This window comes from Emys orbicularis, chromosome 1, assembly GCF_028017835.1.
Source record: "Emys orbicularis isolate rEmyOrb1 chromosome 1, rEmyOrb1.hap1, whole genome shotgun sequence".
NCBI lineage: Eukaryota > Metazoa > Chordata > Testudines > Emydidae > Emys > Emys orbicularis.
Window position 1 is genome coordinate 149,419,197 of NC_088683.1, and position 71,598 is coordinate 149,490,794.

A 71,598-nucleotide genomic window follows, 5' to 3' on the forward strand; every position below is an offset into this window, starting at 1 on the left:
GGAGGATCAGCGGGAAGGAAAAGCCCAGTAAAAAAAGGTTAAGAAAATGGCAGCCTTTTGCTTGGGCTGTCCACTGGGGTGGAATGGGAGGGTGTACGGAGCCTCCCCCCCCCGTGTTCTTACACGTCTGGGTGTGGAGGCTATGGAACATGGTGAGGAGGTAGGGGGGTTATACAGGGGCTGTAGCGGCACAGAACCTGAGTGGGGTTTGGGAGGAGGATCTGCGGGAAGGAAAAGCCCAGTAAAAAAAGGTTAAAAAAATGGCAGCCTTTTGCTTGGGCTGTCCACTGGGGTGGAATGGGAGGGTGTACGGAGCCTCCCCCCCCGTGTTCTTACACGTCTGGGTGTGGAGGCTATGGAACATGGTGAGGAGGTAGGGGGGTTATACAGGGGCTGTAGCGGCACTCTGTTCTCCAGCAGCCGTTCCTGAAGCTCCACCAGACGCCGGAGCATGTCTGTTTGCTCACGCAGCAGCCCCAGCGTTGCTTCCCGACTCCTCTGATCTTCCTGCCGCCACCTCTCATCTCGAGCGTCTCTCCTCTCCTCACGTTGGTCCCTTCTGTCCTCACGGTCACTGGCTTCTTTCCTATACTTGCAAACCGTCTCCTTCCACTCATTCAGATGAGCTCTTTCATTCCTGGTGGATTGCATGATTTCGGAAAACATCTCTTCTCTCGTCTTTTTTTTACGACGCCTTATCTGGGATAGCCTTCGGGAAGGAGGAGGGAGGCTTGAAACATTTGCACCTGCTGGAGGGAGTGAAAAAAGGAGAGAATTTTTTTAAAAGATACATTTTTCAGAACAATGCTTATACTCTTTCACGGTGTATACTATTCACATTACATAGCACATGTGATTTCTGTGCAAGGTCGCATTTTGCCTCTTAATATTGAGTGCCTGTGGCTTTGCTGCTAGAGATCACAGACGCAGGTCGGGGCAACAGAATTCACCTTGCATGCTGCCATGGTAAGCCACTGTCTTTAGGCTTCTGCGCCCTGCTTTCCCACATACCAAGCAAAGCCCGTTGTGCTGCAGTTTTCCTGTTAGCTTGTTTTCTGCTGCTGAAGGTTAACACCCCCCCCCCCCCCATCCAATTCTCTGGGATGATTGCTTTCTCCCTCCCCCCACCGCGTGGCTGGTATCAGGGAAGATCCCTGCAGGAACCAAACTAACACCACCACCCCCCCCACCCGCCATGAATTCTCTGGGATGATTGCTTTCTCCCTCCCCCCACCGCGTGGCTGGTATCAGGGAAGATCCCTGCAGGAACCAAACTAACACCCCCCCCCCCCCACCCGCCATGAATTCTCTGGGATGATTGCTTTCTCCCTCCCCCCACCGCGTGGCTGGTATCAGGGAAGATCCCTGCAGGAACCAAACTAACACCCCCCCACCCCCACCCGCCATGAATTCTCTGGGATGATTGCTTTCTCCCTCCCCCCACCGCGTGGCTGGTATCAGGGAAGATCCCTGCTAGCAAAACGCGAAAAGCTCTGGGCCAATCCTCCCCCCCCCCCCTTGCACTTGGCTAAATGCAGGGAAGGATTTCTTTTCAGCCACAGGCAAACAGCCCAGTAGGAACGGCCACCTCAGTCCCCTTAATTAAATTCCCTTATTTCAACCAGGTTACCCTAAGCGATATCACTCTCCTGAGGATTACACAGCAAGATAAAGAACGGATGTTGCTTGAATGCCAGCAAACACCGGGACCATACGCTGCCAGGCTGTGTCAGGCAATGATACCAGATTACTTGCTACTAGCATGGCGTGGTCAAGTGTCCTACCATGGAGGACGGAATAAGGCTGCACTGCCCAGAAACCTTGTGGCAAGGCTTTTGGAGTACCTCCAGGAGAGCTTCATGGAGATGTCCCTGGAGGATTTCCGCTCCATCCCCAGACATGTTAACAGACTTTTCCAGTAGCTGTACTGGCTGCGAATGCATCCCAAGTGCTCAGGGCAAATTAATCATTAAAAATGCTTGCTTTTAAACCATGTTTTCTATTTTAAAAGGTAAACTCACCTGAGGTCCCTTCCATGGGGTCATGGTCTTGGGTGCTGGCTTGGGAGGCTTGGGAGGGTACTTCAGTCAGGGTGAGAAACAGTTCCTGGCTGTTGGGGAGAACGGAGAGCTGGGTGCTCTCTGCCAGCTCGTCCTCCTCCTCCTCCTCCTCTTCCCCTTCCACGGAATCATCAGGTGTACCTGATGAGATTATCCCCAGCTCGGAATCCACAGTCAGAGGTGGGGTAGTGGTGGCGGCCCCCCCTAGAAATGCATTTAGCTCAGCGTAGAAGCGGCATGTCCGCGGCTCTGACCCGGAGCGACCGTTTGCCTCCTTTGCTTTTCGATAGGCTTGTCTGAGCTCCTTGACTTTCACGCGGCACTGATCTGTGTCCCTATTGTGGCCTCTCTCCATCATGCCCTTGGAAATTTTTTCATAAGTTTTGGCATTTCGTCTTTTCGAACGCAGTTCAGCTAGCACTGAATCCTCTCCCCATATAGAGATCAAATCCAGTACCTCCTGTACGGTCCATGCTGGTGCTCTTTTTCGATTATCAGCCTGCATGGTTACCTGTGCTGATGAGCTCTCTGTGGTCACCTGTGCTCTCCACGCTGTGCAAACAGGAAATGAAATTCAAATGTTCCCGGGGCTTTTCCTGTCCACCTGGCCAGTGCATGCGAGTTCAGATTGCTGGCCAGAGCGGTCACAATGGTGCACTGTGGGATAGCTCCTGGAGGCCAATAACATCGAATTGCGGCCACACTAACGCTAATTCGAATTGACAAATTCGATTTTGGCGCTACTCCGCTCGTCGGGGTGGAGTACAGAAATCGAATTAAAGGGCTCTTTAATTCGAATTAAATGGCTTCGTTGTGTGGACGGGTCAAGCGTTAATTCGAATTAAGGCAGCTAAATCCGAATTAAAGTCGTAGTGTAGACCAGGCCTCAGATGAACACACACACACTAACAGAGCAAGTCTGAGTGGACCGGGTCAATCAGCACTCTCAAGCTGACCCCCCCTTATATGTCCCTGTACTCAATGGGCTGGGTCAAGCAGCACTTTCAAGCTGCCACCCTTATATGCCACAGGTTCAGCACATCCCTATCCCCACTTTCACGTTACAATTATACTGGTAGTAACCCACTTGATGAGCAAACCCCACAGTATTTTTGGGTGCTACAGGGATCTTTAGCTTAGCTAAAAGAAGTGTTGCTGCAGAGTAAATGGGGAAGCTAGAAACACAAAAGAGTAAAGTTCAGAGAGAAAGAGAGAAGCAACCAGCTTAACCATATATAGTTATAACCATGTAAGTTATGTATAGTGATAACTTCACAAGGAGGGCTAAACAAACATAACAGTTACATTATTAAAGGTTAATACCTGAGGTAGAAAAGAAAACAGAGAAAGAGAGAGAGGGAGGGATTTCACCCACTCCATGAGGCTTGAACTGGTTAGGGTTCCCAGGTGATGGTGGTAACTCAGGGTCCTGAGTGTTAGAGACATGCAGAGCCCCCAGCACGATCAGTCAGGAGATGGAGTCCCAGCGGAACAGATGCAGAGTTTGGGTCCATGCATCAGAACACTTACTTGGGCATAGGTAGGGGGTTTTGTAGAGAAAATACAATGGTTCAAGGGAGAACACTAGATTTGTTTATGGGTAAACTGATGACTCAAGGGTTTTCTTTAGGCTAGACAATAGGAACTGATCACTCTTGGCTATGGGTGGTGTTTTCTTCCAGGGAGCTCACAATGCAATTAGGCTGCTTCAGTATTTTGGATATCTATCAAGGATTCATTACTAGAATTGGTCTGATAATTGCTGAGCTGGGTGTGTGCAGGCGTAGGTTCATTAACATCTGGAGCAGAGATCCCCCATGATGCAGTGCTTCCCTGCTTTTCTGGTCCCAGAGTTCAGTGCGGTTCTCTGTTCTCCATTCTGTATGCTAATGGAGATGTCTTAATCTTGTCACCCTTGTCAGGAGGGGTCTAGGTGTGTCTCCCAACACCCTTCACTGCTCTCTGCAAGCCTTTTCTCTGATCGGTTTTGGTTCAAGCAGAGACTGGTGTGGGGGTATTTTTCATGAGTCAGACAGGCTGGAGACTGCGCCCTGGTTCCCCAAGAACACAGAGCTGACTGGTATCAGGGGTGGGGCAAGGGTGTTTAGGTTTGTGCAATTAGACAGTTGGCAACCCTAGCCAGACACCAGGTATACAGAGACTAACAGGGAGCTGTTATTAGCAGCTCTCGTTAGCTCAAATGGTATGAACTCTATGCTGTGGATCTGAAATTAGTGGGCACAAACCTTAATTTTGCCCTGTGCTGGAGGGTAGATGGAGATGTTGTAATTACATAGTATTTTACTTTTTTGTTTGTTTGTTTGTTTGTTTTAAAAACTAGACAATAAAAATACATTTAGGGGATTTTAAATTTGCAAAGTTAACCACTCAAAAATTAGAAAATGTCATGTAAGGTTGCCAATGCAAACTTAATTTGGCTTCCTTGTCTGTATGTGTTATGATGCAGATTTTAATTACATGATCTCACAGGAGTTCTGCAAGACTCCTACCTCATTCAGAGCACAGGATGGACAGTGTCTGAGTGAAGGGGCTGCAGAAACACAAGAAATGGTCTTGTGATTAAAACACTGGATTAGCACCCAGGAAATTTGGATACTATTTCCTGCTCTGCTATGGGTTCCTATGTGATGTTGGGCAAGACTATATTTCATACTACTGATGCACACGGAGCTGAATGAGGTTATGAAGGTGGAGCATGAGTGTACGTGCTAGGACCTGAAGGATGATGAACTATGCCTGGGCAGGGCGAAGCCAGAGGAAACTTTGGTGGAGGTCCGTAGCGGTTGTGACGTGCAAATCGGTTGTCCGACCGGGGTATAGGGGCGAAAGACTAATCGAACCATCTAGTAGCTGGTTCCCTCCGAAGTTTCCCTCAGGATAGCTGGCACTTGTCCGTCTCCACACACTGTCTGGGGGACGACTGCTAAGCCTCCCCCCCAACCCACACACACACTCTCTGGGGGACGACTATTAAGCCTCCCCCTGGACCGCCTGGGGGAAGACTGCTAAGCCTCCCGCCAGCCCCCCGCCCAGCCAGGGGGAAGACTGCTAAGCCTCCCCCCCCCCCCCCACACACACACACTGCCTGGGGGACAACTATTAAGCCTCCCCTGGACTGCCCTGGGGACGACTATTAAGCCTCCCCCGGACCTACTCCATCTCGACTATTAAGCCCCCCTCTGTGGTCCTCAGGATCACTGCCGCACTGCCCTCGGAGTGGGGTGACACCCGGGCCCGACAGCAAACCGGCCACCAGGTCAACCCATTAGATTCAATGGGTCGACTTTGCAATTTTTATGTTTTTTCAGTGTAGCTTTTTGGATGCAATTTGAAATAAATTGGAAAAAAGACAACTCACCATTATTGAATGCATTGGCCTAGATGAAGGCCCTGGAGTTCTAATGAAGGCAAGAGTATTAGCAATCAAATGTACACTTAAGAATCCCTCAGCATTTACAGAAGCTATTGTACAGGTTTTCAAATGAAAGTAAATATTCTGAGAGTGCTTAATCTTTTTTGGTCTGCAACTCACCAAAAAAAAAATCACACAAATTATCTTAGAAAAGTTTCCTAGAAAAGATTGTGGAATTGGGGTGCATGGGGGAGGGGGGAAGATGGGAGCTGAGTGAGTGTATCTAAGTGAGATTCTACCCTGTGACGTTATGAGTGTAATAGAATATCTCATTGAAAGGTGACAGGGCCAAAAAGAGTTAATTACCTCGCAGACTAACCTGACCCATGGCCGAACTTTAGAGACAGGTTAGGAAGATATGTAAATGAATAGAGCTTTGAAATGCAAGTCTGAGGTAGAAGGGTAGGTGTTTGCTCAGGTCTTGTGATGTAAGCAAACAAGTCTTGTCTATTGCTATAGCTTTGATTCAAAGATAAATAAAGGAGTATTAACATTTAGGAAGACACTTGAGTGAAATAGTATTATTGTCTATATGTCTCTTTGAAGGTTGTGGTAACCTGTATCTGAACTGTTTAATGGATAAATTACCCTGTGCTAATTGCCAGGATGTTTAGGAAAAGGAGAGTTAAGCCTATTGTTTTCTCAGGCCAAAAGGCTGCTGGAAATGTATAAAAACCCTGGAACATGATCCTGCTTCATCTCAGATCTGCTTTGGGTTTCAAGAGGGGGAAACCTTAAGCCACAAGGATTGAGATCCCCAGTCATTGACTGGAGCCACCCTGAATATGGACATTGGACTATAACCTATGGACTATATCTAAAAGGACTTTTGGCAACTAAAAGCTCATCTCTGCTACGTATCTGAACCTCTAGAATTGAATTCAAGTCTGTATGTATATTGATCTTTTAACCAACACTCACTCTCTTTTCTTTTTTTAATAAATTTTAGTTTAGTTAATAAGAATTGACTATAGCGTGTATTTTGGGTAAGATCTAAGTTATAATTGAACCTGGGTGTGTGGCTGATCCTTTGGGATTGGAAGAACCATTTCTTTTATAGGATGAGATAAGATTTTCAGTAATCATCATCATATCTGACGTGTGTGTCTGGGTGGAGGCCTGAGGCTGGGTACTTTAAGGGAACTGCATTGTTTGGACTTCTGAGTAACCTGTATGGTAATATAGAAGTTGTTCTGTGCTGGTTTGGTAAATCTAAGTATTGGAATATTCACCAGCGTTTGGGGTTTGTTTGCCCCGTTTTGTTTGCAGTTCACCCTAATTGAGTGACCTCAGCTGGCTCCCATGGCCAGCACCGTCACATACCCTAAAAAGTAACTTGGTAAAAGTGGCATAATGAGGTTCCATATTAATTGTGTCTCACTGATTTTCACATCAAAACTGAAGTTTGCAAATAAATAAAAAGATGTTTTCCCTTACTGCCCACAAATACAGCCTTGGCTCTAACAGTGAAACTAGGTTATTTCATTCTCATGCATCAACAGCAGTAAGAGAGGTTCTGCAGGCCAAAGTTGGCCCTAAATATGCAACCTTATTAAGGATAATCAGATGACAGAGAGGTATCAGGGAGAGCACAATCTGAAGCGAAGAGAGTTACACAGCTATTCCCGAGAGCCCTATTTGACCTACAAGAGCCTGGATCATGCCCTGTCAGGCTTGTTCAGGTCAGGATATGGGGTGGATGTTTGTTGCCCTGGTAAATGACTTCCTACCTGCCACAAAAAAGGGAACCATGTCCATACTTATCCCATGGGATCTTTCAGGGACAGCTGATACTGCTGACCAGCAATCTCTCCTGACCTACCTCCAGGACTTAAATTCAGCCAGAGCTTCCTGAGAGGAGCTCTGGTAAATATTTTCAAGCCCGTGGGGCAGAAGCTCCGAATCCTGGTGCCCTCCGCAGGGCTGAAGCCCCAAGCCGCGGGGCTCCAGGAAATACTCTATGAGAATTTAAGCCCTGCCTACCTCCAAGAGGCTGCCAGGTGAATGGAAATGCCCTAAAAAGTCTCAGGGCTTTCATCTCTGACAAAGGTTATTTTTTCGACTTCCAGATCCCCCATACAGTGTTCTGAAAAAATCAGTTATCTTCCCTATTCTATTCTATATCCATATAAAGCCATTGGAAGAGGTAGTGAGACAACACAGGCTGGTCCAGCAGTACATAAATGACAGCTGCCTCTCCATTTCTTCGCATCAAATGTAAACTTGCACATTCTCCCAGCGGTCTGTGACTAGTGGACATGGCTGCCTCCCTCTCCCTTTCAGACAGAAGGTGAGCAATGAGGCAGGAAGGAATGAGTGTAACTAGCAGTGGGATGTAGGTGAGAGCAATATGAGACATGGCAGCCAAGCAACACCATTGTCGTACTGATACCCAGATCACAGCTTCAAGGGGCAAGCTTCAAAACTTGATCCACATCCACAGGCTAAAAACACAATTTGGTTCAAAACCAAAGCTGAGTTTCTGAAGCACCCATTTGACATTAAATAAGACACTGGGTATATTCCCTCTATCGGCAGAGCGCGTCCATACTTGGTGCTCTAGTATCGACAATGAGAGCAGTGCACGGTGGGTAGTTATCCCACTGTGCTACTTACCACTTTCTGCAGCTAGGACTTTTGGGAAGGCGAAGTGGATCACAGCACATCTTGGGTGTGGGCTCAACATCCCATGATGCATTATTTTCTGTCCCAGCATTTCATAGTCTTCCAACTGCGTTTCACAGCATTTTTCAATGGCCCCATTTACTGTGCGCCCACCATCTCTGTGTGAAAGGATGGATCCCGCACTGCTCTCAATTGTTGTAGTAACTGTTATTAACACATCGTGGATGATCATGCAGTGTATCACGAGCTCCCAATCTGAACAGGAATCAGAGTTGCCAAACTGCTGTGTGCCACCGAAAGAAATACCAGATTACTTTTGGCGTTCACGGAGCAGCTGCACATGGTGGTCTATCGCTTTTGGGCTCAGGAATCAAGCACTGACTGGTGGGATCGTTATGCAGGTCTGGGATGACGAGCAGTGGCTACAGAACTTTTGGATGCAAAAATCCACCTCCCTGGAACTGTGTGTGGAGCTCATCCCAGCCCTGTGGTGCAAGGACACCAAAATAAGAGCTGTTCTCTCAGTGGAGAAGTGCATGGCGATCGCAGTGTGGAAGCTGGAGACTCCTGACTACTACCAGTCAGTCGCGAATCAGTCTGGAGTCGGGAAGTTGACTGTGGGTGCCGCATTAACACAAGTGTGCAGGGCCATTAATTGCATCATATTATGAAGGACTGTTACTCTTGGCAATGCGCATGAAATAGTGGATGGCTCTTCAGAAATGGGATTCCCTAACTGTGGTGGAGTGATAGATGGCACACATATCCCAATTTTGGCCCTGGACCATCTTGTGACAGAATACATCAATAGAAAGGGGTACTTCTCCATGGTATTGCAGGCTCTTATTGATCACTGCACATGTTTCACTGACATCAACGCAGGGTGGTCTAGGAAGGTGTATGATGCTCGCATCTTCAGGAACACTGGCCTGTACAGAAAGCTGCAAGCAGGGACTTTCTTTCCAGACCAGAAGGTTCCAGTGGGGGATGTTGAAATGCCCATAGTGATCCTGGGAGATCCAGCATACCCCTTACTCCCCTGGCTCATGAAGCCTAAGGCCGTGGCTACACTCGAAACTTCAAAGCGCTGCCACGAGAGCACGTCTCCCAGCGCTGGGGCACTGTTTACACTGGCGCTTTACAGCGCTGTAACTTGCTGCGCTCAGGGGTGTGTTTTTTCACACCCCTGAGCGAGAAAGTTGCAGCGCTGTAAAGCGCCAGTGTAGCCAAGCCCTTACACAGGAAACCTGGACAGCAGCAAGGAGTGCTTCAACAATAGGCTGAGTAGGTGCAGAATGACCCTGGAATGTGTGTTTGACAGATTAAAAGCGCACTGGCAATGCCTTTATGGCAGATTAGATCTAAGTGAGGAAAACATTCCCATGGTCATAGCTGCCTGCTGCATGCTCCATAATCTTTGTGAGGCTAAGGGTGAAAAGTTTGCCCAGGGGTGGATTGCTGAGGCAGATTACTTGTCTGCTGATTTTAAGCAGCCTGATACCAGGGCTATTAGAGGGACACAAAGGGGAGGGAGCGGGATTCCAATCAGGGAGGCTTTGAAGCAACATTTTGATAATGAGAACCAGTAATATGTATTTCTAGACAGTCATCTGCCATCCTCCATTAATCTGAGTTTTGTTATTTTGCCTAACACTTGTGATGATTCTTGAGCGGGATTTGCAGTAAGCTAATGATTAAACTGCATGTATATGTTTTACTACCAGCAGCAATCACTATATGTAGGACACAAATAAAGTTTGGTTAACTTTTACAGAGTTTGTTTTTATTAAACACCAATTAGCACACACAAAAAGATAGGTGGGAAGGGAGGTAGCATTGCAGGGCAGTGGAGATTTTCATAGCTGTGCATAAGTCCAGCTATAATTTTGGAAGCTGTCTAAAAGGGCGGAGTGAATGGGATACTGAGATGTTCCAGTAAATTGGAAGGAATGTGTAGGAGAAGTTTGGGAAGGGCATGGAAAACAGTTCTGTATTGGCTGTGTGGGGGGGGGGGCACACATCTGTTCTGACTGTAGCGTGATAAGGGACTTCAGCATCTGTTTGCTCCTCCATGACTTTTATCATCTGCTCATGGGCCTTTTGAACATGCTCCGCACTCTCCTTTCTGTCCTGCCTTTCTATTTCTCTCCACTCCCTGCTTTCCCTTTTTTCTGCCTGAGCGGATTGGAGCACCTCACGGAACATGTCCTCCTTTTGCGGTCTTGGTCACTTCCTTATATGGCCTAGATGCTCTACCGGGGTGTAGGGGGTTCTCTATAAGGCCACATCTGCAGAAGCACATGAAACAATACACAGAAGCATGATTGTTAGTTCATGCATAGCATTGAATCATCACAGTAAAATACACTTCTTGTAACATACCAATCACTTTCTCACTGACCCTTGGCAAGCACAGATCTTGGCGAACACCCTAAACGTGGTAAGTTCGGCCTGGGTGGGTGGTGGGCATTCAAGCTGGGACAAAGAGTGTAGGTGATGTTTCAGGGGGGATCAGTGCAGGTGAGCAGGGACAATATTGAAAATTCTGCCAACATTTTCCATAAGTGGGGGTCATTGAAGCAGATATTTCACTCCTGAGGGTAAGTAACGATGCAAGGGTGCATCACTGCACACATACAGCTTCAGACTTGGTCCCTATGTTGCTCGCCTGTGTGCTGATTTGGTCCCTGCACATGTGATTGCCAAGTCGCGCAGGAAAATTTCCTACAATGGGAGAAGGAACAAAGCAGCTCTGCCAAAGAACCTTTGGCAGAGGATTGGCGAGTACCTCCAGGCTAGTTTCCTAGAATCTCTGGAGGATTCCCGTGAAATCTCGGTGTGCATCAACACACTATTCTGCTGCACTACTTAGTTGCACGGGGGAATGTGGAGCACACTCAAACACAGTTAGTCTTTCACATTTCTATACCTTCACCCCCTTCTACAGTATACAGAGCAAAGGATACCTGTACATCGTATAACCAAGCAGCATCAACTCAAAAAGATCACTTACCAGGGGTCTCCTCTCCTGCATCTTGCTCGCTGGAGACTGACTGCTGGGACTGGCTAGACAACTCCGGAGTGGAGAGTACCTGACTTGCCGCACCACCAGACGACCCTGCTGTGGGCTCCACACTGTCCTCCAAGTCCACTTCCTCAGCCACGACTTCGTCCTCACGGTTAGGTCCATTGTCCACTGCCTCCAGTCCCACCAAAATATCCATGGGGTCTGGGTGGTGGAGGTGGGGAGGCCACCAAGGATGGCGTCCAGCTCCTCATAGAAGCGGACGGTCTTCAGCGCAGCACTGGAGCAATGGTTTGCCTCCCTTACCTTCTGGTATGCCTGCCTCAGCTCCTTTATCTTTGCTCACCACTACACCATGTTCTGATCATAGCCCTTATCACACAAGCCATGAGAAATCTGCTCTTCATGTCAAAGTACCTATGGCTGGAGTGCAGCTGGAACTGCACAACCTCCTCTCCCCATATACTGAGCAGATCCAACAGTTCTGCTGTGGTCCAAGAGGGGGAGCATTTGCCTCATGGAGCCACCATGGTCAGCTGGGAAGATGAGATGTGAGTTCTCCACACCAAACAGGAAGTGGAATTTCAAAAATTCCTGGGCCTTTAAAAGGGAAGCAGTGGATGCTTGTGCAGGGCAGTGGAGTTCAAACTGCTGACCAGAGCAGTCAGGATGGGCATTATAGATCACCTCCTGGAAGCCATTTACAGCAGCAAAACCAAGCATGATGTCTACACTGATTCTTTGTCACTAAAACTTTGCTGCGAAAAGCCCTATGCCTCTCATACAGGTGGTTTTATTTTGTTGCCAAAACAGAAGAATTTTGTCTGCAAAAGTGACATGCCTTTCACTGCCAAAACAGTGTAGTGTAAACCAATGGTTTTCACACTTTTTTTTCTGGTGACCCAGTTAAAGAAAATTGTTGATGCACGTGACCCAATGGAGCTGGGGATGAGGGGTTTGGAGTGTGGGAAGGGGCTCTGGGCTGGGGCAGGGGGTTGGGGTGCAGGAGGGGGTCAGGGTTCTGGGCTAGGGGTGCAGGCTCTGGGGTGGGGCCAGGGATGAGGGGTTTGGGGTGCAGGAGGGGGCTCTGGGTTTTGGGGGGGCTCAGGGCTCAGGCAGGGGATTGGAGCACAGGCTTACCTTGGGCAGCTCCCTGTCAGTGGCGCAATGGGGGTGCTAAGGCAGGCTTCCTGCCTCTCCTGGCACTGGGGATCGTGCTGCGCCCAGGAAGCAGCCAGCAGCAGGTCCGGCTCTTAGGCAGAGGCGCACTAGCCGCTCCCCGTGGCTCTTACTGGCAGGCACCACCACTCCCAGCTCCCATTGGCTGGTTCCCCGCCAATGGGAGTGCGGAGCCGGTGCTCGAGGTGGGGGCAGTGCGCAGAGCCCCGTGGCATCCCCCACCTAGGAGCCGGATCTGCTGCTGGCCGCTTCTGGGGCGCAGCGTGGTGTCAGAACAGGTAGGAACTAGCCAGCCTTAGCCGGGCAGCACCACTGACGACTTTTAACGGCTCGGTTGGCGGTGCTGACCAGAGGCGCTGTGACCCAGTGCCTTCCATTCCACGACCCAGTACTGGGTCATGACGCACAGTTTGAAAACCACTGGTGTAGACAAGGCCTTAGTTGATCTAGGATTTTAACTAATTACAACTGTAAACCTCCCCCCCCCCAATTTAACTGTAACTAATTACAGTTAGTTAATCTAATTACATACTGTTAGTTGATCTAGGGTTAACTAATTACAGGGACATATATAAGGTAATGCTACAGGTTATAGCTAAGTGAAGACAATACCATTACTATTGCCTTTGAACTAAACTAACACACAAGTGAATTGGCCTGATTAAAATACAAGACCTTTTGACACTTCTTTGCTTTCTATTAGCAAATGAGTGAATTAGCCTGCAGCCCTGTCCTGAACTGGCACCTAGGTAGACAGAGTCACCCTGTTAACAAGATGAAAGGAAGGAAGCACAGGGCGTGGAAAGCTAGTTACACTGGTTTCTAAATGATCTCAGGGTCCGTGCTGCATTTTGGGGACGGATAGGCTGCGAGTCTTTTATGGAGGTCAGGGATTCCCTGACTTCCACAGCTGCAACCGCTGGTGCAGCTGACCCCAGGGCTGCCTGAGCAGCCGGGGCAGCCTCAGGATCAGTCGCACCGGAAGCTGCTCTGGCGGCCCCAGGCTGGTCCCTGCGCTGCAGAGCCATGATCCGGGGCGCCAACCAAGAGCGGCCAATTATTTTGAGGTGAGCCTGGCGGGAGATTTGAATGAGGGCGCGGGCGGGAAACTGGCGGCCGCTGGCGCTGCAGCAGGAGGCGATGGGGAGCCTGGGTTCGCTTCCACGCCGCTTGCTGGCGCGGGAGAGCGGCGATTCGGGGGCTGACTCGGACCCGGCAGGGGAACCGGCTCTGCCTGGCCCGGGGCTCCCACCGGGGGCTGCCACGCATGTGGCGGTGCCGCCAGCGAGTTACCCGGACCTCACCGGGAGTACGGGGGCGGCGGCCGCGCTGGTCCCGGCCGGGCAGCAGCCCCAGGCAGTCCCAGTGCCGAGTCCCCCCAGGGAGCGGGGAGACCCGAGTAAGAGCTGCCGGTACCTGCGCGGTGAGAGCAACAGGGCTGGGGGGATTCGCCCGGGAGTTGCTGGGATCTCCCTGCCGGGAGCGGGACAAGGGCCGGGCCGGGGTCCCTGCAGGAGGAAGCCCCGGGGGAAGGTCCCGGCCCCCGGCGAGATTCGCTGCCGCTTCCAGCGCTGCCCCGGGGAAACCGTAGCCGCTGTCTGGGCCCCAGCCCTGCCCGCGACGCTGGGGCTCTGGGGGTCGGCAGCGCCCGGCACCGGGCATTGACAGCGCCTAAGGCAGCTTCCCCCGGGCCACGGGCTCCCCGCAGCGCTGCGGTTCCCTGACCCCGGTCCCAGCACGCCAGCTCCCGGTCCGTGCTGTGCCCCCGCACCGCAGCAAACTAAAACAGGAGCCAGTTCTCGAGGGGGTGTTTGGTGATCGTTTTCCCCAGTCAGGCACTGGGCAAAGGACGCCTGGCCTCGGGAATAAGACGGCTGTTAGCAGTTAGAGTAATCACCACCGAAACCAAACCGTATCATACATTAATTTGGTATAATTTGGTCTGGATAAATTATATTGCAGGAATCATTCACTGCCTGGCTTATTGGCTGCTAAAGAGGAGAACATCTTAAAAATCTGACTCCACTGTATGCTGTCTGTTTGCTTCATTGAAATAGACTATTAATTTCCCCTCCAGGTTCTCATGTGTCCCAATACAATAATGCATTGCAAATACCAGAGGAATTTTTTTCAGTTAATGGTGTCACTTCTGTGCTAGTTCAAACGGATTTCAGTCTAACTCTAAACCTAAATGTTAAGCCAAATTAAACCCAATGCTTCCTTTAAGTATTGGTTTTTATTTTCCCATTATGTTCTATGTTTTGCCTGCTTTAGACTAGAAGCAGAACTACCAATGTACCTTTCTTTTCCATGTAATGTTTATGTGCACTTATGTAACTTTTCTTAGTTTCAGAGCTGTGTTCAAACATCTGGATCTGGAAATGTCTAGCCTGTATAGCTATGGTTACAGTCATCTTGGTTACAATCGTATTGGTTAAAATCTCCCTGGATCTCAGAGGTAAATGCTTTAAGATTGAAGAGGAAAGGGTCTCTGGGAAATGCATTGCCACAAAACTCTTACAAACTACTTTTAAAGCTTATTAATGTGTTAATTTTTAATTAATTAACATTGTTAGTTGTAATCATTTCTAACTTTGTCAGGATCCAATGACAAATATTTGTAGCAAATATATACATCGCCCCAGGGATGCTTCAGAATGTAAGCTTTCATTTTAAAAAAATAATTGATCTGTCCATCATTGTTCAGGAGAGAGCTTCAGTTATACCTGATTCACTTTTTCAAGGCTTCAGAACCAGAAAGACTAGAAACATGGGAGCCACTACGCTGTTGCCCTGTACCTGGTATAAGTCACTTGCTTTAATGCAAGGTACATATAGAACACCATCAAATCAACATGGTAACGTTTTACACTGCTCTAAATCAGTGGTTTTCAAACTACGGGTTGCAATTCAGTACTGGGTCGTGGAATGTAAGGCCCTGGGTCACCACACCTCTGGTCAGCACCGCCGACCCGGCTGTTAAAAGTCCCTTCAGCGGTGCTGCTCGGCTAAGGCAGGCTAGTCCCTACCTGTCCTGGCTCCACGTTGTGCCCTGGAAGCAGCCAGCAGCAGGTCCAGCTCCTAGGTGGGGGGGCCACACGGCTCCGTGTGCTGCCCGAGCACTGGTTCCGCACTCGCTGGGGGGGGGGGGCAGACAGTGTCTGTGGGCGAGGGCCACGCAGAGCTGCTTGCGCGTCTCTGCCTAGGAGCTGGACCTGCTGCTGGCCACTTCTGGGGTGCAGCATGGTCCGCAGTGCCAGGAGAGGCAGGAAGCCTGCCGTAGCACTGCCACTGCGCCACTGACTGGGAGCCACCCGAGGTAATCCCATGCCCCAATCCCATGCCCCAGCCCTGACCCCCCCCCCCCCCCCAAAAAAAAAACCCAGAGCCCCCTCCTGCACCCCAAACCCCTCATCCCCGGCCCCACCCCAGAGCCTGCACCCCCAGGCCAGAGCCTGCACCCCCTCCCGCACCCCAACCCCCTGCCCCAGCCCAGAGCCCCCCCATACCCTGAACCCCTCATTCCCAGCCCCACCCCGCAGCTCTTGCCCCCATACCCCAACCCTCTGCCTGAGCCCCTCCCACACCCCAAACCCATCATCCTCTGCTCCGTTGGGTCATGGGCATCACCAATTTTCTTCAACTGGGTCGCCAGAAAAAAAGTTTGAAAACCACTGCTCTAAATGACTACAGAAGGTGCAGGGCAATGAATTGAGTGCATGTGGTTTTCAAGTGAGTTTAGATATCAGAGGTTCCCAAACTGTGGGGCGCGCCCCCCTAAGGGGCATGGAGGAACAACCGGGGGGCCTGGACCAGCTCCCACAGGGGGTGGGAAGGGAGCTCCACCTAGTTCCTCCCCACCCCCAGCTCTGCTCCGGTCCCACCTCCAGTTGCGGCCCCAGCTCCTGGCCCCATCCCCACCTCGGTGCAGCTCCGTTCCCAGCCCCAGGCCAGCCCCCAGCCTTGGCCGCTGACTGCAACTCCGTTCCCTGCCTGGGGCCAACGGTGGGGGCGAGGCCAGGAACGGAGCCGCACCCTGGCTGCAGGCCCGACTGCCAGCCCTCACCGCACCCTGGCTGCAGGCCCGGCTTGCCACAGCCACGCTCCACCTGGCTGCGGCCCCTGGCCACGGCCCCACCCCAGCTGCAGCCCCAGCCTTGGTCCCCTTACTCCTGTCTGTGTCCTGTCCCCCCACTGTCGGAGTCACAGTCCCACTCCCAGGCCTGGTTCGAGGAGCGGGTGTGCAACCCTCAAAAGTTTGAGGGCTGCTGATTTAGATCCTTGAGACTCCGTCATTGTGGTTTCATAATTTTTAATGTCCATCACCACCTGCCGAATTGCCGCCGCAGATCACGATCGTGGCTTTTTTTTTTCCTTGGGGGGGGGGCTGCTTGGGGCGGCTAAAACCCTGGAGCCGGCCCTGCCAGCCTGTTCTTTTAAATCTGCAATGATGGGGATTCTACAACCTCCCTTGCAAGCCTATTGCAGACCATAACTATCCTTTAGTTGGAAAGTTTTTCCTAACAGCTAACCTAAATCTCCCTTGCTACAGATTAAGACCATTACTTTTTGTCCTATTGTAATGTCGACAGACCCCGGTTGTTGGCGGGCGGGATCGAACGTGGAGCCTTTGGAGTCTAGTGCATGAGCCTCTACTGCATGACCTAAAAGCCATATGGCTCCTAGATAAGGCTGTAGAGCAGGGATCTCAAACTCAAATCACCACTAGGGCCACATGAGGACTAGTACATTGGCCCGAGGGCTGCATCACTGACACCTTTTCATACAAAGATACAAAAGCCCCCACCTCTGCCCCGGTCCCACCCCCACTCCATCCCTTCCCCAAAGTCCCTGCCCCAACTCTGCCCCCTCCCTGCCCCTGTTCCACCCCCTTCCCCAAATCCCCGCCTTTTCTCCGCCTCCTCTCCTGAGCGCACCGTGTCCCCGTTCCTCCTGGAAAGTCCTAAGCGCTGCCGCGTCCTCGCTCCTCGGCCTACCTCCCAGCTGTTTGGCAGCAGGAAGCGCTGGGAGGTAGGCGGAGGAGCGAGGACGCGGCACGCTTGGGGGAGGAGGGGAGCTCTGACGGGCCGCAGGAAATAACTCCGCGGGGCTGCGTGTTTGAGACCCCTGCTGTAGAGCAAACTCATTAATATCTCTCTCTAAGTGGTCTCGGTGGCAACAGATGAGACAGAACACCACACCCAGGCGGTGCATGGGTTACAACTACCGTCAGTGGACATGTAGAACAATTGGTCACAGTCCTCTTTAACGTATTTGTTGAAGACTGTTATCGGGTCTCCACTCAGTCTTCTTTTCTCAAGACCAGATATGCTAAGTTTTTCAACCTTTCCTCATAGGTCAAGTTTTCTAAACCTTTTATCCTTTTTTGTTGCTTTCCTCTGGACTCCCTCCAATTTGTCTGTCTTTCGTGAAATGTGGCACCCAGAACTGGACACCAATATTCCAGTTGAGCCCTTGTTGGTGCTGAATAGAGTGGGACTCTTACCCCCTTTGTCTTGCATGACACTGCCGTTAATAGGCCCCAGAATGATATTAGCCTTTTTCACAAGCATAATGTTTTCATCTTCAGCCTCATCTCTGGGAGGGAAGTGTGTGCTGCGGGGGGGGGGGGGGGGAATTGAAAATGGTGATCAGCATTTCAGACTACACAAAGGGTTGGAACTATTCCAGCCTTTTCATCAGGAATTTCTTTCTTTTAACTATAGATCGCAAGATATTCCTCCTTGAAGTGTAATTAGCACTTCATGTACAAACATAATTAATTCTCACCTTACCCCTGGGAGACAGGGAAAGGTAATTATCCCAATTTCTCAGACACAAAGACTGAAAAATAGAAAGGTAAAGCCAGGAATAGAACTCAAATGTTCAAGCCACCAGCCCTGAGGGTTTTTTTTTTGTTTTTTTGTTTTTTGTTTTAAATATGCCGCTAAACTGTTTTTATGAGAGAGCTGTATCTTTCACTACAGCAGTTCCTGGAAGCTTCTCTGTACATTGAGTCTGGGGATTGTATTTTACATCTAATGTTTTTAATGTATAGTAGCACCTAATTTCCCAACTAATTAGGGCCCTATTTTGCTAGGTTCTGTTCACACACATAGTGAGAGACAGTCCCTGCCCCATAGACCTTACAATCTACATTGAGAAGACAAAGGGTTGGTGGGGACTCCCAGACACAAAGAGGTAAAGTGACTTCCCAAAGGCCATGCAGCAGGTCAGTGGCTGAGCTTGCAATAGAGCTCCAAGTATCCTGATTGCTAGTCTAGTGCCCTGTCCACGAGACCATACTGCCTCGCTGTACTTGTACAGCTCTAAACTTGGCATTTTATCTACTGGTTAATGTACTTGACCAAACAGCAACAAAAATTAGAACTGGTTGGAAAGTGTCACCCTTGGAATTTTTTATCTTTTAATTTCTTTGAAACATAATATTTATTGTGGACAGTTGACACTTTCTGTGAAAATTTTTGTCGTTAAAAACTTCAGACCAATATATGACCTCTTTGAAAAGTTATGAGTAGCTTCAAATAGAAATACAAAGGCAGCCTTAACTATAGTTGTTGCTGGAGTTAGAATATTGCATTTTATTTAGTGACTTATATGTAGGGCCCTACCAAATTCATGGCCATGAAAAACATGTCATGGACAGTGAAATCAGATCTCCCCCATGAAATCTAGCTGTGGGAGGGGAGAGACAAGGATGGGGATGCCCCAGCTGGGGGCTGCTACTGGGCCCCTGGCTCCAGCTGCTAGTCCCCTCTGGGCTGTGGAGAGACGGGATTTACTCTTACCCTGCACAGCCTCTCTCGGGGGGGGGGGGGGGGGGGGAGAGAGATGATCAGACCCACCTCCGGGTACCTACCCCAGCTGCAGGAAGCTGCGGGACTGGGCAGCAGCCCCAGAGCTTCCTGCAGCCACAGGAGGTCGCCAGAAGTGGAGGTGGGTCTGATCTCCCGCCCCGCCCCCCCCCTACATCCCCACCCAAGCGTGGCCATGCCAGGGAAGAGCAAGTCCTGTGCCTCCCCAGCCCAGCTGGGACTAGCAGCTAGGAGCTCCTGGGTGGGGTGCTCCCAGCAACACGGGGGAGATCAGACCCACCTCTGGGAACTTCCTCCGGCTGCAGGAAGCTCCAGGAGTGCTGCCTTCAGAGCCCAACCCAGAAGTGAGGGTGGCAATACCATGACCCCCCTACAACACCATTGACCCCCCCCACACACACACACACACACAATCCCATTTTGGGTCAGAACCCCCGCATATACAACACCATAAATTCCAGATGTAAACATCTGAAAATGTGAAAATTTCAAATCCTGTGGCTGTGAAATTGACCAGAATGGACTGTAAATTTGGTAGGGCCCTACTTACATGAAAGCTGTTTATAAAGTACAGACGCATGAACAAGTTTCCCTTACCCCACCTTGGTGGTGTGACATGGATGTTTGGACCACAAAGTAACACTGCCCAACAGTTTAGGACAAGAAATGAAGAATACAGTAACCCACTGAAACTAAGGAGAATCTAGGTAGGTAGGTAGGATGTAGTAAATATATTTAAAAAAACAAAATACTCTTGCTGGGAGGTTGCAGTGTAACACTACTTTTATTTTAGATTCCAGAACAATAACACACAGTAACTAAAACCAGAAAGATAAAGCAGGGTGCTGCCAAAGGTCGAGAGGCACAACTCGTCCCACTTTAGGCAGGCAGGCTGGCTGGCTTTAGACTGACTGCTGCTAGGCCCAGATTGCACACTTCCCTAAGAGTCCCCTGCCTGCGATCAGGACCCGGAAAACCACCCTGGGAGATTTAAAGTAACCACTTACAATTTTAACACAGTGTTCAATATACAATCTCCTTCCTCACCCCCACCCCCCGAAAAAAAGAGAAGAAAATGTCTGCTGATTGTCTTCTGTCTGCTAGCCATAGAGCGTGTCCCTGCTGTGACTGGAAAGTGCATACCCTGCCCAGGAGGCTGGATGTGGTTCAGAGGGCAATGTTACTATTTTTCCAAAGAAACCCAGGACTGGGATGCCAGTAAGGAGTTTTGCAGTTCTCATAATGCCACACTTGCTGTGATAAAAGAACCATCACAACTGGTGAGAATAAGAAATTTCGTTTGATTCTCTCCTAGCAAAGATCTTCATGGAATTACATAATATGGCTGGATCACTTGTGTAGACCTAGATGGGGCTGCAGACGTGGGCATTGGTGGGGGAAGGACAAGATTCTTGAAAATAAGGGACTGGTCAGATTATTTGAAAATTGAAAACTCAAAAATATAACTTTCAAAACCCTACCTGTTGTGGAACCTTGCTGTGGAATTTCATAGTAAAGTTCAGTCTAATGCTAGCAGGAACATACCAAGATGTGCTCTCTGTGCAAGCACTCCTTGGCTTCTCTGCTAAGTCTACCATGGTGCCAATTCTGGTGGTAGTGCTTTTGGTAATGCGGGCAGCCTGTCTTTCTGAAGTGGACAGAAGTCCATAAAAAGTATTCCAGTAGGCCACCAAGGAGATAAGTGGTAACTTCTGCTCGCTTTGGGTGATCTGTCCTGGATTTACATGTGCGAGCTAGAGGTTAGATGGTATCCTGATGCCTGAACCATATTGTCTTAAAGTTTGAAAAATAATGTTATGGGGTTTACCATGACGGTCCCTTTTCAAAGTGCAGTTCTGTCTTGAAGAGTGACACTAAAAATACCAAACCTGGTCTCCATGGTTATTGTCTCTCAGTATCTACAAGATGTTTGTTCTGCCTGCCAGCCCAAAAAATTCCCCTGGGCTCTTTACATCTTTCTGCAGGCCAAACCATGCCCTTGCTAACACCTTGGCAATACCATTGGCCCTAACAGGTTTGCACAAATGTAACTAGCTGCCTCTGCTTTTCAGTCTCTTCCTGAGCATCTGTCCCGTCTGCCACATCTCCCTACTTCCTCTGGACACCATTGCCCTTCTCCCACAGCACTTCCAAACAATGTCACTTTCATTCTTTCCCATGTTGGTCTATGGAACAGCACTATCTACAGGAGCAGCAGAGGTGGAAGGGGGGACCAGCGGTCCCTGCTGCCCATTCTCACCATTAGCAGAGTTAGCTCCAGGAATGCACCCTACTATATCCACTATCCTATTCATAATCTAAAGCTATAGAGCATAATAGGTACTGATAAGAATATGCTTTCTCTCTCTCCCCCCTGCCCCCATTACAGGAGACTATTAACTCTTTTAAAGGAAATGAGGATTACTGGCTTGGACTAAGCAAAGGAGGAGAGGGATGGCAGTGGGTGGATGGATCTCCATTTACTAATACCATGTAAGTTATTTCAGCTGTGACTGGCAGGTGTGGGAGATATTGGTATACCTGACTGATCAAACCCAGAAAAAAATTTAAGTTGCTCCCAAAGCAGAGTTGAGGAAGTGTCTGCATGGAATCTTGTTGAAAGTTGGTCAATAGATTTGCAAAACAATCAAAAGTTTGTTGTGGTTGCTGGTTAGTCTTGATTTGTGGTGAGGTCTGTGTGTGTACATGTGAAGGAGGATAGAGCCTATTGGTGGTCCTGTTCCTTATTTGAAATGCCAGATTCACAATGGAATCAACTTTATTCCCATGTTTTCATCCTCTCCAGAATTCAGTTGGAAAATGATGCCCAAAACTTGAACTGTGCTTTCCTTAGCATGAAGCAAATTGCTACTGTAGACTGCACATCTCTAAGATACTGGATCTGTATCGGAGTCCAAATGAGTTTTCTCAATCAGCAATGAAAGGTTTGTTTGTTTGCAAGTTGCAAATGAAATTTGTTTTCTGTGCTGTGTTGGAAGCATGTCCTCTGGAATGGTGGTTGAAGCATAAAGGGGCATACAAATGTTTAGCATATCTGGCACGTAAATACCTTGCAATGCGAGCTACAGAAGTACCATGCAAACACCTGTTCTCTCTTTCAGGTGACATTGTAAACAAGAAGTGGGCAGCATTATCTCCTGCAAATGTAAACAAACTTAATTGTGTAACCCCTTTGGGGTTTAGAGAGCATGGCCCCTTTAAATGTTTTTCCTAGGGGGGAGGGGGAGAGTAAGAAAAAAGGAGGGATACTCCAGGGGGCAGCGCTGGAACTCCAAGGAGAGGGAGAGGCAGCCTGAGGCCCTGGAAAAGTGAAGCAGAGAGAACCTGCTTGAAGCCTGAGAAGGACAGGGCCGATCGGGGACACCCCAGGACAGGAGCCAGGAGGAGCACTGTGCCAGGGAGGAATCGCCAGAGGAGGACAGGCCGGAGCTGGACCCAGTATCACTGCTGCCCAGAGCTGCATGGGGCTGTGAGTACTGGGGGATTCTGAGGGGGGCGGGGAGGGGGCGGGGCTAGGGCAGCACCCCGTGTCCTCTTTTTTGACTGTTGAAATATGGTAACCCTAACTTTGCTCCGGACTCCTGAACTCTGTGTGCAGACACATTGCTCAGTGTCTGCCCTTCCAGACTGTGCTACCACTGGGCCTGTGGGGCCTTGGTTTGGATGCAACCCTGTTCTACTGCTCCCCCTATATTTCCCCTTGTTGTATTTCTCCTCTCATCCCTCTGTAAATAAATATTTCCCTTTGTTATATCCATTGTACGATTCCTGTGGGTGTGTGTGTTCACTCTAGGGGGTTTGGAACAGGCGCCCCTGGGGTGGAAGGGATTTCTCCTGCTGCATTCCTGCGCACGCCTTCTCTTGGCCAGAGCTGCCTGCAGAGCAGACTCCATCTTGGCCACGAGGGCGCTAAAGTTACATTTGTCTGAGCGATTGGCTGAACAAGAAGTAGGACTGAGTGGACCTGTAGGCTCTAAAGTTTTACATTGTTTTATTTTTGAATACAATTATTTTTTGTATATAATTCTACATTTGTAAGTTGAGCTTTCATGATAAAGAGATTGCACTACAGTACTTGTGTTAGGTGAATTGAAAAATAGTATTTCTTTTGTTTTTTTACAGTGCAAATATTTGTAATACAAATAAATATAAAGTGAGCACTGTACACTTTGGATTCTGTATAGTAAGGAAAATCAATATATTTGAAAATGTAAAAACATCCTAAAATATTTAAATAAATTGTATTCTTTTATTAAGTGTGATTAATTCCACATTTTTTTAATTGCTTGACAGCCCTAGTAAAAATGTTTAAATGTAAAAAAATGATTTTTTTAAAATAAATTAAAATGTTTATTTTAACTCAGATTTTCTCTTTACCTGTTAAGCACTCAAGACTATATAAAATAAAGTGATGTTTTGTACTTGACTCTTTTAGTTTCCTAATTCTTAATAGACAAAAAATGTATGTATGCAAAATTTGAAATTCTATTTAGTAGTTTCACACTTTAAATGCTCATCATTGCTGACAAGTCCAGGACCACATTAACATCCTTGCTGTGGGGAAAAAGCAAGTAGCAATCAACACCACCCTCCAGTATATTGACCTTCTGCAAGTCAAGAAAACTGAAAAACGTTGGCTAAGCAATTCTCTTTCATCAGGATTTGCTATTTGAAGTCAATGGGACTTCAGATGGCTATTTTTGAAGATGTGGGCCTGTATACAGAAAAAAGTTCACAATAGCTTTGATAATGTATTGGAAGTTAATCAAGACTGGATGCCTTTATGGAAGACATGCTTTAGTCAAATATAAGTTATGGAGCTCAATACAGGGATAACAGGATGAAAGTTAAGGGCTTCTGACATACAGGTGGTCAAACTAGTTTAGATTCTAGTGGTCCCTTCTGGCCTTAAACTCTATGAATCTATGAACTTTAATTGCCATGGTAGTCTTAATTATGGCAGACTATTCATGTGAGTAAAATTACCTGCTTGTGTTTTCATGATTATGGCCTTAATTGTCAATATTTTGTTTTGCCTCTTAGCAATTTTGTAAAATTCTATTGACTCCCTACCAATACCGCCAATTAAAAAAACAAACCCACAACATTTATTATTTGCTTTATTATAAATTTTCATCTCAACTTGGCATAGTACAAATGTTTCCATTAGTGTTACAAAGCATCAGTTGAATTAGATCACTTCTTAAAAATCAAATTATTGAAATCACTCCAGACTGGGCTGGGGAGGCTTGGCAGAATTCAATTTTTATGTTTTTTACATTTTGACAATATCAATTTTTATTTTTTTAAGGATTTGTATCTATTTTTAAAGTTTCTTGGTTGCCCAAAATTATGGAATTTAAGCATTTTTTTCATTTTTTATTTGAATTTTCATAGTTGTGGGAAATTAAGGGTGTGTAGCACACAATAAGTTAATGACACTAGATGTTGAGATTCGAAATGGTAAAGCTTCATTTATTTGTAACAAGCCTAATTCAAGAGTAGAAATCAGAGAATTTTGCCCAAAAAGTCTTCAGATCCCACAGCTTGGAGGTTTGAGCTTAAAAAGAAAATTGTGGGCCTTTTGTTACAGGTACTGGAATGCATAATTATTTGCCAGAGCCAGCAGAGGAGTCCCTGGCCATCCCGCTGCTGAACAGCTCTGGCTTAGGGGCAGCAAATGATGCCCCATACTCCCAGCTGGTGAATGAGTCAGCAGGGTTGCAGGGTGCTCCTTGAATGGCTGCAGTCCCAAGAATACTGAATCCGTATGGGTACAAAATGCAGAGGAGTTTGCAATCCTGGCCTGTTGGAGCAGAGACCATCACAACCCTGGCTGGGGGGGAGGATGAGTCCCCAGCTGTGGTGAGGCCTCCCTGCTGCTGAACAACTCTAGCCTGGGGGAGGCAGACAGTCCACCATGCTCCTGGCCTTTGAGTGAGGGTGTAAGTGGGACCAAGGATACATGGCTGTGGGCTCAGGATACTGGGTCCCTGCGGGCACTAGGGGCATGGGAGCTAATGCACACCGATTACAATCAATGGATATTTTTTTAATTGATTTGTGTCTCAGGTGAAATTGATGTTTACTGACAATTTAAATCAAATCCTTCCAAGCCTAGTGGTGGTCTGACTGTCAATGGGAAGAACTCATCTCCACTGGGAAGGAAGTAACTGGATTTTTCCCCCCGCCATGCTTGTGACTGGTCAGGCATTTGTACAAAGGGTTCCATAGCAGGGACAGAAGGATCTGAATTATTAGATAAGGGTAGGGTGTGTAATGAGGAGTAAGGGCCTGCTCAGAGAGGGATATATGAGGCCAACTGCCAGTGTGGAAGGACCTCCGGTCCTTAGGTGTTATACTTAAGCCTAACAGAAGGGGAAGAAGGCATCTGGAGACCCACCTCTCTTTGAGCCAGTACCATAATCCCAGCATGCGGAAGGGAAAGAGTCAGAGAGAGTTAGTGATCTACTGTGGTGGGGAACTAGTTCAGGAGCCCTCTGAAGAAGTGCCCTTGCCTGTGGGGTGGGGAAGCTGTTTGTAATATAGCTTTAAACCGGTGTAGGACAGTGTTTGGCTCTTCTAGCTGGGATGTGGTTCATTAGGAAAGGGTGCCAGTAGAGGCATCTACAGGGTCCAGAGAAGTGAAGCTGGAAAGCGGGCTAAGCCCAGCTGCTCCTATCACTGGCGAAATCCTGAGCACTACTGCTGCTGTGCTCCCCTGAACCTAGTGGGAAGTGGTCAGGTGCAGTCACAGAGAAGTGGCAATGCCAAAGGCCAGTGGAGTAGCTGCTGCTATAGCAAAATTTAGAACCATGGCTAGTGGAGGCTGGGTGCTGCAGACAGGTAGAAGGAGTCTGAGAGGGCTTAAAGGAGAGAATTGTTAAAGAAGTGAGGTAGGACAGAAAAGAGAGAATACATCACTGCAGAGCCTATGAGCAGTATGATGGATATAGAGCTAGACAAGCTCTGAAGGGGCAGTGGGTGGGTGCTATACAAATCTGCAAGAAGTTGCCTCTAGAATGTAATGTAGCATGGCTACCTGGCGGTTCCTGAATACTATCAATATTTTCTACTGCACTACTGCTAACCATCATAAGAGACAGACAGATCTGAAACTTCCAAATGGATTACTCCATGTAGGTTGGTGCTTAGATAGAAATGTGCTAAATGTTTTATAAATACCTTACTTTGACCCTGATATCTGAAAATATATTTAAGTATTGAATAACTATGCAAATCTCAGATGGTGGATTACATAGGTGATGCATGGGGGGGTATGCAAGGTCAAGTGCCCCCCAGATTTCTGCTCGGCCTCCCAAGGGGGAGAAAGAGAGGGGCTCTGTCCTTCTCCTGCTGCGCCTGCCCCCTGGCACATTCAGTCCCTGGCTCTGGCCACCGGGCCCAGGCTGGGACGGAGCCGCTTATCACGCCAGCTGAGGGTGGCTGCTCCAAGTTGCTGCCTCTGTGCAGTGCGGCGGCTGCCTTCAATAACCCGGCTGGGCAGGCAGTGGCGGCCTGCCCCCTCTGCTTCCTGCCTGGGCTTGGCTGCCGGGGACAGGGACCGAGCAAGCCGGAATCTCCCCTCCCTCAGGCACATTTCTGGCTTGCTCAGCCTCTGCTCCCAGCAGCCCAGTCTGGGCGGGGTGCTGCCCCCTCCCCAGCCAAGCTCTCTTTCAGGCAGCTGCTGGAGCAGCCACCCTCAGCCGGCGTGAGTAGTGGTTCCATCCCACTCCCCGCCCGGGCTCGGCTGCCAAGGAGAGTAGCCAAATATGCCGGAGGGAGGTGCAGTGGGAGAAAGACCGAGCCCCTACCCCTCCCCCTGCAGGTAACAGGTGGGACAGGGAGAGCACAGAGGTCTCCAGGCTGGGCATAGGACAGGCAGTTGCTGGGGAAGGTACCAGGAGCAGGTTTCTTGGCCTCTGCTCAGCCAGAGCTATGGGCATTGCCCGTGCCCACACCTCCCCTGCTGAGGTGTCTGGGGAGAAACTGGTGCTGTGAGTCTCCCTGGACTCGGGCTGGCCCCAGCCCCGGAGACACTGGGATTGGCTGCCCTGTTCCAGGGAGGCGGGGCTGGAAGTTCCTCCCAGAAGCAACCTGGAATGGTCTCATCTCCTCCCCCCCTTTACATTGTGCCCCTCAGTGTCAGGAGGCATGAGTCATCGATGGCAGATTATTTATTGTTTGCTTTGACTTACTTATTTTCTTGGGATCAGTCACTGAAATCACATTGCTGTTTCTGATCCCTGATTCCATGTCTGAAACAGGTAAATAGCAAATGATGAGCAACAAATAACCTTTTTGAACAAATAATCTTGTGCGGTAAGACTGATGACTTTCAGGAGTTGTCAATATTTTTAGAAGTAGAACAACCATTTGAATACTTCTTAACAAATAAGATGACCCTACAAGTAGCAGTGACATGATCTTGCCATGCTTATTTGGAGTTTATTGTATTATTCAGCCACCTCCAGTCATACATAACCTGTACTCTTAATCTGCCTGTTAATTTGATACATGTAGCAGGCGTACTTTAAATAGTGAGAGACTCATGTTTATAATCTCAATGATTTCTGTAGCAAATGTGCTTGGTTTCTACCTAAAACTGCCAGTTATACAAACTCAGCATCAAGTTGTGTTCCTTTCCTCCCACACATCGTCTTGCCTGCTCTTCAGCAAAATGATGCTACAAGGAGAACTTCTGCCACCTCTTCCCCTACCCAGGATCCTGATGCTGGTGGTTCTCCTGCTGTTCCAAATGCCATGCAGGAAGGTACTTCAGCTCTCCTCAGAAATCACCCAGCAGGACCTCAACACCTGCCCAGCTGAACCTCTCAATTCTACTCTCCCAGATCAAGGAGAACCATCTAGCAACACTGCTGATATGACTGAAGCCCATCCAATGGAGGGAGAAGAAAGGGAGAATGATTGCATCTGCCTCAAGTATCGCCTTCCTATGGTATCTCTGCCCTACCTGCTATCCGGTCCGAGGATTCCAATACCTTGACGGTCTTAGCAGACACCTGAAGAGAAACTATAGCAAGAGGATTGCCTTCCAGTGTGCCCTCTGCGACCTGCCTTTCAAGACACAGAAGAAATGTAAGTCATATCAAGTCACCTGCAAAGGACATCTCACACCAGAAGAGGCCAACTCTAACAGACTATGTTGTCCCCACCACATCTCTGCTTCAAATGCAGAAATGCTGCGTGCTCTACCTCCAACTTCCAACTATCCTAATACTCTGGTACGGCACACCAGCCAACTCCCCTAGAGCCACAATACAAAAAGGTGGTCCAACAATTTACTGATGGAAGGACTACCCCTGTCCCTGGGACCACCAAACAGGATGCTACCATTGAAGGAAGAAGTGCTGCCTCAAAGATCCCTATACTGGACCCCGCCAATAGGAGGATTGGCACCTTCTCCTAGTTTATGCAAGGTAACTCCATCTCCAGACAGCATAGTGCATCCTCACAGAATGTCCAGCACAACACCATCATCAGAAGGGTCAGTGCCCCCTGTAGGTAACTTCATGGAATCCTGTCATCAGAAGGGCTAGCACTACCTCACAGGTCCCCCAGCGAGACCCAACCAGTGGAGGAGCTGTTTCCACTGCTAGGACCACACAACGGGACCTCATCCCTAGGCAGACCCACGGCCTTCAAGACCACTCAACGGGATCTTGCCCCCAGAAGGTCTCTTGCTACATCAAAGACAGACAGAATAGAACTCATCCACAAAAAGACCAGCGTCATACCAGAAACTCCCAAGCAAGACTGCATCCTTAAAAGGACCAGTACCGGTGCCTCCAAGACTGTCCTTTCTAAAAGGACCCATGCTGCCCTAAAGTCTGTAAGGGAAGAAAAGAGGCTACAGGCTAATTCCACAGCAATTTTACAGCCTGAGCCTGCAGAGATTGAACAACCAGAGGAGCAGCAGCCTACAGTGAGGTCCGCCACACCATGGCAAGCTGCTTGGATGGAAGAGTTAGCAAGGACAGCCTCCTTCGATGACTTTGACCTCCATGTAGACAGATTCACTAACAACCTGTCTGCAGAAATTGTATCTGGGAAGAAGGGAAATCAGGAGAACACATGGACTGCTCAGGGAACTCCTGCATCAAGCCATAACAACAACAACAGGGAAGTCAGGAGAAGGAACATCAGTCATTACTACGATCCAGCAGCAGCTTCCAGGATCCAGAAACTCTACCGGTCAAACTGCCCTAAGGCTATGAGCGAGATCCTCAACTGGCCCTCATTTTACTGTGCAATCCCATCCAAGAGACTATTCTTGTACTTCAAGGGTGTGTTTGACCACATAGCCCAGAATAATGTGTGGTGTCCAGAGAGCCTTCATCCTCTGCCCCGGGTTAACTATGCAAGGGGCCTGGAAGAAGACTTTACATCACAGAAAATAATGACCAGACTTACAAAGACAAAAACCACAATCCCAGGAAAAGATGGCATTCACTATAACTTCCTGAAAAAACGAGATCCTGATTGCCTGGTATTAACTGCCATTTTCAACAAATGCAAATAATTATGCCATATTCCCAGTTCCTGGAAGAAGTCTGTGATGGTGCTCATCTACAAGAAAGGCAAGCGAGATGACCCCAGCAACTGGAGACCCATCTCTCTGTGTTCCACCATGTACAAACTGTATGCCAGCTGCGTTGTGACTAGGATTACAGACTGGTCGGTGAACGGAGGAGCCATCAGCTCCATCCGGAAGGGCTTCATGTCGTGCGAAGGCTGTTATGAACACAACTTTGTCCTTCAAACTGCCATCCAGGCGGCCAGGAGGGCACGGAGGCAATGTGCCATAGCATGGTTCAACTTTGCTAATGCTTTTGGATCCATGCCCAACCAGCATATTCTTGACATGCTCGGAGAGTACGGGATGCCTGAAAACTTTCTCCAATTGGTCTGGGAACTTTATGAAGGCTACACCACCATCATCCGTTCCATGGAAGGAGGGAGGCCTGAAATTCCAATCCATAGTGGCATGAAGCAAGGCTGCCCCCTAAGCCCCATCATTTCAACCTAATTTCAGCGATCTCCAACGGTCTAGGCGATTTCGACCTGTATGGCAACAGGTTGAATATCCTGGCCAATGCAGATGATCTGGTCCTGATTGCAGACAATCCTGAGATTGGTAAATCCGGTACTGGTTATGATGGTAAAGGCAGCTAATAAAGAAAGCAAAGGTAGGCAGCGCTGCGAGCAGCACAAAATACCCAAGGAACATCGGGTAGGAGTTGGCAGAAGTCTGATCAGATTCAATGAATACTTTGATGGTAAGGCACCATGGTGGCATTCTTCATCTGTTGATTGAGAGTACATATCACCTTGATGACTCTACCAAAGAAGTGAACATCACTGGCATTGAGATAGCTCAAGTGGGTGAGGTGCACCAGGACAGAGCAGGGTTCCAGCATAACAGGGATCACAGATTTCCTTTCTATGCTCTCTTGGAAGGGGCGGGAGCTAGGGTTGGTCCCTGGAGCAAGGGAGGGGCCGGGGGTAAACTGCAAGCACAGCAGACCTGGGGACAGGGTAAACAGGATCTCCCCTCCTCCCCCCGGCCCCTGCCCACATAGAGCGGGTACCTACCTTCTCCCTGGTTCTAGCCCATTCTCTATGTCTCTCTCTGCACTGAGCTGAGGGTGGGGGTGCACTGAGCACAGGGCTGGGGGTGCAGGGTCTGGGAGGGAGTTAGCGTGCAGGAGCAGGCTGGGGGGTTGGGGTGCAGGGTCTGGCCAGGAGATAGGGGGAGAGAGGGGGAGGAGGCAGGAGGTTGGGGTGTGGAGCGCTTACCTGGGGCAGCTCCCATTTGGTGTGAGGGGCTTTTGCCCCCAGCCGCTGCCTTGCTCCAGTCAGCAGGGATTAATCCTCCCCCCATACCCCACTGTGCTCACCTTGCCCATGACCCCTGCCTCGCTCCAGCTGGGGACCAAGCCTTCCCCCACCACCACCACCACACTCCGCTGTGCTCTTGCCCCTGGCACCTGCCTCACTCCAGCTGGGGACCAATCCTTCCCCGCCCACACACACCATGCCCCGCTGTCAAGGTGGATAAAATCAATAACTTCTTTTAAAAAATCAGATTTTTTTTATTTAAATCGGATTTTTGAGGAAAAAACCTATCTAAAGATAGTTTTAATTAAGATACATTATATCTCATCATGGAATAGGGATTATGAATTCTAATTCTATAGTATGAGACAATATATTCATGTAATATTTAAGAAAAGTTTTGTAAATGAGTTCTAATAGTTCATGGATTAGGGACCCAATTTTATGGGGTTCCACAGGCTTCTGTATAGATTATTTAAATTATTCTTTCTATCTAACCAATGGGACTCAGTGCTTAGTCTAAAAGATACCATCAGAGATGCTTAGTTCTGCATTCATCAAACTGTGGATTTGTGTCTCCAGAGGTAACATGCTTGTTAACAGCAAAAATGTTTTAAAATAAATAAATAACATATAGATGTGAGAAATAACAGACCTCAACTCTATTGTCCCTCTGCAAATTTGTGTACACAGAGTCAATCCCTTACCTCTCTCTAAAAGTGCAAAGTTTCAAAAAGTTCAATGAATAGAAGATTGTTGAAGGCCCAATAGATCTGGACAAGGAGGAGAAGTCTGGAGATAAATGTGAGAAGCAAGGGACATATGCCTTTTTGTTAAAATATTACGTTTGCTGTTGAATAAAAAAATCCAGAATACTTAACGTTGTTGTTTTAGTTAAATAAAACAATTTAAACGTCTGTCTAGTGATGTTCTCTTCCTAATACAGCTTGGCAAGAAAATCCTCCAAATATTAATGATTAACCTGTTGAATTGGAGATACTTCACCTCCCAATGACTTCATAAATATCTGCTTCAATTATCTTTGGTAAATGAAATAACCAAACAATCATTCATTTTCTGATATAGCTATAAATCTCATCTGAAAAGTTTTCAAAATAAATGTATAGTGTGTACCTTCTAAAAATGAAACCTACATCTATCTCTGAGTTGTGAAGAATATGTATTAAGGTTATAACAACCAACAAGAATGCACTTTTATGTAGAAAACCATGATTAAATCAAGTCTTCCTGACTAGTGATTTAAATCAAATCCACCCTGCCTGCTGTGCTCTTGCCCCTGGCCCCTTCATTCCCCAGGGGGGCCCACAAATATGTTTGGGGCTGGGCCCACAAAAAGTGAATCTGGCCCTGATACATAAAATCAGCTGATGAAAAGCTTCTGGCGATGTCTCAAGTTGCCGGTGAGGCCAACTATCTGTTGGTAAAGAGCTCACTGCTAATTGGCTACGACTCCCAAGTGACGCTCCACTTTGTCTACATCTCCCTCATGGGGTGCAAGAGGGAGTTCTGAAAGACCTTTGAGGAGGAAATGTTTCAAAGGACCCTGCACTATTTCTCCTCTGACTATGCCTGCTTTGTAGCCAAGAAGCATTTCCCCTTCTCCTAGTTGGGGGCCAAGCCAGGACATTGGGATAAATGGCCCAGTTTCTGGCTGTTTGTTTCTCGCTGCCTGCAGGAAGGATCCTGGTGCTGGAATAGTGATTATCATCCAGAAAAGAAAGAGCTGATATTAGATTAGATCATTAGACAGTGGTGAATATACACTCTGGGAACTAAGCAGGCAGGGTATTTAAGTACTGTTTACTCTAGATTCCTGATCTTTCTTCTTTTTCCTTGGGAAAAAAATTCCCCCTGAGGAGTGGGTAAGGAAGGAATTCTCCTTTCTTCCCAATTCCTTTGATTGCTAAATAGAGATAAGATGCATGTAGCCAAGCCAGGGAACCCAATACATCATTTCTCTCCTAGTTGCACCCCATAATGCTTTATGGAAATATGCTTATGGAATATGACATAACTGGAATATGTTTTATGCTAAATATGCCATGTAACAGACCTCTGTAAAGGTTATGATCTACTGGATTATATTCAGGGTCGGCTCCAGCGTTTTTGCCGCCCCAAGCGGTGGGGGGGGAGGGAAAGCCGCAATCGGCGGCAGCTCTACTGCTGCTGCTTCATTCTTCGGCGGCAAGTCAGCAGCAGGTCCTTCCCTCTGAGAGGGACTGAGGGACCCGCCGCCGAAGAGCCGGATGTGCCGCCCCTTTCCGTTGGCCACCCCAAGCCCCTGTTTGCTGCGCTGGTGCCTGGCGCCGGCCCTGGATATATTCATCCTATTTTTGTATTCAAAGTTATTAATATTGGCTATGTACTTGTTTAATTTTAAGTGTCCTCAGTGAAGCAGTTGGTCAGCTTCCTGAGAAAAGACTATTCTCAGTAAGTGCCCAATCAAGAAACACTTAAGCTAACAATGAACTTGGAGACGCCAATCCACATCTGAGCTTTCCTGGGAATGTGACCTGGTTGGCAAGGAACTGAGTCATGCATGGACATGTGACTTGCCCATGTGACTCCAAAACTCCATCGTGGCGCTGGATTCTGGATAGGAGAGAGGAGGGGGTCTCCACCCACAAGAGAAAGTCTATTTAAGCCCCTGGGAGACCCCTTCATTTGGTCTTCAGCTAGCTCAAGAGATATCCTTTGGGGCTGGAGAGGCTACCAGAAAGAAACTGGAACAAAGGACAGTAATACAGGGGTATGACTGATTGCTGGACCCAGACTAGAAGGAGGCTAGTCTGTAAAAGAAACTCATTGTAACATTTCTGAGGGTGAGATTTCATCTGTAATCACTTTCTTACTGAATTAGGTTTAGACTTGCATGTTTTATTTTATTTTGTTTGGTAATTTACTTTGTTCTGTGTGTTATTACGTGGAACCACTTAAATCCTACTTTTTGTACTTAATAAAATCACTTTTTACTTATTAATTAACCCAGAGTATGTATTAATACCTGGAGGGGCAAACAGCTGTGTACATCTCTATCAGTGTTATAGAGGGTGAACAATTTATGAGTTTATCCTGTATAAGCTTTATACAGGGTAAAATAGATTTATTTGGGGTTTGGACCCTGTAACAAGGTTGGGACTCACTCCCGCAGCGCCTCCTACTGGTTACTCCGGGAATTAGCTCAGTCCAATGGAGCATCCCCTCTCGGTGGTATCCTGCCCGTTGTCTTGCCCTCGGTTGGCTTCTGAGGCCACGTCGCTCACCAACTCGCAGCGTCCTCTTCAGGACCACTGCCCTCTAGCAGTGCCCTTCAGTCCAGCCACACCCCCTTCCGGGGGGGGGGGGGCAGGGTTGATCAGCAGTCTCTATGTCCAGCTTCCGTAGTCAACTACACACCCCAAAGTCTAATCCCTTTTGTCAGGGATCCGGCGTGGTCTATAACGGCCGCTCCCTACGGCCAATGGCTGGGTGTACTGCAAGGGGGGACCCAGGCCCGCCCTCTACTCTGGGTCCCGGCCCAGGGACCCTCTGGCGGCAGCCTCGCTGTCCTCCTTCTCTCCCCTCCGTCTGTCCACTTCCCTATGGCCCCTTGCACCCGCTAGGCCCTTCCCTTCAGGGCCTACAGCCTGGCAGGCTAGAGCTCCTCTTTTGCTCCCCGAGCCTGGCCAGCACTGCGCTGTCCGTGGTGCTAGTCTCCCTGCTCTGGAGACAGACCTTCCCCTGTCAAAGGCCTGGGACAGATTGACTCTCCTTTCCCTGAGCAGCCTTCTTATAGGTCTGAGCCTGGCCTGATTGGTTGCCTCCAATCTGGGCCCTGATTGGCTCCCACTAAGCCCCATACTCTCAGGGAGTGGGGCAGCCGCTCCACTACAGACCCCATTGGGAGCTGGGCATCTGAGTGTTGGAGACAGGAACACTTCTTAAGCTATTTTCAGTTAAGCCTGCAGCTTTTAGGGGACATGGTTCAGACCTGGGTCTATGTTTGTAGCAGGCTAGCGTGTCTGGCTCAAACTAGGCAAGGTTCTGAAGTCCCAAGCTGGCAGGGAAAACAGGCTCAGAGGTAGTCTGGGCACATCAGTTGGCAGTTCCCAAAGAAGGTTTCTGTGATGCAACCCGTCACAATAAGCCACAAAGGAAAAACCTCTTTCTGTCTGGATAGGTAAGCATGCTCATATATAGCCAGGGATGGGGACACCTGAAGAAGGTGCAAGACATCTGCTGTGCCCTATGCAAGGGCCAGGTACAATGTGGTGGGCAGTGTGCACTCAAACCTCCCTGCAGGGGCCAGATTAAGATCACAGTCCTGAGCCCAACTTCCCTGCAACAGTCATTGGAGCTGGCCAGACTAGGGAGGGGATGGCCACCACAGTCTGCATTCATTTAAAGGTGTCATTCATAATTCTTCCTGGCAATCCCAATGCAGTACAGCCTTATCTGATCCTGCCTCCTCAATAAACACCCCCCTCTAAGCAGGGCCATTCCTAAAGCTACAATCTAGACTTTAGCCTCAGAGATCAGCACAGCACAGCCTGAGTTTTGTAGAAACTACAAGTTTGATTAATTAAAAGGGAGGGCGTACAGTGCTTGAGAAACACTATAATGTTAGCCCTCCATCTAGCTGACTCGCTTTCAGATCAAATAAAACTGTTAAGTACTGAGGAATGTCATTGCAGCGGCAACACTATCAAGGCTACTAAGTTGTTATACATGCTCAATGCTTCTGTTTTTGGAGTTCCAATGTTATTAGCACAAGCAGAAAACACAGCCTGCTAATTCAGCTGACCTTCATGTCACACATAAAGAAAGACCACAGGCTCAGTTCGGTGGCGAAGGCGCTTGATCAGGTTTATTGTCAACGAAGCACCGTATAGCACCCTGGCTCCATGGTTACAGGTACACTAACACATGTATGCCTGTGACAATGGTACCAGCTCAGTCAGTGCACCAGTACGCTGCCCCTAGGCTGGAAAAAGGTGCCCCTCCTGTGACTTCTCCTTTTATACACTGATACAAGCAAGTTATGTATTACACTCCAGACATTGCTAGTTACCAACCCTACACCTTGTGCCTGCTAGTTCGAAAAAAACATCCTTATCCATTATCCTGTCATCCCATCCTTATCTTACAGAGGCTCAACATGTTCCTATACCATCTCTTAAGAATGTGTTTATGTAATTACTTGAGAACTCTGGGTGTTCTTGTGTCATCCTCTCTGGTCAGGAATGTGCTTACTTGCCAATACCTAGTGTGTTGTTGTTTTGCCAAGGCCAGGCCTACTCTGGTTCACAGCCTTTGGTTCTCACCATTAGTTATGCCTAGGGCTCCAGCAAGGCCTACAAAAGCAAGTCTGTAAATGGGGGGAAACAATCAGTTATAATATTCTCCTGTGAGACTCAGTCCTCATCTCCCCTGCGAGGACATTTGTCTCCCACGCTCTTTTAAAAAAGAAACTTAGAAAACCTGGATAGACCCTCAGGATGAAGAACTCCTAAATCATCTATTCCATGGCTTAATAATATCTTCAGACAATGCGACCATTTTAGCAGGCTAATTTTTGGCTATATCAACCACTCCTCCCTCCTTCCCACCTCCTCCCCACCTTCTCCCAATCACTTGTGCATCGTATAAACAGCAATGGAACATAGGTCATTCTAGATACTAGTTTTGCAGCATACACAGTTGAATGAAAGACAAGCAGGCAGGTATCACACATTGCCCAGCATAATACAGAAAATTATTACGGTAGGAAGGAGGATCCTAGAGTACCACTCACAAAAGCCTGAAGTGCCAGTTGTGACACTGGTGGGCCAAATGCCAGCTCTTGCCCAGACTTCAGCTAAGAATTGACAGTCTCGTAGCTGGAGACCAGACCAGGTCACCTGTATGTTAGTTTTGCTCAAAACAGGTATTAGTCTTGTAAGAATGTATTTTGTGCTTAGACTCTGTGAAATAGTTGTTAGTTACTGCAGGCATTAATCTCACTTGTAATGGCTATAAGAAAATATGTAAGTTTTGCTTTATAACTTCAAAAATGTTTGCTCTGAACTTGTGAATTCAGGCATGGGAATCATCCCCCTGCCCATCTAGAAAGACTATCAAAATCAGATGGGCCATCAAGGATCATCCAATATAAAGGATTGGTTAATGGGTTTATCGCACCCATGGAGCAGTACATGCAGAAGACCTCATCCCATCGCTTTGAAGGCTGGAAGAGGGAAATAAAAATAGCTGATGTGAAGATTTTTCATCTTTTTGGCTCTGAAGGGCCAGGGATCTGCCCTGAAATACACTTTGAATTGACAGATCACATCAACTCTATCACTCTTAGTATTTAGAGGATAACTCATTGGTGTGTACACTTGCTTGAACCTGTAAATAACCCTTTTATTCCTTTTTCCTGGCTAATAAACCTTTAGATAGTTTATTACAGGATTGGATACAGGTATCGTCTTTGGGGTAAGATCTGGGGTACCAATTGATCTCGGGTAAGTGACTGGTTTCTTGGGACTGAAAGTAATTTGAATGTGGTGTGATGTTTTGGTGCAAGTGACCATTTATCACTAAGTACAGTTTGTCTGGGTGGCAAGATAGAAGTGTAAGGGGACTGTCTGTGACAGTGATCCAGGAGTTCACATTTCTTACTCGCTTGGTGAAATCTAATTATACACTACACCACCAATTTGGGGTGTCTACCCTGTTTTTGACAATCTGCCCTGAGGTAAGCACTTACAGTCGTGAGCCGCTCTAGACAGCGTGACAATTCAGTAATGGTGTGCTACTGTAGATGGACACCCTTGCTTAATCTATCTAGTGCAAGATTGTCTTCTGCACTGTGGTATCTCAGAAATCAGGTCACATCATGCTCACTCCCACTTTCTCAGCCAGCGTAGGATTGTTCCCCTGAAAATAATATTGAGAGCTCTGCCCAGACTACTCTTAAATGGAGAGTTAACTCCCCTCTCAACCCAGAGGCTGTCCCTTTGGATCAGGAAGCTGGGTAGGTGGTTGCAGATGTAAGCAGGGTCTGAATGAGCTCTCCCCTGACAGCTAGTGATGATCTAGGGAGGGTAAAAAGCTTCAGGACCAGAGTGTATTTACATGAACGCACCTACTCTGCCTAAGTATCAAGAAGACAGATCTGTGTTGCTCAAAATGATCAACTTTGGCTGGTGTTGGGTTACAAATCACTTTAATATTGAATTCAGGGGTAATGGAATGTTGTTATCCTTATTGTACAAGTAAAGGGAAGCAGAACTGTATTTAGCTTGTCCTGATTGAGGGGGTCACCCTCAACTGACCTGAACTGACTTAAGCAGGGGGCTCAGATGCCAGACCCCTGTGAAGGGTAAGAGGGGGTGTCCCTGACTGGAGGTGTGGGTGCTGTTTAAGAGCTCTAGGCATGGTTTAACTGCCCCCCGCCGCCACTGTTTAAAGACAGAGTTAATTAAGGCTCCCTTAAGAGTCCTTTGTTTTTTTTAAAGTGATCACTAGAGCTGAAATCACCTGTTGTGGGGCAGCATTTCTGCCCAATCTGCTTCAGTAGTGAAGTTCCTCCACTAAGCACTGAAAATCACTGATAGTTGGGAGGAATCTCAAAAGATAAACATGCAGAGATCACAATAGAGAAGCAGGTGACAATATGCATTGGTGGTGGCTAGCGGAGCAAGGTGGCTGGTGGAACGAGGCAGCTGGCAGAGTGGAGAAGTGAGCGGCTAGCAGGGTGGCTAGCAGAGTGGAGCAGTGGCTGGCCAGCATGACAGCAATGGCAGAGCAAGTGCTCAGATAGTGGAGCGAGCAAGGTGCCTTCTTCCCCGCCAGGGTGAGAGGTGAACTCACGCAGATGGACCTCCGAACTCTAGGTCTTCATTGACCAAGGACAACCATTGTGAGTGTGGTGTGGTGGAGGGCAGTGGTGCCAGAACAGGGGGGATCCAAGAGGCCATGGGGCCCTTCCACTTTTCGCCACGGGCCGGCCCTCTGCCCTTCCCTGAGATGCTGTCCCCTGGCCAGGCCACAAGCTGTAGCCCAGACTGGGTAACAGCGGCCTGGGGAGCCCATGCAGCTGTGGGATCCTGGGCCCCTCCACCTGCCTGGGGTTGGGAGGGCTGAGAGCAGCCCCCAGCCCATGTCCCCACCCTCTGGGCCCCACTGGCTCTGGGCTGTGGCTCTTTGGCCCCCAAGGAGCTGCCCCAAGGCCAGGTCAGAAGCCGGACACAGGTCAGAGTAAGATCCACACAGGCTGCTGTGGGGAGATGTGGACCCTCCACCTACCCTGGGTAGGGGACCTGGGGGGCAGAGATAAGGGTTGGGGGTTGCTCTTGGATCCTCCACCCCAGGCAGGTGGAGAGACCCAAGCTCCCCAGCCTGGCTCCAGCTTCCAGCTTGGTTGGGGGGTGAGGCCTTGGGGAAAGAGGAGCAGCAGAGGTGGGGCCATGGAGGGGATGTGACCTCGTGGCCCCTCACTTTTAGGAAGAATCTGTCATCCCTGGTGGAGGGAGAAGGGAGAGGCATGTTAAAGGAACTTTTGGTGATTGGACTCAAGAACCTGAGGCAAAAGACACTGCCCAACATACTCTGGGGTGGGTGTTTTGCTCACAGTTTTATGTTTATGAATCCTGATTATGGCGTTTTCCCAAATTAGTGCCAAGTTACTTCCCTCCTTTAATTAAAAGTTTTTCTACACTCAGAGATTGTCTATGCTTCCAGCTAAATTGGCACTGCTACTGCTACCGATATGCAGCAGTGTCGATTTAGCAGGTCTGCTGAAGACAAGTTAAGTCGATGGCAGAGCACTCTCCCATTGATGTCTGTACTCCACCTCCCCGAGGGGCAGAAGGTAAGTCAGTGGGAGAGCATCTCCCATCATCATAGCGTGGTGTAGACACGACCTAAGTTACATCGACTTCAGTAACGTAACTTACATAATGGAAGTAGTGTAATTTAGGTCGACTTACAGCTTTAGTGTAGACTAGCCCTCAGACTCTATGCTTGCGAGAGGAGAAGTATTGCCTTATAGAGGCACCCAAGGGGTGGTGTGTAATTTTCCCAGGTTACCGGGTGGGGGCACGAGCCAGTTCTGTGTTGAAGGATGAGGGCTGGGGCGTGGGCTCCTGCCACAAGGGGAAGATACAGACTGAGAGGTAAATGGTAACCTGGATCCAGGAGGAGTTCTGGTGTTCCTGTCATGAGGAGAGACTTAGGCCAGGGTATGTCTACATTGCAACATAACCCCAGGCTTGAGCCCAGGCTCAAAGCAAATCCTTCTTGCATCCACACTGCAATTATGCTAACCCAGGGCTCAAACCCAGGGTCCCAGTACCCTGCAGGGTCTGAGCTCAGGTCAAGGCAGAACCTTGGCATTCAGATGTGGCCCTTGCTTAACTCAGGTCCTGGGAGTCAGCTGGATGTATCCAAGAATTCCTTGGGGCAACTTAGTTAATCCTCTTTGTGCTAGCAATCTGCAATTCACTGTCTTGCAAACGGAAGCCACAACCTCTTTGCAAACAGCAGCAGCTCAAGTCAGTTGTCTTCTGATCACCAATTTGCAAGAACGCTATTGGAGAGCCTGCGGGGTTTTCAGTGGAGACAAATCTGATCAAGCCTTTTGCAAAGCGAGTTGCTTCCTCATCGAGAGAGCACAGCCAGATTTTGGTGAATCTGTGGTGTGAGGCCTGTAAAACTGTGGACTTCAGCAAAGCACCAGGAATGACCACGCATACCAGCAGATAGCTAAAAAGCTAGCAGCTCTGCAGATTTCTGGACAGGTGATCAGTGCAGGAAGCAAATTAAGAGACTGAAGAACGAGCACAGGAAGACCAGGGATAAGAATTGCACCTGGGGCAATTTGCCAGTGTAGTCAGTTTTTGGCTGTGTGTATGTGTATGCCCAAGAAGACCACAGACTCTGTTCAGTAGTGAAGGTGCTCAGCCAGGCTTATTATCAACAAAGCACAGTCCTAGTATCCCATAGACTCTACAGGACTATGCTTGTTGCAATGGACTCAGCTCAGTGAATGGCGGGACTTTCCATTCACCCGTCAGCCAGACAAAGACACTCCCTCTTAGGAATGTTTGTGCTTTTGCAATACCAGCCCTGTTCTTGCCAGGTTTATTGTGAACTTGCAAGTAGGCATGTTTTGTAACAGGGCAGGGCTTGACTTTAGTTTGGGCCTTAGGCCTTACACCAGGCCCCTTATGCCAGGCCTCATGGCTCAAGCTCTCTTTTTCTACTACAGCCAGCAACATGCCCATTTTATGATGACTTTGACCAGGTCCTGGCTGCTGTGCCCAGCACAGAGCCAACCATGCTTCATAATGATCTGGTGAGCTGTGAATCCAGCATGGGGACTGATTGCAGTCAGCAGCAGGCTCCCAGCCAAGATCATGAAGTGACGCTTTTAATGAAACCAGTCCCAGAGTAGGCTATGGATCAGGCTCTACAGGAAAAGCTCGGTCCCTGCTCAGAGCAGCTATCTCAGCCCCCCAATGATGAGGAGCAGCCCACTGACAAGCCTGCAGAGAACCTGGTGGAGACAGAAGCCACCCCACAGCCGGGTAAGTGTATGATTCAAATTAAAAGTTTATTATTACACTAATGGGAGGGATTTCAATTTTAAGAAGCAATACAAAAATGATAAGCCCCAGCTACCAGCATTTGGTCATTAATGCCAGATTGTATCACAGCACCTAGGTATTCCCCTTCCCCTCCCAACATATGTAGTTCAAAATGGCAACTTGGAATTTCAAACTTTCACACACAGTTTTAAAGGTTATTTTAACTGTTAAGTCACAGAGATTTGCTACAATCATTCTTGTTTTCCTTTTAGGAATTAGAAATTTGCCACTCTGCAATCACTCCTCCTGGGTCTATGCAGCTGACTGTAAACAGTGAACTGAGTGTGGGTGTTTGGAAAACAGTATTCTATATTTCCAAATCTAGTCCATTTCAGTTAGTGGTAAACCATGCAGTAGTAAAGTTGTAGATTCAGGGCCGGCCTTAGGGCAGGGCAATGTGGGTACCCGCCCAGGGCGCCGTAGCCAGAGGGCATCGTGGTGCAGAGGCCAGGGGCTCGGGCTTCCTCTTACTGCCTGCAGGGTGCAGTCTGGCGTGGCAGGAGCATCTGCTTCCCTGCTCCTGCTCCTGCGAGCCAGGCTCTTCCCCGCAGACTGTCCTAGCCCTGCTGTTCCTCTTTCCATGGGCGGCACTATGGGTGTCGCCATCCCTCACAACGACAGCATTGCTGCCTACCTCAAATATTTACCAGATAATGGACAACCCTCAGGTATCCACCTGTGATGGTTTGTACCCCTGTATTCACACCTTTCACATGATTGTAATAATCCCTATAATACCTGGTTTCACTTCCTGCACCACTTGTTCTACTTCCTCCATTTTGTTATCTGGGCTCCTTGCGTTGGTGTACAGACATCTTAGTTGGCTTTGCCTGGATTCCTCACCCGATTAGGTACAGTCATTCTACTGCTAGTATCACCTACCTGACTGTTAGGGAATGGCTACACTTGCAAATGTAGAGTGCTTTGAGTTAAACCAGCCTTCATAGAGCGCAGTAGGGAAAGCACTGCAGTCTGTCCACACTGACAGCTGCAAGCGCACTGGCATGTCCACATTTGCAGCAATTACAGCGGCATTGGGAGCGGTGCATTGTGGGCAGCTATCCTACAGAGCACCTCTTCCCATTCTGGTTCTGTGGCTTGTGGGAAGGAGGTGGGGGGTGCGGGGCATTCTGGGTCCTGTCCCAATGCCCTGTGATGCATCGGTTCGCATCTCAGCCATCCTTCTGCTTCCGTCCACAATTGGCGCCATCTTTCAACATTTTTTGTACTGTGTGCTCTGTCTTCCCTTTCAGTCTGCGGGAATGGAGCCCGAACTGCTGAGGAATATGCTGACGAGTCTCGCCAGCACATCACGTTTGGCAGTCGAGTTACTCCTTAAGATCCAAAGTGACAGTGAGGAGTCCGACGATGATATCGACTTGAGTAAATCATACAACACGAGATTGCTTGTGGCATTCACGGACATGCTCACTACCATGGAGTGGGCTTGGGAAACAAGCACTGAGTGGTGGGATCACATTGTCATGCAAGTCTGGGATGACGAGCAGTGGCTGTAGAACTTTCAGATGAGAAAAGCCACTTTCATGGGACTGTGTGAGGAGCTCGCCCCCACCCTGCAGCGCAAGGACACAAGATTGAGAGCTGCTCTGATGGTGGAGAAGTGGGTGGCTATTGCAATCTGGAAGCTGGCAACTCCAGACAGCTACCTATCGGTTGCTAACCAGTTTGGAGTGGGGAAGTCGACCGTTGGAATCGTGTTGATGCAAGTTTGCAGAGCTATTAATCGCATCCTGGTCAGAAGAACCGTGACTCTGGGTAACGTGCATGACATTGTGGCTGGCTTTGCACAAATGAGTTTCCCTAACTGCGGAGGGGCAATAGATGTGATGCATATTCCAATTTTGGCACCAGCTCACCTGGCCTCTGAGTATGTTAATCGGAAGGGCTATTTCTCTATGGTTCTCCAGGCGTTTGTGGATCACCGCGGGCATTTCATTGACATAAACGCAGGCTGGCCCGGAAAGGTGCATGACGCACACATCTTTTGGAACACTGGCCTGTTCAGGAAGCTGCAAGATGGGACTTTTTTCCCAGACCAGAAGATCACTGTAGGGGAAGTCAAAATGCCCATTGTGATCCTTGGAGACCCCACTTACCCTTTAATGCAGTGGCTCATGAAACCCTACACAGGGAGCCTTGACAGCAGCAAGGAGCGGTTCTACAACAGGCTGAGCTGGTGCAGAATGACTGTGGAGTGTGCTTTTGGCCATTTAAAGGGACACTGGCACTCTCTATATGGGAAGCTGGACCTGGCCGATAACACCATCCACGCGGTTATATCTGCATGCTGTACCCTCCATAACATTTGTGAAGGGAAGGGTGAAAGCTTCACTCAGGCATGGAACTTGGAGGTTCAACACCTGGAGGCTGAATTTGAACAGCCAGAGAGCAGGGCTATTAGAGGGGCCCAGCGCAGGGCTGCAAGGATTAGGGATGCCTTGAGGAAGCAATTTGAGGCTGAAGCTACCAGTAATGTCTGTGCCCTGCACGGGAGTGAAGTGCAGTGGTTCCAATGTTAGTAGGAATCTGTGTTTGCTACGTATGATACACTGACTTGCAGTGCCTGTTGTTTTCCTGGGCTACGGTATCTTTTACGTTATGCAATAATAAAGAATGTTTTCAAAGCAAAAAAATCCATTTAATGAAAAGAAAATGCATTTATTGAAAAGAAACACAATTGCTTGGGAAACACAAAGGGCAAGGGGGTGGGGTGGGGAACGGTACAATCACAGATTTGCGTATGTCCTGTTATCATACTCAGCCTTCCTGTCTGGAGTGCTGTGCAATGAGTGCTGTACTTCAGGATGGCTATACTGCATGGTGATGGGGGTTGAGTGCAGTGGGTAAGGGTCGTAGTTTTCAGGGCTGGGTGGTGAAGCTACAGGTGTTGGAGGCATCTGGTGGTGATAAGAACCCGGATGTTGTGGAAAGTGGGTTGGAGGTGACATGGGGGCACAAGGGAAAGAGTTTTGGGACAAGGGCTGCAGGGGGGGCTGGGCGTGGTAGTGCTCCAGCTGCATGGCTACGAGCGCCTGGATTGAGTTCGCTTGGCGCTCCATGATGCTTATCAGCTGCTCTGTGCTTTGGTGCCGGCGAGCCGCATTCTGCTGGCAGACCCTCCTTTCACTCTCCCGCCACTCCTGCACTTTTTGATTTTCATTAAGGGAGCGTTGCATGACTTCATGCAGCATGTCCTCTTTGCTTCTACGTGGCCTCTTGCTGATTCTTTGCAGCCTCTTGGCCACTGATAACACAGACGGCTGAGATCTCAAGGTTGCATCTGTAAAGGCAAAATGCAACACTTAACAGAGGCAGCATTGTTCACACCAGACAGAGCAATGATTCCCCTATACTTAAGGAGGGCAAGCACAGTCTACACAATAGCATAATTTTCCCGTCCCAAAGCGAGTGCATATAACCCCCGGGAGCCCCAAAATGGTGAGTAAGCACAGGGTCAAGGGGGACTGATTCTTTCATGGCTGTACTATCCTCTGGGTTTCTGTGCCTTGGGGAGAGCCAACAGCGGCAGGGGGCCCCTATACTGAACACTGTCCCCACATTTTCCACAGGAGTTTGTCCTGGAAGATCTCTTACTGCTGAGGGTGACCTGGGAAGCAAGGGAGGGTCTTCTACTACAATGTGGCTTCCGCCCTGGCCCAAATGCAGCTTGCCTGTGCGCAGCAATGGTCCCCCCGCCCCTCACGGCACAGTGGCGCGGACATGTTAGCCTGACTGGGACAAGGACCACCGTGGCTCTCCCACGAAACCTGCGCAAGCGCATTGCCCAAGTTCTGGATGAGACCTTTGAAGAGATCACTGAGGCCGATTACCGCGATGTGAGAGAGCACATCAACGCCCTATTCCGCATCTAGGCATGCATGCAGCCCTAACCTTCCTTACCCCAAGAGCCCGCACCGAATAACTTCCTTCCCAAAATAAAAGCTGCTTTCCGGGAGCCTCCTCTGGTGTTTGTCCTTCCCCAAGCACCGGCCTCCGCAACTGGCTACCTTCCTCCTGGCTTGAGAACAGCTCCTGGCTGCCTGCATCTAGGGATGCTGGGGTGTTATCCTCCTCCTCAGCACCCTCGCTCCCGCTTTGCTCCTCCTCCTGCCTTGTTGGACTGTGCTCTGAAGTGTCTATGGTGGTAGTCGGAGTGGAGGTGGGGTCGCCCCCAAGTATTGTATCCAGCTCTTTGTAAAACCGGCAGGTCAGGGGGGCAGCACCGGAGCAACTGTTGTAGGCATTCCGCAGCTCCTGCACTTTAACCCTGCACTGCAGTGCATCCCAGTCATGGCCCCTTTCCATCATGTCCCTTGATATCTGCCCGAAAGTATCGTAATTCCTACTTCTGGAGCGCAGCTGGGACTGGACAGCTTCCTCTCTCCAAACACTGATGAGGTCCAGCACCTCGCCATTGCTCCATACTGGGGATCGCCTGGCACGTGAGGCATGGTCACCTGGAAAAATTCGCTGAGAGCACTCCATGCCTGGCTGAGCAAACAGGAAGGGGATTTTCAAAATTCCCAGAGAATTTAAAGGGCGGGTCTGACGGTTGGTCACCTGAGGTCAGGGCAGTAGAGTTCAAAGTGATGACCAGAGTGCCTAGAACAGGCATTGTGGGACACTTCTGGAGGCTGATCAGAGCACATTGACAGACTAGGGTGTCCACACTGGTGCCCTGGCGTGCCAGTGGGGGCGCATCAAATGTTATTCCACTCGCCGAGGTGGAGTACCAGGAGCGCGCTAGCCATGGAGTCAGAGCGCTCTACGTGCCTTGCCAGTGTGGACACGTCATGAGTTAGAGCGCACTGGGTTGCTTTAATGCGCTCTAACTCGCAAGTGTAGCCATGCCCTTAGTGTCATTGACACTATCTTTCCTTTTGATGTCCATTCTCCTATCCTCCGTTGCTCTTTTCTTCATTGCAGTATCCTCTGGGCTACACTACACTAGCGGGGGGGTTCAAACTAAGATACGCAACTTCAGCTACGCTATTCGCGTAGCATCTTAGTTCGACTTACCTGGCCATCCTCATGGTGGCAAGTTGGCTGCCGCAGCTCCCCGGTCGACTCCACTTACTCCTCCTGCCGAGCTGGAGTACGGGCGTCGATTCACAGATCGATTTATTGCATCCAGATGAGATGCGGTAAATCGATCCCCGATAAATCGAACACTACCCGCCGATCCGGCGGGTAGTATAGACGTACCCTTACTTGATTTTCCTCCCGTTCAATGATAGAATCAGTTGTCGAGATTATATGAGCATCTCCCAACTGTCTCCCCAGAGTTCCTAGTTTAAAGTTCTTTTAATCAGTTGTGCCAGTCTCCATCACAGAAGCCTATTTCCCTTCCTGCTCAGGTGGAGTCGATCCCATGAGAACAGTCCTATGTCCATGAATGCCACCCAGTGGTTGAAAGCCCCAAAGCCCTCCTTATAACACCACTGCCCGAGCCATCCATTGATCATCATAATCTTATTTTACCTTTGCTTTCCTCCTCTAGGGACAGGTAGAATCCCACTGAAGATCATCTGAGCCTCCATTTCTTTAAACATCTTCCCCATCCTGCATATGCATTCCAGTGAGAATATAGCTGTATCTTTTGTTCCCATGTGAAGGGCAATCAGTGGATTCTTTCCAGTCCCCATTTGGATCCTTTTCAGCCTCAGGTCCACATCCCATATCTTAGCTCCAAGCAGACAGCACACCCTTCTTTTCTCAGGATCAGTTCTGCTGACAGGCCTGTCCATTATTCTTAATAGGGAGATATAAATCACATAGACCTACCTCTTCCTGGTGATGGGATGATTCTCCAGCCTTCCCCCTCCTGTTCTTTCTGGCTGCAAGTCCTCTTGTCTTTTGTTCTCATTTGCAGTCTTCTCTGAGTCATCCTCTATTCTCTTGGGGCCATGGGTGGCAGGTGAAGCTTCCTTTGTGGGAGGCTAGCTCCCTGGCTCACCTATTCCACTTCTGGCCCTGACCCTACTCCACCCCTGCTCCGCCCCGGTCCCACTCAGCCCCACCCACCACCATTCACTGCATTCCTCCTCTCCACCCGCCTTGTGAGGCCCCCTCTGCCCACCACTCCCCACCTCCCTCCTCCCCTCACCACCCTCTCCCCCACTAAACCCCCACCACTCGCGCTCTCCACATCCCTCCTTTCCTCCTCCCTTGTGAGGCCCCCACCGCTTGCAGGGACGTGGTGAGCGGCAGGGACCTCTGGAGATGGGGGGTGGAATGGAGGAGAGGAGGGAGTCAGCCAGGCAGCTGCAGGCAGTGGGGGCCTCAGGGAAAGGACAGAGCAGGAATGGGAAGAGGCAGAGTGCAGGTGGGGTCACCGGGGCCAAGGCATCTGGCGCGGGTTGGTGGCAGCTGTTATACCCACAGCCTATGCCTGGGGCTCTGAACTTTGGCTATCTCCATTGACTCTTCCCCTGTTCTGGAAGGACTAGATGCTCTTCTTCTTTGCCCTGCCACCTTTTGTTATTGCCTGCTGTGTCCCTTCTTCATTGTCCAACTCAGCTAATCTGTTTCTGAGCTCTATTTCTCTTTCATTAGCTAGTCTTTTCCTCACCCTGGTTCTTGTAGTCACATGCTTCCACTGGCCACTTTCCTCACCCAGCAGTCTCCCCTCAGAGTTCTTCAGTCCCGCTTGCATCTGTTAGTCTTGAGTTTTCCCTTCAGCCTCCTCTCGCCTTCCCTCCGTCATCTGCTCTAATCCCCTTTGAAACTCAACTATAGTTTTTACCTGCATCTCCAAACCTCCATCAACCCTGTGAGGTGGCACTTCATACAAACAAAGCATTTTTCGGGTATCCACTCCAGGATAAAGTACATGTCACAGCTAAATAGGGGCATTGCCAGCAGATTGAGGGACGTGATCATTCCCCTCTATTAAACATTGGTGAGGCCTCATCTGGAGTACTGTGTCCAGTTTTGGGCCCCACACTACAAGAAGGATGTGGAAAAATTGGAAAGAGTCCAGCAGAGGGCAACAAAAATGATTAGAGGGCTGGAGCACATGACTTATGAGGAGAGGCTGAGGGAACTGGGATTGTTTAGTCTGCAGAACAGGAGAATGAGGGGGGATTTGATAGCTGCTTTCAACTACCTGAAAGGGGGTTCCAAAGAGGATGGATCTAGGCTGTTTCTCAGTGGTAGTAGATGACAGAACAAGGAGTCATGGTCTCAAGTTGCAGTGGGGGAGGTTTAGGTTGGATATTAGGAAAAACTTTTTCACTAAGAGGGTGGTGAAGCACTGGAATGGGTTACCTAGGGAGGTGGTGGAATCTCCTTCCTTATAGGTTTTTAAGGTCAGGCTTGACAGAGCCCTGGCTGGGATGATTTAGTTGGGGATTGGTCCTGCTTTGAGCAGGGGGTTAGACTAGATGACCGCCTGAGGTCCCTTCCAACCCTGATATTCTATGATTCTATGATTCCACATCCGGTCAACTTCATTGTCTCTTCCATTTCTTGGGTCACTACCACTGCTGCTTCTGTAGCTGTCATAGCCTTCCCACCTAAGTTCTTGACAAAGAGAAAACATGAAAAAAAAAACAAAAAACATGCACATACCAAACAGAAACAGAAAACCACACACTCCCTCCACTAAACACCCCTTACAAACTGCCACACAAACTCCCCTCTTTCCATCTATGTTTGCTAACTCCTGTGCTGCTGGCTGGCTGCTTCACTGCCTTAGGCCCCCTACTCAGGGAAGTGTTACCCCTAATCAGGGCTCTGCTCTGTTCAAAGTTTCTGCTTCTCTCACAGCACACTGCCCCCTACCATCCCCTGTAAACTTAATAAAACTCAACACACAACCAAGCAAACAAACAAACACTTGCAAGAACTCACTCAATGCCCCTAAGGAACAGGGACTTGCTCTCTTCTTCCCCAACAGATGTCCACTCAAACATCCCTTTTTCCAGCTCTGTTTGCTGGCTCTAGGGTGACCAGACATCCCGATATTATCGGGACAGTCCCGATTTTAGGGGACTTGTCCCGCGTCCCGACCTTACATTGGTCGGGACGTCTGGTCACCCTATATGAGGGGGACCGCGGCAAGCCAGCGCCACTCACCTTTCCTCCCTGGGCCCTGGGGCAGCGCGTAGCTGAGCTCCTGGCGTGGCGGTGCCAGCCCATAGGGCCCGCTGCCTGGCCGGCAGGAGCCTGCAGAGCACAGCCCTGCCCCTGCCCCGGGCACACAGAGAGGCAGCGAGGAGGTCTTGCTCCGCTGCGTGCTGCAGCGGGGCAGGGCTTGTAGACTCTGGCAGCGGGTGCCGGGCAGAGAGCCCCTCCCCTCGACCCGACCCTAGGAAGGAGCCAGAGGGACTGGGAGGGACCTGCCTGCTGGATGCTTCCTGGGAGCTGCTCCAGGTAAGCACTGCTGGGCTCACCTGGCCCCCTGGCAGGTCCCTCGGGGGGGGGGGGGGAGTGGCTCCCCTCAGACCCACTGCCCTCAGCCCCCACCCTGACCCTGTTCCCTCAGCCTCCCCCGCAGTTCCCCCTGTGTCCCCACCCTCAATCCACTGCCCTCAGCCCCCATCCTGACCCTGTTCCCTCTGCCTCCCCCACAGTCCTTCCCCTCCCCCCATCATCTCACCCGACCCACTGCCCTCAGCCCCCACCCTGACCCTGTTCCCTCAGCCTCCCCCGCAGTTCCCCCTGTGTCCCCACCCTCAATCCACTGCCCTCAGCCCCCCTGACCCTGTTCCCTCTGCCTCCCCCACAGTCCCTCCCCTCCCCCCGATCATCTCACCCGACCCACTGCCCTGCATGGATGTGGAAATCTGTCCCGGATTCCAGGCTGTCGTTAGCCCCTGGGGCAAAAGATCAGCAGAGGTTTCCAAAGGGAAGTTTGCAGCCTTTGCTCAGACCGAAACATTTTCACTTAAATAAATAAATAAATAAATACCCAAACCCATCCTGACACCCATCTGCTCTGTCCAGATTTGCTGTTATCCCTGTTGAGGCCAAAGTGGTTTGAAAAATTAAAAATCCATGACACCATTGTGTTGCTTCCCCCTGTGTCCCCCTGATGCAGGGCCGGCTCCAGGCACCAGCCAAGCAAGTTGGTGCTTGGGGCGGCAGCTTGTAGGAGGCGGCATTCCACCCAATCCTAGGGCGGCACGGCTGCTTTTTTTTTTTTTTGTTCCGCTCCGGCCGCCCTGTAGGGGGCGATGGCGCGGAGGACGGGAGCGCCCTGCAGCAAGCCCGGCAGGGCAGTCCGCGTCCTACCCTCCCAGCCGACCGGAGCGGCGCGGAGCCCTCCCGGCAGGCGGCGTGGCGGGAGGGGCCGCGTGGCAGCGCCCCGCTGAACCCCTGGCTGCCCCCCTTCTCTCTCTCCACCCCGCTCCCTCCCCCCGCTAGCCGGGGCACATCTGCAGTGCAGGGAGTCCCCCTGCACCCTGGCTCCGGCCACGCCGCAGGGTTTTTTTGTTTGTTTGTTTGTTTTTTGCTTGGGGCGGCCAAAAAGCCAGAGCCGGCTATGATCTGATGGACCTGCCGATAATGAATAAAGATGAATGCCCTGGGAGCAATGTGTCAGGCAGACAGTTTGTCAAGTAGGAAAGTGAATGCTGAAGCCCTCACAAAATGCAGAGGCTTTTCTTAACCTGAGAACTGAAAAAGAGCCAGATACCCTGCATGGGTTTGAAAGTGACAAGAGCCTAGCGACTGACCAGAACAGCGCCAGGTTTGAAGTGATGAGAAGGGTCTGTGTCATGAAGTCTGCATTTCCACTGAGGACTCTTCCATCGCTAGGGTAGTGCTGGTGCAGGTCTGCCACCCGGCACAGCAATGCTGAGAGGTGCCAGTGTAGACCCGACCCAGTGCCCTCAGCCCCCACCCTGACCCTGTTCCCTCAGCCTCCCCCGCAGTCCCTCTGTACCTCCCACCCTGAACCCACTGCCCTCAGTCCCTGCCCCTGTTCCAACAGCCTCCCACACAGTCTCCCTGCTCCCCCCAACCCACTGCCCTCAGCCTTGCCCTACCCCAAATCTCTTCTTCAGCCACCCCCCGTCATCCTACCCCCATCACTCCCCCTGCTGTCCCACCCCTTCAACTTCCCCTCATTCCAGTCCTGCTCCCCTCTGTCTCATCCCCTCCAGACCCTGTCCCTCTCACCAACCCCCCAACCCTCCCCAGCCCAGCCCCATTGTCTCCCCCGCCCCACCCCACTCTACACAGTTCTCTCTACCCTGTCCCATTCATGCTCCCCTCAGCCCCTACCCTACTCCCCCCATCCCAGTCCTGTCCCATCCCCCTTAGCCCCCCTGACTCCCCCGGTCCCAGTCCTGTTCCCCTCAGTTCCTCCACCCTGCTTCCCCCGGTCCATCCCCACACACCCACCGACTCCCTCGACCTCCCTCCCCCCAATCCCACTGCCTGGACCCATCCCCATCCCACTCAGGACATGCAGGAAAAAGAAGCAATGGGCTTAAATTGTAGCAAGGGAGATTTAGGTTAGACATTAGGAAAAACTTCCTAACTGTAAAGGTAGTTAAGCACTGGACAAATTACCTAGAGAGGTTATGGAATAGCAGTCATTGGAGTTTTTTAAGAGGTTAGACAAACACCTGTCAAGGATGGTCTAGTTGTTATTACTCAGTCCTGCCTCAGTGCAGGGGTTTGACTAGATGACCTGTTGATGTCCCTTCCAGTCCTACATTTCTGTGATTCACACTGAATTGCCTTGTGCCACTGTCTAGTAGTAGTGGCACACAGTTCTCTGACATGCAGGTTTATAAAATTGTAGTTAGTATACAGTTTAGAGCATAGCAATTTTAAAGCTCTGCATGTTCAGACCAACTGAGCTGAAAATTGTGATCTACAATATTCAAAACTATTAAGATGTGGGCTGAAATAAAATCAGCATGAATTGCTCAACAATATCAATGGAATCAGCATTGCGCTGCTATATATTGTAAAACATTACAGTGAAATCTTGCAAGTATTACATAGCACGCCGCCTTGCCCAAGTGGTAACTAAGCATAACATCTTCCTGTTTCAACATTCTTAACTTGTATCCCATAGCTCCTAGAAGTTGGTTTTTTTCAAACACTGAATGCTGCTAAGTTATGAGTTTTAACAGTTTTTTTTCTTTTAAACCACAGCACTGAATGTTATTCTAAAATTGTTTTCCAAATATTCTTAAACTCCCAGTTTATCCCCCGCTGATGTTCATTGTGAAAAGTATTGCAGGTCTAATAATAATATTTGGCACTTTTGTAATTCACTGTCCAACATGTGTTTTGTGCCCTCCTGTGGTGGATTTTTAGAGGATAACTGTATAGCTACCAGCTAAGGGAGTTATATCTTGAACTCAAGTAGTAGAAGCTCATGCTTTTAAGTCTGGATGGCTCGGGTTCAATCTTTGGTGACTAGCTATGATGGAGGTTGCTACACTTATAATCTCTTTAGTCAGAGGTTCTGAATATGCTTTGTTGTAGGCAGAGCTAGCCTATAGTTAAGCAACCGAAAATTTAGAATGGGAAGTGTTGAAATGTTGGGAAGCCTTATAATTTTGCCAGTCTGGAACGAACATCCCATCTGAGGGATGGGGGCGGGGAGAGAGGAGAGTGAGACAGGACCAGGAAACTGGGACAAGGAATCCAGAGCGGTAGTGGGGGGCAGTTGAAATCAGATGAGGAGCTAGACAGCAGTTAGACAGCAATAGGCTAGACAGACTGGAGGGGACGGGGAAGAAGGCTCTTTGAGTACTAGAGACCACTCCGTTCAGGAGCCTGGAATAGACCCAGGATTCCTGAGTTTCACAGTTCCTCTTCTGTCAGCAGATATCTGTGAAACCCAGTGGCAAAAAAAGTGTCTCATCCCCCTATAGAGCTGATCTATCACATATAGGATGACAACCTACTGCCTCTGCCATCACTTACTCCATTAGCTCAAGTGGCAGAAGTCTGTGCAGTGGATCTAAAGGTTCATCGGCAGGGTTGGAGCCATGCGACTTTCACGATGATTCCACATGACAGAATTTCTGGGGCAGTTCAGTTTTGATTTTTACAACAAAACCTGGGGAAATGCATACAGAAATAGGGTGACCAGATGCCTAAATAGGGGAATCTCAAGCAGGAGTAGAGAGGTTATTTTATCTCTGTATTTGGCACTGGTGCAGCCACTGCTGGAATACTGTGTCCAGTTCTGGTGTGCACAATTTAAGAAGGATATTGATAAATTGGAGAGCGTTCAGAGAAGAGTCACAAGACTGATTAAAGGATTATAAAACATGCCTTATAGTGATCGACTCAAGGACCTCAATCTATTTAGCTTAACAAAAAGAAGGTTAAGAAGTGACTTGGTTATAGACTGTAAGTATCTACATGGGGAACAAATAGTTAATAATGGGCACTTCAGTCTAGCAGAGAAAGGTAGAGCATGAGCCAACGGTTGGAAGTTGCAGCTAGACAAATTCAGACTGGATATAAGGCATACCTTTTCAATGGTGAGAGTAATTAACGATTAACAATATGTCATGGTGTTTTTCTAAAAGCTTTTTCTAAAAGCTATCCTCTAGGAATTATTTTGGGAAAGTTCTATGTCTGTGCTATACAGGCGGTGAGACCAGGTGATCACCGGATCCCTTCTGGCTTTATAATCTCAGAACTAGGTACATCAATTCACATGCAAAATTCTCATTTAATTCAATAGGTGTCCTTGCCCTGTGGCTTGTGGTGCGGGCTGCAGCAGGGGCCGTACAACCCCTCTTGCAGCTTCCTAGGGCCCCCTCTCATGGCTCTGTGCACCTGTGACTGTCGTTGTCATCCTCTCCCCCCTCCCCCCCCCCCTCCGCTCACCCAATGTGTCCTGATATTTCACTCTTGCGATCTGGTCACCCTAGCTGGCTCCTGTGCCACTGCTCCTCACACAGAGAGGGGGACTTGGAGCTTCTTCAGCTCTTACATAGTGGTGTTGAATATTTAACAGATAGCTTTTCTTCTAACTGTTTGTCAGGTGTTTGAGTTAAGTAAATGTGAACAAAAATAAACAAAAAATGCAGATGTTTTAAATAGTCTGAATTAAGCCATCTCAGTCAATCAGGTTTCATTTCCATGGTTCCTCTGAAGCCCTAAGCCATATGCCTGCCAGGAAAGATTGGGTAGACAAGACCTGAATTTCTAATTTAAAAATAAGTAGAAGTGCCCTATTTGCATATGCATGGATATGCACCCACACTGTAGCGAAGCGAAGACTTACCGGCACGGCGCTGCCTGCTGGCTATCTTGGGAATTAGCTCTTCAGCCTCAGAGCGCCCTCTGCTGACCCATGTCTCGCCTGCCTTAGGGCCCCATGTCCCTCCTGGACCCCGGTGCCCTTTACCTCCGGGTTCTGCCCCAGCAGTATCCTCACACTCTGGGTCTCCCCCCCCAGGGGAACCCCCAACCCTCTAAACCCACCTTGCCTCAGTGGCTACTACCAGTCATCATCTAGCCCCTGCTCACTGGGGCAAACTGCAGTCTGTAAAGGCCACTCATCATTGGCAAGGGGGTAGGACCTGCTGCCTTTGCCTATCCCCGGGCTGCCCCTCTGCAGCCCCACTACCTTTTCATAGGCCTTCATCAAGGCCTGCAGCCTAGGGTCTACCAGGCTGGAGCTCCCCAGCTCCCCTTGCCCTTCCCCAGCACTGCTCCACTTCAGGTACCTTGCTCCCAGGCAGCTAGCCCTTCCTACTCCAGGGCTAGAGTGAGACTCTTTCAGCTCCTGGCCCACAGCCCTTTTATCAGGGCCAGCTGGGCCCTGATTGAGCTAGCCACACCTGTGGTCAGCTACTCACTGCTTTTCCCATCTGCAGCCCTTTCTAGGGCTGCTTTTAACCCCTGCCTACTGGAGTGGGGCAGCTGCCCCACTACACACACACACATGCACCTCATTTTTTTTTAAATGAGACTTTTTAGACTTTCTTCATAAATATTAAAGAAGAACAAAAGTACAACAACCATTTTCCCTTTGCAGGTCCCCTTTAAAATCCATATAGTGGGAAACAGCCTTCATGGGCTAACTTCATACTGATAAGCTGGTAGACATTGGAATAAACCAAGGAAAAAAATTATAGGGGAAGAAAGTCGCCATTCCACAGCCCAATCCCTTGCTGTGTAGCAGTCTTCTCAGACATTGCCCTCAAAGAATGAACCACTAGAACATCTGAGTCATCCCATTGTCTCTGATTTCCAGCATACTTTCATTTCAGGAAGCCTTGAGTTAAAAAACATTATTTAATTAATTGTAACTGCACAAAGCACTTATCCTGGAATATACCACTAAGAAAAAGAGGAAGAAGAAGACACTAAACCTCAGAAATTGTCTGAGAAGAGAGAGACAGAAGAACAAGAGATACACTGTCAGAGCAAAGAATAAAAGTACGACCCCTAAGGTAACTGAAAACCACAAGGGCACCGATAAATCCCAGGGAGCCTTTTGTCGGTTTCCCTGTAGCAAGCCTTATCAGCACTGAAGTGGACTGAAGTCAGAGACTTGTCTGCATAGAGCTCCTCCTGATAAGTATTTTTGTTTCTTATTTATCTTGCTGGTCTTTATTACATTGTTACTTTGTTAGATTTTCTATCAACTAAAATTTTGGTGACTTTGAGTAGCAAATAAAAAGGAATAATAATGTGATCAAAGAGCCTTCACTTCTGGATGCCCATCTTAAAGGTCGTTCTCACCACACATCAACTTTCAGTGTGCTGAGAACTGCTGAAAACCTGCCCATGGGTGTCTCAAGTTGTGCACACAAAAACAAAAGTACACAGAGTTTGGGGTACTCTTTTAAATGTGGGACTTTATAAGGCACCTCTCACCTGCCCCTAAAACATCATTACAGTTCAATAGAAAGAGAATGGAAATTCAGATAAGGAAACTGATCAAATTAGGATGGGTCTGAACCTCAGAGACTCAAATGGTTTTCATGTCAAGGCTGTTTCAGGGAGATGTGGCAGATAGGAGTTCTGTTCTCTTAGGATACAAAAGAGGATAAAAACAAATAAAAAAATGGACAAGTCTGGATTATCATCTTCTCTTTTACAAGGCATCCAGCTGGAGATGCAGGGCTAAATTCTGCTTTCAGTAATTTTGGTGTAAAGCAGAGTAATTCCACTGAAGTCAATGGAGCTATTCCAGATTTCCACTGATGTAGCCAAGATCAGATTTTGGCCCGCATTGGCGAGGAGTTGATTAAGATTGATCTATCTATGTATTCTTCATAATACTTTGCTCTGTTATAGTACCTATCATCTGAAGGTTTCAAAGCACTTTCCAAACCTCTTTGGCTTAAGCCTCCCAACATCCCTATAAAATATTTCCATTTTATAGGCAGAAAAACGGAGGCATAGAGGGGTAAATGATTTGACCAAAGTTGCTAAGAAGTCAGTAGCATGTCTCAAGTCTCTCAGTTCTGGGCTTTAACCACAACCTTAATCTATTGGTTCTGCAAGGTACTGTATATGGGCACTTTGCTTTATCCTTTGAATGATAGATGTGTTTGGCTGCTACTATAATACTGAATGGGATTAGTAAGAAAAGGAGCCCAAACCCCCAACCAAAACAGAATTTCTTTGTATATCTTTCTCCGCAATCTTCTGTATTCATTGGCTGGCCTATCTATCTATCTATCTATCTATCTATCTATCTATCTATCTATCTATCTAATATAATAGTAAAATTACAATGCATTGTCACATGGGCGATTGAGTTCAAGACAAGAATTGGTGTCTAAAGAAGGATTTAATTATTTGCATACGTGTTAAATAACTGAATTTTAAAAATATAGTGTTGGCATCCCAGCACATTCCTGAACATAGGAGCTGACATCATAGAATCATAGAGGTATAGGACAGGCAGGCACCTTGATAGGTCATCTAGTCCAGTCCCCTGCCCTGAGACAGGCCTAAGTATTATCTAGACTATCACTGAGGTGTTTGTCTAATCTGTTCTGATAAAGCTCCATTGATGGGGATTCCACAAGTTCCCTAAGTAATTTGTTCCAGTGTGATGGGTTGGATCACAGAAACCCCCTTGGGAGCTGCCACCTAATGTGCCAAGACTACTTCTATTCCTGTTTTCCCTGCAAGCTCACGACTCCAGCACCCTGACTTGCTGAGCCAGACACTCCCATCTGCTCCAACACAGACCCAGGGTCTGAATGACTTGCCCCAAAGCTGCAGGTTTACTTGAAAACAGCTCACAGAAGTGTGCTTGTCTTTAGCACTCAGATGCCCAACTCCCAGTGGGGTCTAAACCCAAATAAATCTGTTTTACCCTGTATAAAGCTTATGCGGGGTAAACTCAAAAATTGTTCGCCCTCTATAACACAGATAGAGAGATATGCACAGTTGTTTGCTCCCCCAGGTATTAATACACACTCTGAGTTAATTACTAAGTAAAAAAGTGATTTTATTAAATACAGAAAGTAGGATTTAAGTGGTTCCAAGTAGTAACAGACAGAACAAAGTAAGTCACCAAGCAAAATAAAATAAAATGCGCAAATCTATGTCTAATCAAACTAAATACAGATAAGATCCTCACCAGTTCCAGAATGCTCCCTTTTACAGGCTAATCTCCTTTTAGCCTGGGTCCAGCAATCACTCACACCCCCTGTAGTTACTGTCCTTTGTTCCAGTTTCCTTCAAGTATCCTGGTGGGTGGTGGAGAGGCTCCTTCTTTAGCGAGCTGAAGACCAAATGGAGGGGTCTCCCACGGGTTTAAATAGACTTTCTCTTGTGGGTGGAGACCCCCCTCCTCACTCCTATGCAAAGTCCAGCTCCAAGATGGAGTTCTGGAGTCACCTGGGCAAGTCACATGTCCCTGCATGACTCAGTCTTTACAGGCCGAAGCCATTGTCCACATGGTATCTTGTATGTCTCCAGGAAGACTTCTTATGTGGATTGGAGCATTCCAAGATACATTGTTCCCCAAGTGTTTCCTGATCAGGTACTTAACCTTGTGAATTCCTTCCTAAAGAAGCTGACCAAATGACTCACAAAGCTTACTTAGAAACCAAGCAAGCATACAGCCCATATTCTTAACCTCAAGTAGAAAATGATATATATGTACAAATAGGATGAATAGATACAGTAAACCATAACCTTTACGGAGATATGTTACATGGCACAGGCAGCACAAAACATATTCCAGCTATGTCATACATACATTTATAAGCACACACACACCCATAAAGCCTTATGGGGTACACTGTCACATCCAGTGCTTAGCTACCCTTACAATTAAGAAGTTTTTCCTAATGTCTAACCTAAATCTCCATTGCTACAATTTAAGCCCATTACTTCTTGTCCTCTCCTCAGTAGATAAGGGGATCAATTTATTACCCTCTTTTTTCTAACATACTTGAAGCCTGTTATCATGTCCTCCCTCAATCTTCTCTTCTCCAAACTAAACAAACCCAATTTTTAGAATCTTTCCTCATAGGTCATGTTTTCTGGACCTTTAATCATTTCTGTTGCTCTCCTCTGGACTCTCTCCAATTTGTCCACATCTTTCCTGAAGTGTCATGCTCTGAACTGGACACAGTACTCCAGTTGAGGCCTTACCAGTGCTGAGCAGAGTGTAAGAATTACTTCTCACATCTTGCTTACAATACTCCTGCTAATACATCCCAGAATGACGTTCGCTTTTTTTGCATCCACAGGCAGGGACACACCCAACTGAGTTACATGAATGCTTTCCCCAGACACTCGTTAACTAACAATAGAGAGGCTCCAGGCAGTTCCCCCAGATCCTAACCATGCAACCCTGAGATGTACCATCTTGCACTGGTCAGAAGCCTGATCAGTGTACCTTTATTACCCAGTCCACCCTTCCCTCAATGTGGAGAGGACATGCACCAGTTTTTGTTCCTGAGCTGAGGTTTCCCAAGCACTTCAAGCCAAATACACTGCTTTAAGTAAAATATAAAACAGGTTTATTAATTACGGATAGATTTTAAGTGACTATAAGTGGTAGGCATAAAAGGACAGAGATGGTCACCAAAGAAAATAAAAATAAGTGCACAATCTAAATCTTAATCCTTATTACACTAGGCAGTATTCCAGTCATGTGAATGAACCTATGATGCCAATTGTGTTGTAATTGTGGTTTTTCACTAGTATTTCTAGTTCTTCCTGTGTATTCCCCATACTTCTTGCACTAGAATGCAGACATCTAAGATGTTCATTACATTTTCCCTCTATATTCCCTCTGGTCTCTCCTTTGTCCGCACTGTGATTGCCCATGTTCCCCCCAGATTCTGACCCTTCATCCAGGTCTCCATGTTCTGGACTTACCTGTGGCCTTTTGTCTCCTGCTCCCATCAAACCTAGTTTAAAGCCTGCCTAGCCAGTCTGTATCAAAAGATACTCTTCCCCTTCCTTGATAGATGGACCCCATATATGCTCAGAAGTCCTTCTTCTTGGAACAGAACCCCACGGCTGAGGAAGCCGAAGCCCCTTTGGCAATACCATCCACACAGCCATGCATTTAGCTCCAGGGTCCTCAGAACATATACTATCTAGCCCAGTATCTAGCTACCTGCCCTATTGGGAAGCACGCTATTGACGAGATACTCAGCCGGCATAGATTGGTGCAGCTCCGTGGAATTCAGTGGAGCTATGCTGATTTATACCAGTGAGGATATGGTGCTACAGGCCCATCTAGTCTGATATACCACCATCTACCAAACAGGAACTGAACAGTGGGGAGCTTTTATTAATAGGTAACTATTATTAGATACCTACTCTGTTATGTTACTAAAATTTAGTAAAAACTTTCTTCACGAGTAATGCAATGTAATTGATAAACACCATTTTGACTGTCTAAATTCTCATGGTTTAGTTTGAAATTTGACCCATTCTGTCCAGTGTTGAGAAGTGCCAGTGTACATTAAGCAAGGATGTTCTAAACTTTCAGATCATTCCACAGGGGCAAGATGAACTGGCAACTGCTCATTCTTGGATTAGTCATCCTGCCCATTAAACTAGTAGGGACATCCTTGTTTCTCATCTATTGTGAGTATTGATGTGCATTTGTAATGTTCAGTTATTATTTATTGATTTTATAGCACTGTTCTTCTAGCAGCTGATACTTTCATGTCTGTGTTGTCTAGTGTGGGATATTACAGTGAATCTCAGCATCTCACACAAACCAAACTAGGCACAAAATACCCCCAAGAATGGTGCTGGGATTGGATCTAGGCAGTGGTGATGTGTCCTAGGAACACTTCTCTGTGGCTCGCTGAAGAGCTGAGCAGCATCCTGAGGTAACCCAACAACTCCTCTTTGCTGCATGACTTTGTATAAGTAAAAGAATAAATGGACACAAATCAGGCATCAGGAATGGTAACATACAAAAGCCAGTAGGAGAACACTTCAATCTCCCTGGACATTCAATAACAGATTTAAAAGTAGCCATACTTCAACAAAAAAACTTCATAAACAGACTTCAAAGAGAAACTGCAAAACTAAAATTTATTTGCAAATTTAGCACCATTAATTTGGGCCTGAATAGGGACTGGGAGTGGCTGGCTCACTATAAAAGCAATTTTCCCTCTCTGGGTATTGACACCTCCTCATCAATTATTGAGAGTGGACCACATCCACCCTGACTGAATTGGCCTTGTTCACACTGGTTCTCCACTTGTAAGGTAACTCCCTTCTCCTCATGTGTCAGTATATTTGTGCCTGCATCTGTAATTTTCACTCCCTGCACCTGAAGAAGTGGGGGTTTTTACCCACGAAAGTTTATGCCCAAATAAATCTGTTAGTCTTTAAGGTGCCACAGGACTCCTCATTGTTTTTGTGGATACAGACTAACACAGCTACCCCTCTGATACTTTGTATGAGTAAGCCATTCATAATGTGCACTTTAATGTACCTTGTGAGTGAAAAAGAACTGAAACCGTGACTGCACAATGTTGTGTGTTCTTTTAGATAGTGTGCACTATAATAGTAAAGAGTGAGAATCATAATACAGTACATGTGTTGGGCTGCTGTCCCTTGGGATCGAAACCGAGAAGGGTAATAGCAAACTTTTAGATTAATTAACTGGTGAAGCTGCACTTGGTAATACCATTTCATGTGTAACTTCAGCCTCCATCTCCCATGTCATAATACATCTCTTCTCCTTTCTCTACTGCCAGCCTTAGTTTAGGATTGTTATATTTATGTTTCCCTGTCACCTTAGTATAAGACCCTCTTTTTCACATTCACTTAGGAAACCTGAGTAAAATGCTTTCCAGTGGCCACCAACACTTAGAATATCAGGGTTGGAAGGGACCTCAGGAGGTCATCTAGTCTGACCCCCTGCTCAAAGCAGGACCAATCCCCAGACAGATTTTTGCCCCAGATCCCTAAATGGCCCCCTTAAGGATTCAACTCTCAACCCTGGGTTTAGCAGACCAATGCTCAAACCACTGAGCTATCCCTCCCCCATTTCTCCAAGAATGGTCACACAGCGTCTCTTTAGAGTGATTCCTGATGCTTCATCTGCAGAATTCCTCATCTCTGTGAAGTGAGAAATGGATCACAACCCACCCAATATGTGCCCTGGATAGAAAGGGTTCATAGTGGGGAAGGGAAGAATTTGTTTTCCAAGGAGTTATTGTTTTAGCTAAGGGGATTTTTCACTCCTACTTGCACTAAGTGATCTCACAGCTGGAGTTTCCTCTTTCTCTGATAGCTGACAGTTTCTGCCTGGGTCACAGAGGCATAGAGAAAAACTGAGCATTTTACTCCTGGGGGAATTCTGCGCCATCGCACATGTGCAGAATTTATGTCCCTCGCTAATTTCTTTGCTTCCCCTCAGAAAAATGACTTTCTGATAGGGAAGCAAAAGGGAGCCACAAGAGTGGTCATGCGACCCTCCCCAGCAGTATGTTTCAGGTGCCCAGCACAGCCAGCAGAGAGGTAAATCACTGTGGGGTAGGAGGCAGGACTGGGGAAGACCCAGCCTGTGGCTCCTACCCTGCACCAGGCTCAGCTGCTAGTCCCAGCTGGGCTGGGGAGGATGGGACTTCCCCTGCACGGCATCTGGGGCTGGTTCATACCCACTCCCAGATTTCTCTCCCAGCTGCAGGAAACTCTGCAAATTCCCCTCCCCCCACTTCCTGCACCCATTGCTCCTCTGCTCTAGGGGGAGGGATTCCAGTACAGGGAGCTGCTCTCCCATCCGCCCAGCCCCCATGCATCCAAACCCCCTCATACCCAGACCCTCCCACGGAGCCTCACCCCCCCCTCAGAACCCCCACCATGAACCCCACTCCCCCTTCACCTGGACCACCCCAATGAGCCACACACACCCAGATCCGCACCCCACTGAGCCCCAACCAGCTATAGCTGGGTCCCCGCCCCACTCCCCCAGCATCTGAAGTCCCCACTAAGCCCCCCACACCCAGACCCCCTTTCTGAGCTCTATTCCCCCACACCCAGACCCCCAGAACTGAGCCCCAACCATCTTCACCCCACTCCAGAATCCCATTACTGTTGCACCCAGAAGCCCCCAACAAGCCCCTGTGCATCCAGATCCCCCCCGCACCCGGATCCCCCACTGAGCCGCCCACACCCAGATTGCCCCACACAGAACATTCTCAACCCACAACTGGATCCCTCCACATTAAGCCCCTTCACACTTGGTGTCATAACTATAAAGGGAAGGGTAACAGCTCTCCTGTGTACAGTACTATAAAATCCCTCCTGGCCAGAGACTCCAAAATCCTTTTACCTGTAAAGGGTTAAGAAGCTCGGGTAACCTGGCTGACACCTGACCCAAAGGACCAATAAGGGGACAAGATACTTTCAAATCTTGGGGGGGGGGGGGGAAGGCTTTTGTTTGTGCTCTTTGTTTGGGGGTTGTTCGCTCTTGGGACTGAGAGGGACCAGACATCAATCCAGGTTCTCCCCATCTTTCTAAACAAGTCTCTCCTATTTCAAACTTGTAAGTAAAAAGCCAGGCAAGGCGTCTTAGTTTTACTTTGTTTTCTCAACTTGTAAATGTACCTTTTACTAGAGTGTTTATCTTTGTTTGCTGTACTTTGAACCTGAGACTAGAGGGGGGTCCTCTGAGCTCTTTAAGTTTGATTACCCTGTAAAGTTATTTTCCATACTGATTTTACAGAGATGATTTTTACCTTTTTCTTTAATTAAAAGCCTTCTTTTTAAGAACCTGATTGATTTTTCCTTGTTTTTAGATCCAAGGGAGTTGGATCTGTATTCACCAGGAGTTGGTGAAAGGAAGGAGGGGGGAAGGGTCAATTTCTCCTTGTTTTAAGATCCAAGGGGTTTGGATCTGTATTCACCAGGAGTTGGTGAAAGGAAGGAGGGGGGAAGGGTCAATTTCTCCTTGTTTTAAGATCCAAGGGGTTTGGATCTGTATTCACCAGGGAATTGGTGAAAGGTTTCTCAAAGCTTCCCAGGGAAGGGAATTAGTTTGTGGGAATGGTGGCAGCGGACCAGATCTAAGCTGGTAGTTAAGCTTAGAAGTCTTCATGCAGGCCTCCACACTTGTACCCTAAAGTTCAAAGTGGGGATACAGCCTTGACACTTGGATCCTGCCTTGCTGAGCCTGCCTGCCTACACCTGGTGAACCTGGCACGGAGGGGCAGGGCCCTGCGGTGTTTCTGGGGCAGACCCGGTCCTTGTGCTGTGTCAGGGTTGGGTGCAGCCTCACCACTGAGTCTGTGTCCCAGGGGAGAGGGGGGCGAGGAACTGCACAGTGATCTCCCACCTCTGTGCAGCCAGTGGCCTGTGCTCCCCAATGCCATGCTGGAGCCTCCACATTTATCTGACAAATAAAATTGTCAGAATTTTAAATATTTTGGTGCAGAATGCCCTTAGGAATAATGGCATTTGTTTCTGTATTCGGTGTAGCTGTAGCTGTGTGGGTCCCAGGATATTGGAGAGACAAGGTGGGTGAGGTAATATCTGTTATTGGACCAACTTCTGTTGGTGAGAGAGCCAAGTTTTCAAGCCACACAGAGCTCTCTATAAAAGATCTCTCTCACCAAAAGAAGTTGTTCCAATAAAAGTTATTACCTCACCTCCCTTGTATCTCCATTTGTTTCTGTGGCAGGGGGAGAAAGAGGGCTTGTCAGCAGTTTGTAAAGCATGTTACAACATTTGCCTTGGTGGTGAAACAAAGGGAGTGACACATCCTGTGGGCATATAGGGCTTGAATCATCAGTGCAGACCCAGTCCTCCTCTGGGGGTAGGGAAGTACAATGATTCCCACACAGACAGGAGTATTCCTAGGAGGGATTTTCTATGGACAAGATGTGTCTGGAATATGGAAAGTCACTTATTTTGGGAGTTAGAGTTGACCGACAAATTATTCACAAACGTGGCTGATTTCTGTAGAGAATTTTTCTTTGTCCATGTTTGCACCCCTTCTTACTCACTTTTTACAAACATATGTTATCATTATTTGTATTACCACAGCGCCTAGGAGCGCAAGTCAAGGGCCAGGACCTCATTGTGTTACATGCTGTACAAAGACATGTGTGACAATCAAGTTTTGTTCTATGGACATTTATGGCAAACTAATTTCAGACCCATAGTCATGATTCATTGCACTCTGTTTGTATATAGGGTTCTGTATTTACCCATTTAACTTTTGCTTGTGTCTGTATTGTAGCCTGTGCCTATACCAGTGTTGATGGCTGTTGTTACTGGCAGGAATACCAGAGATATTACTGCTCCCATTAGCTTTATGCTGTAATCTTCCTCATCCCTATTCCAGGCAGATGATAGCTCCCCTGGGCATGCAGTTGTGTTATGGGCTATGAACATCCTTTCCAAACAACTGCTATTAACCAAATGTTGTATAGGCAGCATTAAGACTCATCTCCAGGAGAACAAAATCTGGGCTTGTGTTCAGTTCCACAGATCTTCCCCAGGCCGGGCTCTCAAGGGACCCTCAATTCCACAACTGAGAGGAACATAACAGGTAAGATGCTGGGGTTCTCTATGAAATTCTGTTGAGCAAAGGGGGCGTTCTGCTTGTTTCTCTTGAATGCTCATTTTATTATTATTGAACCTAGAGGGCCCACCTGAGTTTGTGAGCCTATTGTACTGGGCCAGGAGCACCCCGGCTCACAACGGCCAAGTGAAAAAAAAATCAGAGTGGAGCAAAAATGGCCTGCTCAAAAAAAAGCCCAGTGGCTCATTGCCCCTGGAAACTGATGCCCAGGGTGGCTGCCCTGCTCAACTGCCCCTAGAACTGGCCCTGTACAATTACATGGTAAAAGTTCCTGCCTCCCCTGAAGAATTTACTATCTAAATAGAAACCACAGGATAAGTATCATAAGCCCCATTTAACTGCTGGGGAACTGAGGCACAAAGAGATTAATTGACAACCACAGCTCTAGTGGTAATCCCACTGCCACATATATACCTGATATTGTAGAAAAAAATGCAATTCCTTGGCATATCATTGTATTATTGGACCAATATAATAGCAAGGGGACAGAATTTCCTGGACCGCTTTAACTCTGAATTTCCCAACTGTGTTAAATCCTTAAATTTGAGAGTGTATTAGAGAAGAAGGATGTCCCAATGGTTAAGATGCTAGCCTTGGACTTGGGAGATCCAAATTCATGTCCTTGCTCTGCCACAGCCTTCCTGTGCAACCTTGGGGAAGTCACTTAGTCTCTCAGTTTCTCACGTATAAAATGCAGGTTATTGTACTTCCATACAATTGTGAGATGCTCAAATACTATGGTAATAGGGGCCACAGAACTACCTTAAAGGGGTTAGCTTCACTTTTTATATCTAATATACTCAAGTTGTTCAGACAAATGACTATCTATGGATTATTTGCACAGTAACTGATGCTAAGATTCAGAATTTGGACTTAAAATGGTCTCCTAACCACATGTATTCTGTCTGTGCATTTGTGATCAAATATCTGTCTAGATGAGGCTCCCATCAACTGTATCTGAGAACCTCACCAAACATTAATGAATTTATCCACACAACACACCTTTTCAGGTTGGCAAATATCATTAATCCAATGTTACAAATCGGGAGGCTCAGAAAGATCAAGCCAAGATTTTTGGCTAGGGTTTTCAACACTAGGAGCCTAAAGTGAGGCTCCTAAATCGATATTTAGGTACCTGCCTGATTTTCAAAAGTGCTGAGCACCCAGTTGTTCACACTCAGTGGCCAGGAACTGAATTTAGACCAATGTGTCTTAATCACAAAATCATCCTTCCTCATATGAGCATTTCCTCACAGATACACACGTCTGATACTTTCATTGGAATAAATGATACACACCACTTTGAAAACTTCATGAGGTTGTGAGTGTGAAGGGGCTCCAAGAGGGATGAGTTGAACTACAGCCCTAAGGTAAAATGTTCAGAAGCGCCCAAGGACCAAGCGCCTAGATTCACAAAAGGATGTAGATGGTGAGATGCATCACAACACCTACCTTTTAGGCACCTAGAAAATCACAGGAACAACACTGTGAGCCACACAGCCTGAGTTAGGCATCTAGGCTCCCTATACAATGAATGAGTAGAGATAGGTGCCTTGGTATGTGATTCACAAAAGCCAGCACACTAGGTAGGGAGTTGCCTAAGATAGCCAATGGGAGATGCTGATGAGATGCTATGCCCCGCCCCTCTTATAGACCTTGTCTACCCTTGTGATGGTGTGTAGGGTATGTGTAGCTACACACCACAGTGAAAGATAGGCTATTTCCACAGTGTGACGTGTAGCTGCATGCGTCAGTGAAAGACTCTGGGGGTGGGGGGGAGTGGGGAAAGGCTCTGATGGGGGAGGCAGTGTTGAAAGAGCCTTTCCCCGCCGCCTCCCTCCATCCAGAGTCTTTCACAGCTGCATGTATTTTACACGCTGCTGCAAGTGTAAGCAAGGTCATGAAGATAGGAGCTTAAACGCAGGCTGCAGAACTTTGAAAGTGAATAAGATAAGTTGAAGTAAGGCCACCTTAATTCTGAATAAAACTGTCCACCCAGGGATTTAATGCAGTTTAACTAATCCACTTTAAAAGTTAATTTAGATTAATTTTCTGAGTGCCTCCATTTAAACAATCCCTTAGGTACTTTTGAAAATGGGACTTAGGCTCCTAAATCACTGAGGTGCTTTTGAAAAATTTATCCCTAGCTTTTGTGAAATATTCACAAATTATCTCCCCTGGTAGTCAATCAGTACTATGTATTATCAATTCATCCCCAATTTTAGTTAATGAATTGTTATTCGTGAATATTTGCCAAAGTGTTTGGATGAACAAATTTGTGGCTGTTTGTCTGAATCACATGGTATTGTTTCTGCTGCCTGATTGGCAGAAACTTTTTAAACAGGCTATATAATATAATATAATTATAATTCATTAATATATACAGGAAAATGAACTTGCTAGTTTTATCCATGTAGCTTTTTTTAATTGTTCAACCAGTTCTAATATACAGTAATACTGTTCCTAAAAATGATTCCAACTTTGAATTGAATCGCTCAGAGAGGAATTGGATTTTATTTTCAGTTCTACAGACTACCCAAGGCCTGCCTAAGACACAACCTGATTCCAGCACAATCACAACTACAGCTCGCGACAGAACAGGTACCTCTGTGGAATTTATAATCTGATTTAAGATATTAGTTTGATAAAAGCAGAGGAGGACCTAAAGCAGAACCTCATATCTAGCCCCTCTTTTCTAAAGTTTGGTTGGTGGAGAATAAGGTTCAAATATCCTGATCCAAATTTGACCCTACGGTTTTGTTTTTGATTGAATCCAAACCCTAAAGGGGCCTATTTTCCAGATCCAATTTGGATGTGGCCTTAAAATGGCTAAAATACCATGAGAATATCTGTTCTTGGAAGATTTCCACCATTCTAGATGGCAGAAATCTGTCCATTTTAGCTAATATCAGGACATTTCTTTCACTAGGGATCAAAATCTCCCAAGGACAGTTCAGTAGGTTTTGGCACTGCCAAGCCCTAAACAGCTTTAAATGCTAAGTCCAAACCTGCTATTCAGGTCATCTCTAGAATTTCTTGAAGTTGGATAGTTACTTCTGATGGTTCCTGTGGATGCTTTCTCTGCCCTTATCGGACTTGCAGGATGGATATGGAGGTACAGTGCTGGGCACATTACAGTATCATAGGCATATATATGACTAGATGGGCAGATTACATTTTGTGTTGAAATATACAGACATGTCCGTATTCAGCTATACATACATGGTGAGGACCTCTCCCCTTACACCAATGTAAATGAAGATTAATTTCATTAAGGTTCATGGAGATGGACCTTTGTACGCAGGGACAGAATAAGGTTATGAGGGGCCCAAGGCTAATGGAAGGGAAGGGCCTGCGTAGGAATTACATATTGCAAAAAAATAATGAAGTCATCAAACATTTATGTACATACATATTTACATATTATGTATTTATGTAAAATTAACAAGTTTATTCTACTCTCATTACACTCAATTCTTCAAACAGATACTGCCGAGTAAGAGGTAACACGAGGGATGCTACGCTGTCCTTCTCTTAGGCCTCCTTCCTCTTAGGTAGTGGAGTGCTCATCTGTATGAGGATGAACACTGCAACATTCCCCATCCTGCTCACCTCTTTCAACCTTGCACTTCTTCCCTCAGCTCTCCACATGGCACAGTGCAAAGCCAAGCCCTGCAGGTGTTTTCCCCAAGCTATGGACTCTACACTCTGTCTGCAGTCTAGGAGGCAGCCAGCTTTTGTTATATAAAAGAAAACCCCTCAGGTGTAAAATCCACTGAAGTAGAGGAAGTAGCAGTGGGAAAATTACATTGGGTGGCATTGTATTTTAGGCTGTCTTGCTCTGAAAGCTGCCTCCCAGTGTTGCACTAGCTGAGGACAATGAATTACTGTTTTCACGTTGAACCCAGTTTGTGCAGTTAATGTCCAGTGATTCATCATATCAGGCTATTCTGTCACCAAGTTCTTCCACAATTAGAATCATAGAATAGAATCATAGGACTGGACGGGACCTCGAGAGGTCATCTAGTCCAGTCTCCTCCACTCATGGCAGGACTAAGTATTATCTATTCTAGAATGTGTGATCAGCAGCTCTGACATGAGTATTTTTTTGAGTATGGGTTCAGTGTGCACCAGACCCCTACGGTTTGCATTTGTTTGCTTTAAGCAGGGCTGGCTCCAGGCACCAGCCCACCAAGCATGTGCTTGGGGCGGCACCTGGAGGAGGGTGGTGCGGCGCCGCGCTCCGGCCCGAGAGCGGGGCCGCGACTGGGCTCGCTGCCTGCGGGGGGGGCGGGGGGGGCGGCGGGAGGCTTTTTTGCTGCCCCAGGCAAAAGCACTGGAGCCAGCCCTGGTTTTAAGCTTTCTGCAAGAAAAAGGCAACAGCTAGAAGTGACACAGATCTTTAGTTGGTTGCCCAGTCGTAATATTTAGCACTTCTGTACTGTGTTAGCTCTTCAAAATCACTGTACAAACATTAAACAAACTTAACCTAAAGCCTTTCAGTTTTTGATTGACTAGGAGTTGACAAAACAGAGCTATTCCCTGTTGTGTTCTCTGCCCCCCTGAACAAAAAGACTTCATTGAAAATCAGCATCTTAAAAGAACCATTAAGGATCTTACAAAAGAACAGTCCAACCAAGGCTGCTGTACTAGTGACACCCTTGTTACATCAGGTCTGGTGTTTGTTTAAGGCTGAGTAGAATGAAAGGAGAGCTCCCTGTTTCGTTTGCATGTGTAAGTCAAGCAGACCTTGCTTATTTTTTTCCCCTTAAAGTGCCCAGAGTTTAGGGGAGAAAAGTGAATAAGATTCTGCTTATGCCAGGTGTGAAAAAGCAGAAGGGACCAAAATCTATTCTTGTGCAAAAATCTGTTCTCCCTGAAGTCAATAAGGCTACACAGGTGTAACTATCAGCAGGAATTGGCCTGTGTTCTCATTCTCTTCTCTAATCACACACAATCCATGCTTACCCAACATTTTCCACTTGGGAAAGAAGTTATTTTGAGTTGGGGCAGAAAAATGAGGACTAACTTCAGGTTTATTTAGCTTTATGTTTTTGGAATGAAACTCAAAAGAAGTCAAATGTGAGGTACATTCATGATGGATTGAACTGCTAGAGAACCAGCAAATGGACAGAACCTGCCTTTAGCCTATTCAGCCAGTCTTTCTATCATAGCCTGATAAGAAGTGGATTTAAAATCCGTGAGGGAGAGGGGAGGGAGAAACCTACAACATTGTGTGTTGAGCTTCCTCCAGTGCTTTTGCAACCCCTTAAAAATACAAGGATGTGCTGGCCTGTGGAATTAGGCTGAGCATGAGGAAAGAACTTTGTTGCCTGTGCATCCCAGTACAGAAAAATACATCAAAGAAAAAACTCACCAGTTCTTCAGAAACAGGACCCAGCACATATAGATGATGATGGTGATGAGCACTAGGACCCAAGAGGCAACGTCCTGGAGCTGCCTGCCAGCTTCCGCCCAGGAGTGGTACAGAGGGAGCTTCTACTCTCCCTGACAGCTAAGCAGAGCTCCAGAGAAATCAGGGATGGGGGGAGCTGGAGCGGGGGGACGATGCCTGCTCAAACTGTACCCACAACTGGCACGGGTTCCCATGGTAACCGGATTTTTAGTGTCCGGTCACCAGTGTTAACCAGATACCCGGCAGCGTGTTCCTGCAGCATGGGGAGAGGCAGCAGGCTGCCGGCTGAGCTCCTTCCAAGCCACAGGGGGCTGCTTTGCCTTTCCTGCTGGCAGGAGCGCTCCAGCAGGGCTACATGAGCAAGCTTGCTCTTCCCCCCACCCTGGCCAGGCCCCCTGCCTGACCAGTAGGGCCTAAAAATAGGAGGGCCTAAGGCTATAGCCTTATTAGCCTAATGGTTAATCTGGCCCTGTTTGTACACCTATTAGGCTAGGTCTACACTACGTGTGTGTGGG

The 71,598-nt window shown here is 48.0% G+C and overlaps 2 protein-coding genes across 2 annotated transcripts in view; both read left to right on the forward strand.

The window, feature by feature from the left end:
- Positions 1 to 13,462: 13,462 nt before the first annotated feature.
- On the forward strand, positions 13,463 to 22,100 carry LOC135888531 (C-type lectin domain family 2 member B-like). Its single transcript, XM_065416312.1, has 5 exons — positions 13,463 to 13,745; positions 14,670 to 14,780; positions 20,263 to 20,438; positions 21,548 to 21,651; positions 21,965 to 22,100. The coding sequence occupies exons 1-5, from the start codon at positions 13,463 to 13,465 to the stop codon at positions 22,098 to 22,100; spliced, it is 810 nt and encodes a 269-aa protein (XP_065272384.1).
- A 38,522-nt stretch (positions 22,101 to 60,622) lies between these two features.
- LOC135874252 (C-type lectin domain family 5 member A-like) overlaps positions 60,623 to 71,598 on the forward strand; it is a 15,263-nt gene continuing 4,287 nt past the window's right edge. The window contains exons 1-3 of the mRNA XM_065399038.1: positions 60,623 to 60,704; positions 65,566 to 65,634; positions 68,191 to 68,266. Of these exons, the coding sequence (XP_065255110.1) occupies positions 60,626 to 60,704; positions 65,566 to 65,634; positions 68,191 to 68,266 (224 nt within the window). The 5' untranslated portion in view covers positions 60,623 to 60,625. The remainder of the gene's footprint in view (positions 60,705 to 65,565; positions 65,635 to 68,190; positions 68,267 to 71,598) is intronic.

Excerpts from the sequence above, each read along its gene's own strand:
- LOC135888531 (XM_065416312.1), top strand. The coding sequence starts at position 13,463 with ATGGGGAGCCTGGGTTCGCTTCCACGCCGCTTGCTGGCGCGGGAGAGC. Across the intron at positions 14,781-20,262 it reads AATCTCCCTGGATCTCAGAG|CCATAGAGCGTGTCCCTGCT; the intron begins GTAAATGCTTTA and ends TCTGTCTGCTAG. Across the intron at positions 20,439-21,547 it reads TAAAAGAACCATCACAACTG|GAGACTATTAACTCTTTTAA; the intron begins GTGAGAATAAGA and ends CCCCCATTACAG.